This window comes from Lissotriton helveticus, chromosome 12 (genome assembly GCF_964261635.1).
Source record: "Lissotriton helveticus chromosome 12, aLisHel1.1, whole genome shotgun sequence".
NCBI lineage: Eukaryota > Metazoa > Chordata > Amphibia > Caudata > Salamandridae > Lissotriton > Lissotriton helveticus.
This window is the reverse complement of record NC_136073.1, coordinates 190,083,121-190,155,209: the sequence shown is the minus strand read 5'-3', so window position 1 is coordinate 190,155,209 and position 72,089 is coordinate 190,083,121.

The following is a 72,089-nucleotide window of genomic DNA, read 5'->3' as shown; positions in this document are numbered from 1 at the left end:
TAAATTGTCATTCCCATTTTGCCTTCAAGCACCACAGCATACAGCAGAATGGGGCAACTGCTCGGACCATGTCACCAATTCGCTCCCTTCACTTTGAGTGACTGACAATGCCTGTGCATTGTCCACATCCACCCCAAAACAGCCTCTTTGACTTCAGAATGCAGTGAGTTTCGGGACCAACTGGGGGCTGCAATTAAAATGGATATGGAGGACGGCGGACAAGCTTTGATTGTTATCTTGATCTGTGAGATTTTTGATTCAAAACTACTTGCGAGTCACCAAGGGTTCATTTTTGTCAGTGTAAGAACGGATGAGTTCTGTCAAGATTTTGAAGGTGTCCTTGGTTTGAGTGAGAGCCTGCATGATTCTTTATGCAAGAATTATTTTTTAGCTCTCCTAATGACCCAGTGATAGCATCCTCTGAGAATTTCACACTGAACTTTGTCTCTTCAGAAATACGTTCTGAACCATGGTTATTCAAGTTTTTAACAATGATTTTTCCGCTCGAATCGATCATTATTGTATCATTTGTTGCTGGACTAAGTACCAGATTTAGATGTTTTCAGTAACATATAGGGCCTCCGGCAAGTCCTTTAGATATCTAAGAGTATAAAGGCTTTTGTTACAATTGCTTTGTCTGTTTTATTTAAAACTTTCAGATTTTTGTATTGCATACACACTTGCAATAGCGTTTATGTGTTGAAGAGGCAAGGGATGAAGGTGATATTTCAGATTGAGTAGATAGATCGAAGAGGATTAATGGATTATCTAACCATAATTGTGCTTTTGAAAGGAAACTTATAGGTTCTAAGTCATGATAGAACTCCAGGGTGAATATTTGTCTATGTTTATAAATTGGGCATTGATCTAGTTGCACGAACCCCAGAGTTCTTTAGTAGTTTACTGTAAGAAATTGAGTTACTGGTTGGGGGTGGTGAAACTCTACTCAGGCAGAAACCGCTATCCTTGTCAGGGTGAAATCACAAGCAAACAATGTATTAATCTGTACTCAACCCTCTGGTACCATTACACAGAGTAGTCAGGATTATCTTGGCAGCAATGTGTAATTCAAACAACAATCCAGTGAAAATATAACACAAGAAAAAACCCACACTAAATCAAACAATAGAGTAGATTCTAATAAATAAATCAGAACCAGAACAACAAAAATCCAATCAGTGGCAGCAGAAAGTATGCAATTTTAAAGATTTCAGTGAACATGGTGCCAAAAAGCACAAAGTGCCAACTGTGGTTATCTGGTTGAACCAAGTTACAAGATCAGGCTGTCCACATTGCAGTGCAGGCTGGATATAGGGACCAAGTTAGGCCTGCTGAACAAGAGTAAGTTAAATCCTGGTTGTGAAGCATTCAGGATGCAGCGCACAGCTGAGGCAATGTGTGGGCCAGGGGTGCACCGCACAACATAGGTTTGGAGGAGCTGTGATGCAAAGTCCTTGCGCTGGGCAAGTCCAAGAAGCATAGGCGATGCGTTGGTTCTCCTCAGGGTTGCACCACACAGTAGAGGAGATGAGTCAGTTCTATTGGATCTACAGATGTGCTGGCAGAGCACCTTCAGGCCCACTTCCAAGGGTCCAGTACTGGGGTGGCAATACTTGGCAAGGTATAACTCACAGTTCAAAAGTCCAGGTGCTGGCTACAAGAAACTTACCTTTGGATTCACTCTGGTGGCTCTGGGATCAGGTTGCATGTTCCAGTCCTTCTCATGCAGGCAAGAGGGCAGCAGGGCAGCAGGTTAGCACCACAGGTAGCATTCCAGCAGAGTGGCAGCCCTTTAAGCAGCACAGCCATCCTTCTTCCTAGTAGAATCTTCCATATGTTCAGAAGTGTACTGACGAGTTGGGGTCTGAGGTCCAATATTTATACCTGCTGCCCACTGGAAGTGGGGGAAGCCTTTAGAGATGTCCACTCCCCTGAGGAGTCCGGCATCCCCTTGCTCCCTATCCTGGCCCTGGCTTGTCTCGGGTCATAAAAGAACACTCTAAAATCATTTTAGAGGTACTCTGTCATGTGAAAGTGTGGTAGGTGACAGCTCCTCCCCCTAGTTAATTCAGAGTGGCCCATCTTCCAAACTCCTGTCTTCCCTTTGTCTCACTGTCCAGGAGCAATGTACTAATACCAGCTACATTTAGCCATGTGGCTCAGGAAGAGGCTGCAGGCACAAAATGGTTAGGACAAGAACATTCCAACTTTCTAAAAGTGCAATTTTCAGGATTGTGACTAAACATCTGAATTCATCATTAAAGGGAGTTTTTAATTACAATTCTTTAAACACCAGCTCAATCTGTCAACCTTTTCCCAACTGGAAATTGAAATTACAGCTTATTAAAAGTAATAAGATAACTCCAATGTTGCACATAGGTAGGCTGTGCAGTAGTGAAAAACAAATTTAAGAGTTTTTCAGTACAAGGATATGTAAAACTTAAAACTACATGTCCAACTTTTTAATCACACTGCAACCTACCCTCTGGGCTGTTCAGGGCTTACCTCAGGGGTGATATATTTATTAAAAAGAAGGAAGGTTTGGGCCTAGCAAAAGGTGTATTTTGTCAGGTTAAAATGGCATTTAAGATCTGCACATGCAGGCTGCCATGGCAGGTCTGAGACATGTTTAAAGGGCTACTTAAGTGGTTGGAACAATCAGTGCTGCAGGCCCACTGGCGGTACAAAAGGGGGGTGGTGATGGACGGAGCATCTGAATCAATCAAACACTCACACCCAGTCAAAAGATCTGGGTTTAATCCATCACCGTTCTTTAGCCCACTCTGCCACCCCAGTTCAGACATGGCTATATGCAAATCAGTCTGACCCTGTGCCTCATGGGAACAGTCCAGCCCGAACTGCCAAGCCATGCCTTCCCTGGACCGGAAACAGGCTTCCGAGGACCGGTTTCTGGCATTGCAGCCGTCTTCAGCCCGGCTTGCTTGAATCTAGTGGCAAAGTGTGCAAGGGACTCACGTCTGAGCATACCCTGCCACACTTATGGCGGCCAAAGCGGTACAAAAGGGGGGTGGTGATGGACGGAGCATCTGAATCAATCAACCACTCACACCCAGTCAAAAGATCTGGGTTTAATCCATCACCGTTCTTTAGCCCACTCTGCCACCCCAGTTCAGACATGGCTATATGCAAATCAGTCTGACCCTGTGCCTCATGGGAACAGTCCAGCCCGAACTGCCAAGCCATGCCTTCCCTGGACTGGAAACAAGCTTCCGAGGACTGGTTTCTGGCATTGCAGCCGTCTTCAGCCCGGCTTGCTTGAATCTAGTGGCAAAGTGAGCAAGGGACTCACGTCTGAGCATACCCTGCCACACTTATGGCGGCCAAAGCGGTACAAAAGGGGAGTGATGATGGACGGAGTATCTGAATCAATCAAACACTCACACCCAGTCAAAAGATCTGGGTTTAATCCATCACCGTTCTTTAGCCCACTCTGCCACCCCAGTTCAGACATGGCTATATGCAAATCAGTCTGACCCTGTGCCTCATGGGAACAGTCCAGCCCGAACTGCCAAGTCATGCCTTCCCTGGACCAGAAACAAGCTTCCGAGGACCGGGTTCTGGCATTGCAGCCGTCTTCAGCCCGGCTTGCTTGAATCTAGTGGCAAAGTGAGCAGCATTTACTGTATAGGCCCAGAGCACATCTGCCCACTTTGATTGATTGATTGGTTGATTTTAGCTTTTCTATAGCGCATGCTGTCACCCTACGAGCATCCTGGTGCTTCAGACAAAGAACCAACCGTGACCAGAGTAGAATGAGGTCATCACAGAGGAGGGAACACGGTCTAAATCATGGGATAAAGCCAAGTTTTTAAGTTCCTACGGAATTCCAACAGAGAGCTAACTAATCTGAGGTTCTGAGGGAGCTCGTTCCATAATCGAGCGCCAACCAAGGACTTAGTAAATTAAATGTGCCAATTGGCTTTAAGCTAATTCTACCATGTTTAAAGGATAGAGCATAAGCACATTAGTACAGTGGTAGAGTGAGCAGAGTCCTAAAGGACAACAAAAACGGGTTCAGAAGACAGGAGAGTGAAGGCATACAGTTGGGGATGACCCTGCAGACAGTTCCAAGTCCAACATTCACTAGCTGGTTTAGAGTTGAGTTTGTCAACCTAAAGGCTAGAATTACCTGTCAGAACAATTTGTTCATGACAAGGATTGTGAATTGAAACCCATATCTAGGATTTCATTCAGAAAAGGGGTCTTATGCCCAAGAGGTCAGTATATAAGAGCAATAAAGATGCAGCCGTTCCAGGTGACGTGACTGTGCATCTGAAGGCAATAGTTTCAAAAGAGCCATTTATTATGTCAGGAATGGTTGTTCACCACATATTTAAGTTTTAAATTAAAGCAACATCTTTCATGTTCTTAGTTCCTTTAGTTTGCTGAAAATGTTGAAGAAGGAGGGAATGAGGTCGGTAAAAGATGTGTACCTAGTATGTACAAGCTACATTTCAGTTAAGATATTGTCTAGCATTCACTTCCATGTTTCACATTTGTTGATGCAGTGCTTTTGGTCAGAGTTCATCTTGATTAGACCAACTTTAGGTTTTGGTGCAAATTCACTGAGGTACTGAGACTGACTTCTGTTTCCATGTCTCAGTCTCACCGCTCTGTGGGGTTTGTGGTCTTGGGCTTCAGGGAAGGTTTCTCAGCACTGTTGTCACTTCTTGATATGTTCAAACTCTGCGGTACTCCTTGGAGAGAACTTGGAGACATGCTTTATCCAGATGATAGTCCTCTGATCCTGCTAGGTAGAGAACAACTGAGGCTGAGTGAGAATTAAGATCAGAGGGACTTGACTGTGGTGCATTACGCTCAAGGAAGGGAAGGTGTTGCAGTTGTATTTTGCATTTTTGTAGTTACGTTTTAGTAATTATAAACTTTTTCTAGAGTTCTTGAGCCATATATTGCAAATAATGTTGATAGTCTGCATGACAAATAGCCCCTCTGCAAGATCTGCTTGAATGTATCAGAATTAATCATGTTAATGTATCCCATATGCAGATTCTATGATGGTGGTTAGGAAGAGACAAATGGGCCCTTACAACCTTGGGTGTCATCCTAGTGGATGGGAATTACTTTAGAGCGTGAACAACATTTCCATAGCAGGTTCCATTTACCCTTTCTTTATAGCATGATGCTGCTTTGAATGTAGATGCCAAGATTTGCATCGTTAATTCTAAGCAGGTGGTTTTGCTGCCAGTGCCACACCACAGGCACATTGATTGTGCCGAGCACCGATAGGAGCTAATACAAAGAGCCTGAACGGATGAAACCAACACCTGGGAACTGAAGGGACAAAACTGTGCAGGTAAGCAGTCTGGCAGGCTGTGTGTGTTTGCTGTCAGAGTAGTCCACTTCCAGATCACTTCCAATCATATCAGACTGCGAGGAAGAAGCCCCAAAAAAGTGGAACTATTTATATTGGGACCGTGAAGCAGGGGTCTTAGAAAACACGCCTCAAGGACTCATGGAGCGAGAATCCATACACAAACAATACAAATGAGCAAGGAATTCACTGTAGGGAGTTCACTGGTGAAGAGTGTGTCATAGTGAACATACATTTTTCGTTTTACCTAGAGCCTAATTGTTTCTGTCCTGAGTAAATATGAACAAAGTCTAAGGCTCCAGTTCAAACTTGATGCCCTTATTCAAAGAAGTGACGTAACCAGAAATTATGCCCCCACTGCAGAATGCGATGGGGAACCCTGGGTGTCCCTATGTCTCATAGATATTTATTGTCTTTGGGCATAAAGGGGGCCCCTGAAGGTATGAGGACGTGCTGAAGTGTTGGAGGCCCCCCTGCTCCACAAGGCACTGCGTTACGCCCCTGGGTCAAAGCTCAAAGCAGGTGAAATGTGCAGCAAGAAAATGAATGATAAACAAGAAACAGTGCAGTGGCATCGATTCCCAGTGGTATTCTCCATTTTACCGGGGCTAAAATGTGATAATAAGGCATTACCACACCCGGAAGTATGTATGCAGGGCACGGGTCTTGGGTAGACGCGGGTGACGGCTTCCACCCACTTTTTATACAGAGTGAATGCCGTCCACCCTGCCAAGAATTTGGGCCCCACTGAATATGTGCCGAACTCGTCCCAGTGTAATTTCCAAACACCAGGACACTTTCAGCAGCCCCTGCACGTTGTCTGCATTCCATCTGCAACAAGCTACAACTGCAAGGGGGACTGCGCTTTCTTATTTAAGACACCTGCTAGGCCCATAACAGAGGGGTCATCAGGCCTCTTTTTGTTCAGTCTCTTGGCTGGATGAAGTCAGAAGCCCCACATCTGATACAAATGAGGCAGAGGGGAAACTGTTAGAAAATAAGACACAAGTGGAACAATACTCCAAGGATCACAAAAAAATGGTTGCTTCTGTAGCTGTATTCATTAGCACCCATTTACAGAGTCTGTCTGGATGTCAGGTCCACAATACAATCCCCAACGACATCCCAGACCACATATATAGATATATGCACATTTGAAGGAATACTTCACGACGAGCCCAACCACCAGGTATATCCGAAGGAAAACACACAACCGCACAGGAAGGCATGCGCTTGTCTCCTCGATGTTCTGTCATTCAAAGGTTGAAAGAAAACATTGAATATACACACGCGAGTACACGAAGAAACCCAACATTGCACGCTTGCATGTATACAACACACCTTCCCCCCTAATTGTTTTCTAATTCAGAACATAGTCCACCAATTTTATTGGTAAACGTGTTGCTCTTTCATGTTTAGACCTAGTAATGTCATTAGCTTGAATATGTCCCCCACTCTCACATGGATCCAAATCCTTTACATCCAAGAATACATTGCTCTCTGAAGCGTCAGAACTTATTGTTTTGCCTTTGAACAAGGACACTCTGTTAATCTTCCATTCATTGCCTCCATCAACATGCACAGCATTTCTGAAGATTTGTATGACCCGGATGGGATTTGACCAAATGCTGCAATCCTTCACATCAGGCTTGGAGTTTTTTTACACGTACCGCATCACCAATATTTACTTTCTGCTTGCTTGAGGGACCCCTTTTGCATCTCAAATCTTGTTTCATTTTGGATTGTATTCCTCCATTTTGCATCTAATGCCTTTGAAATCCACCTCAGCGTCATCTGCCATTCTGTCATGATTATTTTTTAACCACCACAGTACTAATTTTGACCCTGGTTTGCGCCCTCTCCGAAGTTCAAAAGGACTTACTGAAGTGATAGAATTGGAGCTGTTCTATAAGCCAAAAGCATAGATTGTAATGCAATCTTCCACTTGATACCACCCTTGACACTCAAGTGAATGGCTTCTTTAACCCGTCTGTTGAAGTATTTCACCTGACCATTAGCTTTTGGGTGGAACACAGCAATTCTCCTAAGAGTGTCACACCACATTTGGTGAGCTAATCTTCCATAAATGTACTAACAAATTGGGGTCCATTGTCAGTGACCAGTTCTTGTGGGATTCCTTCTCTGAAAAATATATCATCCAAAAACTCAACTACAACCTCAGATGTTACATCTTTCACTATTTTGACCTCAGGCCATTTAGAATAATAGTCAATGAGTACCAACCCGTAAGACTCATGCTTGGGCAATATGGAAAAAGGCCCAATAAAGTCAAGACCTAACTTCCGCCAGGGACCATCAGGAAGCTCAACAGTTTGCGTATCAGGTCACAGAGCTTTTGCCAATTTATCACTTGCTGCACATTGTTGGCACATCCTTACTTGTTGCTTAACACATATATCAATCCCCAGCCCCCAAAATCCTTCCCTAACTCTTCTTCTAGTACCAGAGATCCCTAAATGTCCTTTGAGTGCTAAACCAATGATTATATTCCTTAAACTAAAAGGCTGAACAAACGTATCCCCCCTAACTACAATGCCATTTTCTACTGCCAACTCCTCACGCACAGTGAAATACCCTGACAAATTGCTTTAAATCTTTTTTTCTTCTGGCCACCCTTTTAATATGCAATCCATGACAGTCTTGAGTTTGATATATGTTCCCATCTCAACTAACCATTTGTCCTCTTGAACTACAGGACAGGAGTTGCCAATCAAATTGATATCGTTGTAAGTGAAAGCAACTTCCCAGTCTTCTTTGTCATCCCCCCAGACACCCAGAAGATGAACGCATTCTTGACATGCAATATGCATGCACATTACTCATACCATTCACATACTGCAACTGATACTGAAAATGTTGTAATCTAGAAGCCAGCCTTCCCACCCTTGCTGACATACTACGACCTCCACCTGTTGCCATCATGTACACTAAAGGTTTGTGATCTGTCTTTATGATAAAGTTTGTTCCCGTAAGCAAGTTCTGAAAAGTTCTGCACCCCAAACACAAAGCTAGAAGTTCCTTTTCAATTACGGAATACTTCTTCTCTGCATCACGCAGAGCTCTTAATGCATAAGCCCCTATCCATTCTCTGCTGTTGTCTCTCTGGATCAATATACCACCCATTCCACTGTTGGTAGCATCAACCATTACAATACTTTGTTTCTCAATCATGAACGGTTTTAAATATGGAGCATTAACTACTCTTTTAACTGCAAAAAGGCAGTACTCATCCCTTGAGTCCACTTGAAAACTGAATTTTTCTTAAGTAAGCATCTGAAAGGATCCACCTTAGATTCATAGTTTGAAATAAACTTTGCATGAAATTCTGTCAAATCAATAAATATCACTAATTGCTCTTTAGTACTAGGAGTGGGAGGATTGATAATATTGTCAATGTGGCTTTTCTTGGGTTTGATACCTTCCCCACTAATGTTGTGCACCAAATATTCCACTTCCAACCTTTTAAATCTGCATTTGTCCACACGTAAGGTGAGGCCTTTTGATGACAGTGCAGGAAGAACCTTTTTTAAATTATGATCATGCTCTTCATGATCTTTTCCAAAGACTAAAATATTGTCTTGGAATGCCACAGCCCTTGACAAATCTTCCAATGTTCCTTTCATGAGTCCTTGGAATAATTAAGCTGCGCTGGAAGACCAAATGGCATGCGACAAAATCTAAATAACCCTTCAGGAGTCATAAATGCAGTAACATTTTTAGACTCATTGTCCAACACAACTTGGTGAAAGGCACTCGCAAGGACAATACATGAAAACGCGTTTGCACCAGCCAACATAGTGACCATTTCTTACAAATTCGGAAGAGGGTGCACATGTACCGAAATGGCACTATTTAAACTGTGCAAGTCCACACACGATCTCAATTCACCGGAACGTTTGTCCGAAATTACAATTGGAGAAACCCATGGTGATGATTTAACAAGTTTAATAATGTTTTTGCTAGATAAAACTTGCAACATAATCTTAAGTTTGCTTCCAAATATAGTAGGTACATTTCTTACCCTATGACGCACAGGAATAGTCCCATCCATAATTTTAATACAGTGTTTAAAACCTTGGTAAGTCCCCAACTTATTGATAAATATTTTGGGAAATGACTCTTTTATTCTTGTGTAAATGTTGTAGTGTCATTACTGATGGTTGTTGGACATTCTATAGCAAACACAGCAGAGTTAGCATTGGGGTCTAATTTTATCCCCATCTCTTCTTGATGTGGCCAACCCAAAAGTGATTGTCTCTTCTTAGATACATGGATTTTGCCACCTGTGTGAGGACCGGAAAACTCTCAATTGGCCCAAAAGTACCCAGCTAAGTCAATGGTGTGACCAGTATATCCACCAGGGCTTATGTACGGGTTATTTAACTTGATGTTGAGCCATTGGCAATATCATAAGATAAAATAGTATACCAAGCACATGAATATGCCCACACATGTGTACTTACACCATTAATTGAAACAGAACAAGAAGGACATCTGGTATGAGTCTCACTATCATATAAATTCAAGAAAGTATTCACATCTTGTTCATCACACTCATAGGTAGTGTCACAATCATCAGAACAAAATGTATTCTCCTGGGAACTGATCTGCACACCCTACTAAAATGTCCTTTCTTGCCACATTTTAAACAGGATCTCTCAATCGCTGGACAATTCTTAGAATTCTCCAAATGCCCGCTGCTACTACATCTGTAACACATGTTGGTGACTCTCCTATTATCCTGCCTCACATCTTTGAACTTGTTATCGTTTTTCTGCATAGTACCAAATTTGGATGACACATTTTTCTTTTCTCTATCCTATTCTTTAGAAACCACTTGTATGTCACATTTCCCTGTACATCTTATTTCTTGTATTATCTTCTCAGAGTGTTCAATAGCTTGAGCAATATCAATAGCTGCACTGAGGGACATATCTGAGGTTGGCCACAACTTTCTTATTGTTTGTTCTCATTAATATTTGCTCTCTTAAAACCTGTTCATGTGAAATATGTTCAAAATCACATGTAACCACAAGAGATCTTAACAAGGAAACGTAATCATCAATAGACTCATTTGTGAGTTGCTTCCTAGAATAAAATATACATTTTTCCATAACAATGTTGGTTTTCTTACCATACCTCAGACTTAATTGTTTAGAAGCATATTGGTATGCATTAACATTCCCTTGGTTGACAAGCACTGGAAGATTTTTTAATTCTTTTAAACCATGCCACCTAATCAGGGCTTTAATAAAGCAAGTTTTCTTTCTGGTTCACACTCTTCCCCTTCAAGTACTTCAACATAGGATAAAAACACAGGTTCCCATATCTCCCAAGCCATGGGTGGTACACCAGGAACTGATAAAAAGAACAAGCAACAACGTGCAGGCGGGGACGGGGCTTTCTTACTTAAGACTCCTTCTAGGCCGATAACCGAGGCCGAATTTGAGGGTTCATCAGGCCTCCTTTTGTTCAGTCTCTTGGCTGGGAGCAGTCAGGAGCCTCACACCTGATGCAAATGAAGCGCAGGGGAAACAAAGGCTCACACCTTGTTAGCCCTTCACACATACTTAAGAGAGGCAGCTTTTCACTTTGTTCAGTCCCTGTTTAGGAGACATGCATGCACTGTAAGAATATCAGATGTGTTGGTCTTTCCCAGTATTTACACAAAGCAAATTGCATTTAAATAGAGGTTACTTCCCCTGAAGCAGCGTTGAAATAATTTAAGTACCACTATTTTTTTCTTGTGTAGCCCCAATGAAGGGTGTCAGAGCGCTTTACATAAACACACGCATTTTACATGTACAATAATGTATATACGTTTGTAAATGAATGGGGGATTGCAAGGTGTAGAAGTCCCATATCATCTTCCATAGCACACTGTGCTATTGTCCTCGTAATGCGCTCAAACGTACACATAATAGACCTGCAAAACATATATGTGAGGGCTTTAGATCTGATGTCACTTCTTGTGATGCCACTTTCTGTAAAGTCGTGGCTTGTGATGCCACTTTCTATGATGTCAATTCCTGTGATACCATGTGTGATGTCTTGCTCCGTATGTCATGCGCCATGATGTTGTGCGCTGTGATGTCGTGTGTCGTGCTGTTGTGCACTGTGATGTTGCGTGCTGTGATGTTGCGCGCTGTGATGTTGCGTGCCGTGATGTCACTTGCATACTGCCAAACTAGGTCAGTCCCCCCCCCTTCTTTTTTTAGGACTTGTGCCTTGTATATATGCCTCTTGGTGCAGAACCAGCAACATGAGAGCCCACTCCATTTGTAAACAGAGTCCACGACTGTCAGATTCTGTCACTGCACACAGATATCTCATGACAGGGCCTAACTATAGGTGAACTAAATGCCCATTCACAATGAGTATTCAATTCTCCGACTTCCTGCTTGTCCGGGTTTGTTGTTAAGTTAGACAGGACATTACGAAAAATCGCTTTCTTCAGTAACAGAGGACTTACAACAAGCCAGCAACACATTTTCTCGCCAAAGTTTGGAATATATTCAAAAACAGAGGGGCATATTACCAAGCAATAGCGATAATTATCGCTATTGCTTGGTTAGAGACAACATTTTACCGCTGAGCTGCGGCGATTTTTATCGCAAATGCGATAAAAAACGGCCGCAATGCATATATATCGCTGAAAAGTCAGCGATATTCATGCATTACCGAGCTAATGCTCTTAGCCATGTTATCCACCTCCCATTAGATAACATGGCTAAGAACTGCTCAGGGCAGGTGTTAGCTTTTGGAGATATTCGCTCTTAGCGCGAATATCTCCAAAAGTTGGTAATAGGAGATAGCGATGTTAGCGACTGTTTCCAGTCGCTAACATCTTGGCACGCCCACTTTGCATGTCATTAGTGATAAATATCACTGACATGCAAAGTGGGGCCCAAGATGGTCGCTATCTCCTACTAGCTGTCGCTAACTGGTGTTAGCGACAGCTAGGTAATAGGGAGATAATTTTATCTCCGCTTTCTTGGCTTTTGAAGCCAAAAAAGCGGAGATAAACCCCCTTGATAATATGCCCCAATATGTTTTCCGAGTCCTTCCTCTCTAGAATATACCATCTGCAGGACTGTAAATAAACGTCATCGCTCAGTTATTTATACACATCAGCAACCTGAATAAGGCAGCCAGTGCTTACAGAGCCACGTTTGCTGCACTTTTAATTGTAAAATTCGTGATCCTCCCAACAAGGACGATTTGTGTTACTGAAAAAAAGTTTATTGATTCTGTTTCGAGCATTGATCCAATTCAGGAATCAAAAGCAGAGAGCACTTCTTAAAATATATATTTATAAACCCTGAAAAGGGATAATGGTTGCAGTGTCATTGCTTAAATCCAATTCTCCCGCGCAAACTCAAACTGGAGGTGATCTGGTGACAACTGATGTGCTTTAAATCAAGTACAAATCCCGAACTCTGTAATTTACATCCGGATTCCCTTGTGCCCTTCTTGCTGACTGATTTACAGCTCTTCTTTGTCTTCATTTGAGATGCAATGTAGTAAACAAAGGCAGCTCCCCAGTAAAATCATGAGTGATGGACACTCCATTACCATATGCTGGGCTGCGTCCATTAGAGGCAACCTGACAACATTTATTGTGCATGTTCTAAAAGGGTGATAACTCTCTCGTCAGCATAGGCATTGAAGAATGAAGGAACATATTTTTAAATAATAACTATGACCACCTCCAAGGCTGTATGTATGAAGGTTAAATCTGACATATTGCATACCTTGTTCCAATTCTGCTGATGAATATAAGCAAGGAAACAATAGTGAGTATTTGAGAGACCTGTAGCACACCACCACAATCGAGATTCCATTGGGAGATTGCCAAGCCAAGTCCTTATCTTATAAAAAAAAGAAAGTATTTTATACATGGTAAAACTCAATACTGGGACTACGGATGGGAGGCTAATTCTTCCAGGTAAAGCACTGGTCGTGGTTGAGCCAGGTTACAGCTGCACTGCTAGTGAGCAGGTGTTGGCCACATTTCGGTGTCATGGAGGCAGCGGTGGTGGTTAGCTGTATTCCAATGGCAGGCTTCTTATGGGCAGCCTGTGTATGCAGCAGGTGGACCCTACAGTTACACTTTATAGGCCTCGACATTCTGGATGGATGAGTCTTTGTGTCAGTTGCTAGGGCCTCCCGGGATCGAGGCATCAACATAGTTCTCTAGAATGCACATGATCGCTGCAACTAAGCCTGTTCATCTCATTTGCAATGCATGAAAGTAGCAGCTTCCACTTTCTGCACAGAGGCTGCACTGGCACTCAGTTGATATTCCCTTGATTCTCAGTCTGGCCCTGCACACACAGGCAAGTGCCACGAATCCTTTACTTTGGTATCAGTGACTGTATGTGAGTCCGGAGCACACCAAATACTTTCTTCAAGAGTCTCTGGTGGTCATACCCATAGCACCAAGGTCAACTGCTCTTCTCCACAGCAATAGCCAACTCTTCCTTCAGAGATTGCTTGCTCCTTCCCCCTCCTACAGACAGGACTTTCCAGGTGTTCCAAGACAGGGAAAACAGATATTCCTCCAGATCACACTAGAGGTGATGTGCCCTCGCCTCTTGGAAGCTGGCTATCAGGCAGGCACCAGCTGGCTGCACAGAAGCCCTCTGGACACTGAAAAGAAGCCTCTGCTAAGTCAAAGAGAACTTGGCAATAGAGCAACACGTGGGTTATCAGCTCATACTTTTATGCAGGGAAGGCAGAGAAGTGCTGTGTATTCTCTGTCTGCCTTATTAGAACCGATTTGAGTCAGTTCTCCTTTCATATGTCCATCTTATGCTACTTCCAGACTCCGCCTTTCTCAAGAGTGATGCTCTTCACCACTGGGTCGTCCCCAGGCTGCAGCAATCACAAAAGAGGCACAAAGAGGTGTGAGCAGTGTGCACCAGACAATCTACCAACAACACCTGACAGTGACCAGGAAGAGAGACAACATTTTGACTCCCTTGTGAAGGATCCTTTACACTTTGAGAAGAGGAACTGCATCAAATGTCATTCTTCAGGAAGACTAGTCATAAGCGAGGTGTGTCAAAAGTACCTCATCAAATCTCTAAGGAACGGCTGTCTCCTCTTTCATCACTTCTGTATCTAGGTCCCTCCCCCCACCCCCCCTTCAGACTCCGAGGACACGTTTCTCGAGTGGGGGCCCCTTGCTGCTCGCAGAGCAGACATCATGCTAAGTTAATGGTTTAGTAATTCTTGCATGCACTTCTTGGGATTTTTTTTTCAAACTGAGCCTTAGCATGATTAACCTGCGAGTATAATGTGAATTAAATATGATTTATTCATATCACATCTTGCTAGAGATCGGAAAAATATTGTCAACTTCCAATCAATTTTGCATGAATTTGAAGTAGAAAATTAGAAAACTTATGTGATTACTTTAGATACGAAATATAAAGTAGATGCGACATAAAATCTTGCTTTCATTTATTGTACTTTGTTATTTCTGATGCTGCACAAGCTAAAGTGGAATTGTTTTGATACTACTACATCTTCATGAATACATTAAACTTTTCCAACATTGTGAGACATCCTCAGTGGAAGCTGGTAGAGCCGGAGCTGCCCGAAGCTGGGCTTAGGACAGTAGGGTTTACAGGGCATGCACTCTCGACGCCTAGATGTCCTACTGTGAAAGTATTATGGCTTTGTTATAATATATTTTTACTCGGTCGCCTGCTCCTCCAGACATGCACTGGTCGAGCTTGCGCAGGGAATTACAAAGACGTCTAGTGAACATGCGTGCAAGCCCAGAGGAACAATAGATCACCTGAAATTGTCATTATCCTCGGGAAATGAGGAAAGGGCTTTCTACATGCCGTAGTTCAACAGGTGACAGGACACGGAAGGCGAAAGCATATAGAAGCGAAGTTTCAAATAATAATACATTGAAAGCTTTTACCAAACTGAGAAAAGGCACCCGCCAAAAGTTGTGATCTGGATAGAAAACACACACTCACACATACACACACACACACACACACACACACACATACATACACACACACACATACACACAAACACACACATACGCACGCACACACACACACACACACACACACACTCTCTCTCTCTCTCTCTCGCGCTCTCTCTCTCATTCTCTACTTTCTCTCCCCAGCTCACTCTGAGGCAACACTAACTGCTATGGCTAAATCGAAATACAGGAGCTGCATTCATGCAAAACAGAAAGTTAGATCTCTTCTGAAATGAATTACAGAATCTCAAACTATTCGAGAAGGTACCTACTACCTGATAATAAGCGGTCAAATGTGTACTGAAAATTAGCTGTGATAGGAACGCTTTGCACAAGAAGAAAGTCAGATTTATGCAGCTTTCAGTGGCAACTAAAATACTTGACTCAACTGGACTGGCTTTTATCCCCTTATTATCGGGTTTGATCCATAGTAGGATTGCTGGCCTTTGCGTCCTGTTGTATTTAGATCTCTCTGCAAGAGATTCTCAACAAAGAGGTGCCAAATGAATAAAGGCTTAGGGCCGGATGTAGGAAGCCATTTACCGACCGGTAACGGCCGATTTCGGCCGTTACCGACCGGTAAATGGGTATTTGTGATGTAGGGGGCCAATTTTACCGATTCGGTAAATTTACCGAATCAGTAAATTTACCGAATCGGTAAAATATAGAATCGGTATTTTTACCGATTCTGTAACTGCCAGATGTAGGTGGGACTCTTCTGCGTCCCAAAGGCCTTACAGATTCGGTATTTTACCACCCAATCCAATTGGGTGGTAAAATACCGAATCCAGGTGTGCATGCACATGTGTGCATGCACACCTATGCCATGTGACAGACAGATGTGCCCTTAGGGCATGTCTGTGTGCCACATGGCACACATGCCTGTATTTGGGGTGCTAGAGGGTGTCAAAGTGACACCCCCTGCACCCTTGCAGGATTCGATATTTACCGATTCTGTAATTACAGAATCGGTATTTCCCATTGATTCCTATATAGGAATCAATGGGAAATACCGATTCTGTAATTACAGAATCGGTATTTCCCATTGATTCCTATATAGGAATCAATGGGAAATACCGATTCTGTAATTACAGAATCGGTAAATACCGATTTTTACAGAATCGGTATTTCAAATACCGATTTTACCTACATCTCCCACCTTCTGTTTTACCGATTCATAAATAGCGAATCGGTAAAATTCGGTATTTATGAGTCGGTAAAATAGAATTACCTACATCTGGCCCTAAAATCCCTCACTCCCCCGCAGTCACAAATGTAGATGTACTAAGACTTGGGGCCAGATGAAGGAGCCCTAATACCGGTCGGTAACGGCCGAATTCGGCCGTTACAGACCAGTATTTGGGTTTTGCAATGTAGGGGGCTTAAAATTACAGAATCGGTATATTTACCGATTCTGTAATTCTAGATGTAGCTAGCACTTCAAAGAGTGCCACAGGCCCTTAAGAGTCGGTATTTTACCACACAATCCTATTGTGTGGTAAAATACAGAATTCAGGTGTGCATGCACATCTGTGCATGCACACCTGTGCCATGTGACACACAGACATGCCCTTAGGGCATGCATGTGTGCCACATGTCACACAAACCTGTACTTGGGGTGCTAGAGGGTGTCAAAGTGACACCCCCTGCACCCTTGCAGGATTCGGTATTTACCGATTCGGTAAATACCAAATCGGTATTGCCCATTGATTCCTATGGGCTTCAAGGCCCATAGGAATCAATGGGCAATACCGATTCGGTATTTACAGAATCGGTAAATACCGAATCTTACAGATTCGGTAAATGTAAAATGATATTTACCTACATCTGCCTACTTCTAATTTACCGATTCATAAATACCGAATCGGTAAAATTCGGTATTTATGAATCGGTAAATTAGAATTACCTACATCTACCCCTAAATGATTCAAGGCCAGTAGACATCCGATGGGAAGGCTGATGGAAGGAGGAAGACGACCTTTGTCTTAGATTCTTAGGGAGGTTACAGTGATAAGGAGCAGACCGGGAGCAGATTAGGCCAGACCAGAACAACAGTGGTAAAGGATGTGGCCTAACAGCTAGAGCTGCCGACTTTGGAGCTGGGGAACCAGGTTCAGGTCTTGGCGTCGGCTTAACAACTTGTGATTCTGGGCAAAGCACTCAATCGCTCCATGCCTACTGAAAATTAATGTGTTCTTGTGTAACGTAATTGGTGCTCTTCTAAAGTGATTCAGTACCTTCAAGTAGAGTTTGTGCTATATAACACTGCACAAAAAAAACAAAGAAAAAAGAGCAATAGATTCTCTTCCTGCGCAGGTTCCGACAGCATGAACCAGAATCAGCAGGTCAGGAGCCCCTCTGAAGAATAAAGTGACTTTCTAAAGCAAATCAAAGATTGTTAAGATGACACTAGGGATCGCTCACCCAGGCTCCCAAAGATGTTTCTATATCTACTTGACAAACGGATCCAGTAACTGTAATGTCCCGTGCTATATTAACCTTAATCTACATGTAATAATGGCCTATGTGGATTTATTCTAATGCCCTGTAAGAAAATAAATCTATTAATGTTAATAAAATTTGTTCAGCGCACGAATATCCTCAGTCGTCTTGGCGATAATGTGCGATAATCCAACCAAGAGTCCGCCATACTGTAAATTGATACTTGTTAATGTAAATTGATACTTGTATAGCACACTACTCACCCGCAAGGGTCTCAAGGCGCTTGTACGAATACCGCTGTGGAACCCATCCTGGCTTTCCCTGTGAGGTGTCCACTCTTGGGCACCCCCAAGGTGGAGGCCAGGCATCCTTAGCGTTGTGGGGCCGTTGTGGATATTAAGCAAGCTATTGCCCAGAGTTGCAGAGTGGGACTCCATGATTGGAATAGGCACCGAGGCGAGAATTCTCAGGTCCGTGGAATTTTGAGCCCAAGACCCGCCGAGGCGGGGAATTGAACCCTGGTCCCGGGCTAGACCTCTGCATCAGGGTCTGCCGCTCTAACCATTGAGCCACACTTCTCCACTGGGTTGTCTTGTCCCTTAAGAATTTTCCAGAGGCCACCCTGTATGTCATTTTCTGGACAACTTTATGGCACTCATATATTGCCTTCGTGGGGCTTTTGACCAGAGTTGAGTCAAAAGGATAATGAGGTCCACCTCCAAAACCATGGGTCTATCATAATGAACGTTTGTGTCACAGAGCAGCGCCAAGCATCTGTTTTATGGGTCGGCAGGGCCTAAGCTCAACCCATTTAACCCATATTTCTCTGAGTTGGTCCTTAATTTTCAGACAGTGCATGCCATAAATAGAGAGACAATCTTTCCTACTGGTTCCATGCAGAAATATCTGAAATTAAAGCACTAACTCAAAGAAATATTGTGTTAAACAAATTCCCTTTATAGACAGCAGGTGCATATAATAGGTTTTTGGCTCAGCGCTGCGCCCACTGTACCCATCATGACATAGGACCTTGTGTGGTGGCCAGGAGAGGTTTGCATAATGGTGGAATGAGGCTGTGTATGTTATGTTATGTTGTCTTGTAAAGCGCATGGCTACCCCAGCAATGGGGCATCCCAGCGCTGTAGACCACTGGGGAACCCGTCCTGGCTTTCCCTGTGAGATGATCCCTGCTGGGTATCTCCAAGGTGAAACCAGGCATCCCCGGTGTATGTGGGTGGCCGTTGTGGAGATGAGGCAAGCTAATGCCCAGAGTTGCCGAGTGTGATCCCTGGTTAGAGTAGGCACCGAAGCGAGAATTATCGAGTCCGCTGACCCTGGTCCACGACCCTGCCGCGTCGGGAATTGAACCCTGGTCCCGGGCCGTCCTCTGCTTCTGGGTCTGCCGCCTCTAACCAGTGAGCCACACCACTCCACTTCACCTCTGACCTGCCTAGGAAAAGAGGTGTCAATAATACAATGATCCATCATCTGGCTTAGGTAGCTGGAGAGTAGCAAAGTACATGCTGGCCAATGCTACTCTTTGATCAATAGTTGGATGGCCATGTGGGATTCAGGGCAAGCCTGCAAGCTCTCTAGGATCATTGTAGGTTCTCATTGAAACTGAGGTATACTATACTATTACTCATGCCAGGCAAGATCTGGACCTGCCCCTGCCAGGTGACTGGGATTTGGCTCAACCTGGCCATTATCTGCACTAGCCCCACAGGAGGACAGCCCAGGCTTTGCCAACCCATGGAGGGAATTAGCAAGCAGGATGGCAGGCTTGGTCACATATGCACAACCCTCTCAGTCCCATCACGTATAAGGGACATTAGAATGAAACACAGAGCTTGCGATCCCTCACTCACTTACTCACTGACCCAAAGTATTAACAAATCACGGATGCTCATGGATCCCTTTCTGTAGAAACTAACAATGCAAGCTCTTTTACCACCACAGTCTAAAAATATCAATAAGTCCTGTTAAAACTGTTATCCTTAGGGTGGTCTTCCCCCAAACTTTGTGCCTGCTTACCTCCTCTTTTCGATGATTCTTTTTGTTGGCCTTACGACCCTGAGCACTGCTGACCAGTGCTAAAGTGAACGTGCTTCTTTCCTAAACATGATGACATTGGTGTATAAACAATTGGCATATTTAGTTCTCTTGTACATCCCTTGTAAAGTGGTATACCAAATACGCAGGGCCGTTAATCTACTTCTACTAGTGGGCATGCACCACTGATTGACCCACACACAAGTGTCATTTCGAACCTATCATAGGCCTGTCACTGCAGGGCCTGTGTGTGCAGTTTACTGCCACTTCGAGTTGGCATTTAAAATCATTTGCCAAGCCTTGAACTCCCCTTTTATTTCACACAAGTAATCCCTTAGGTAGTCTCATTGCCTAATTTGTGCCTGTGGTGTCCGGTGCTCAACACCGGCACTTATTTCACAGGGCCAGTGCTATGGAATTTTTCTCCAGTCGGAAATCGAACAGACAATTATTAAATGTACATGCTGTTATGACCCTATATGTTCAGCGCTATACTGAAATGGCACAGACCCCATGTTCAAAAGCGTTAAGTACATGCCCTCACCAAGTCCCGGTATGATTGAGGGTCACTTACCACTGCCAAGGCTTGTTCATGGTTTAACTACACGCACCAAAAGGCTTTCCATGTTATGGTGGCCGTCATGGAAATCTGGCTTTATAAAGGCTTGAATAGCAAGCATCTGTGCTTGCTATTCTGTTTCTATGTTGATGAGAAGGTGTTCCCTTCCTGTAAGGAGCGTGATACCCTGCTCGCCCTTTGCCCTGGATCATTTTCGCTACATGTGAAACATGTTTGAATCAAGCTGCTGCACGTTCATCGGGAGCTGTGCCAGCAGAGCTGTTACGGCTTTAGTAGTGCTGGCGTCTCGGACCTGCATCATTTGCGACACTCAAAGCCTCTTTTGAGTGCAGTCGGCACTCCTTGACAGAGCGGAAATAGAGTCAAGTCAGCTAAGTGTACTGGCAGAGTGCCTGGCATGTACAAGGTGCCTTTGAGATTTATAACTGTTCTTGCTACAACGCTTTCCAGAAACTCGTGGTCATTGTTCACAATGTGGATTCTTCCTGTCACTCCTGCACTATATGGTCTGGTACTCCCTGAGTCCCCTATTTACCTTTTGTACCGGCAGCCCTTGTACGGATGGGGTCACCCTCCCTCCTTCAAGGCAATTAATAAGACTACACCAAATTTACTTTTTGGATTAGGGGGTGTAACCCCCCGCCGTATTTATTACAAGATTAAAAAACATCATTTATTCACATTATGTACAATTACGCAGAAAGTCCGGATACATTGTTAGACAGATGATGTAATATTGCTAACCTTAAACTCTAATACACACAACACTCCTACCGTAAATCTAACAATGCATATATTCTCTTTCTGCGTGTCCCCTCTAGAGCCTACGGCAAGGTCAATGACTAGCAGCCTCTAGATCCCAGTAGACTACCAATTACACCGCTGGAGTAGGCTTGTGCAGGGGGTACAGCTTATCGGACAGATATTCTCCCCCGGGCCCCCCTACACCCTGTGCCTTAAGCTCCATAAACGGGGCTGCAAAGTTCTGCATACTTGCCCCCTGATGCGCATGCACCTGTGAGGGTGGCCACAGGCCCACTGGGAAAAGTGTCTCTTCCAGCCCCTGCACCCCGACAGCCTACCTACCGGCTGTCACTGCCCCTGGAGTTACAAGGTACTGACCGCTAAGGACCGAAGACTATGCTTACCAATCATGACCTTACCGCCTGACTGGAGACACACACAACTAAATACGACATTATTGCCTGAAACCAAGTTTCATGTACTGAGATTTCAATAAATGTTACACATTTTAACTACCTAACTCTGCATTAAAATAATGTACTGACACAATTACAAATATCAACACTTTTATTACAAATTCACCAAATCAACATATTTACATTCAATCTTCTTTCTTGAGATACTTGCAATGAAAGTTAAAAGAACAAGGCAAATACATTACCGAGAAACATATTTAAAATGCCTGCCTGTAGGGGATGGTGGGTGGGAAAAACAAATTACGGGCCACTGGTGGCCCGGGTGCTGTGCCTGCGGGGAGCATAGGAACAAGAGACTGTTCTGCTCCCCGCACCCCCTTATAAGGGGAGGCACAGGCCAGGCCGGTCTAAACTGGTCATACCCCCAAAAATTGGTCGCCCTCGTAAACCGGAAGCACTAAAGTGCTTCTGGTTCATGCCCTCCCCCTGTACACTGCCTATGGCTACCCTCACGGGAGGTGGGAGTGCTCGCACCTCCTCGTTGCCCCCGGGGACCGGTGCAACCGCTATAGTGGCAGCGCACGTTATTTTAGCGCTCGGCCTTGCCCAATCTCATGCTCCATGAATTAAGGTCAAAGTGTTAACCTTTCATGTCATAAAGAAATGCACATCTATTCATAATGGGTTAACTGCACAGTTTGAAATTGGAGAAAATGGTGTCAGTCCCGGCTTCCCTGCTTGAGCAAGTCGTGTCATCATAGGCAAATACTTTATTTCACCAAGCGAGCCACCTTTTTGTTTATTATCACAAGTGGGAGCACCTTAAAATACACAAGTTCGGGATGTGCGCTTTACAAAAACCTCTCTTGTCTTTGATTTATTAGCCTATAAAGTTGCTCCATAATAATTATTTAGGTCACAGAACATAGCACTGGAGCCAATGGTGACTGTGAGTGGAGCCAGCAGCAGTGGATGGCACATTTATTTCCAAACTTATAAAATAAATAACTCAATATTCCTAAAGAAGGAATGAATAAAGGCATTATTCATGTCTTGCTTTGAGATTTTATGAGCTATTGTTCACTAGAAGAGCCCCACCTGTTTAACATGATACATGGGATGTACACATTTGGTTACTCTGTAAAATACAGCAGATCTAATCCAAGCTGTCCCCCTTATGTTCATGTTCTCTTTCACTTTCCTTCCTACACACATCTGCCCCTGACTTCATCCTCTTCACAATGTAGGCTGCCTGCTCTTCCCATTCCTCAGTTCTCCTTGCTGGCCACAGTTGGTTCTTCCACGTTGCTTCCTATTTCTCGAGCTCCTCTTTCTTTCACTCACGCTCCAGTGCCAACTGCACACACCATAATTTCTTATTTGTCGGTCACCTTTCCACAACTTCTCTGACATGCCATGGTCCACATAAATAATGCAGCACATCACCTCACATTGTATTTGCCCTGACTCTATTCTCACGCAGCCCCAGCATTTAGCCCTTACACCCTGCCAGGGCATGAAGCAAGTGGAGCTGCTGTATCAGCCACGCAGATCTACTCGGCCATCACCTCTGACTCCTGCGCTATCTCAAGCACATGTTTAATGGCATGCAGCATCCATCTGCCCTTGCCCCCCTTGACTACACTTAATCAGCCTCTTTGTGTTTCCTTTGCCATATAATCACCTCTGTTGCTGCTCTTGATTCTTTCTGCACTCTTAGGAACGTGCCATATTCTCATTAACTGGTGATGGCTTTATTTATCCCCTTTTCCCAGAAGAGCTAGTTATATTTGTAGTTCTTATAACAACTGATTAATTTGTGCAAACAAAAATATAATAAAAAGTGCCCCAAATCTTTCTCGTGCATCTGGCATGCTACAGGGGTTCAAACTTCCAGTAGGGACAGACCACTATTGTTCGAGTGGGGACGTAGGCCAGGGAGGCAGGCCCTTCCTTCCTCCTTTTTGGGACATGTCTTGTTACATCAGGAGCTGCAATGCCAATCGACTGTCCAACAGTCTCTCACTTGATGTCCACTCTTCAGCTGTACTGTCCGCTGTTGCCGTGTATCATGCAGACCATCAAGGAGCAATAGCAACAGACCTCCTTTTGTTTTCTGTATTCTTTGTGGAAATAGAAGAAGGACTGCCAATAAAGGGAATGGCGAAGAATCACACAGAAGGGTTATCCTGCTTCTATTTCTAAGATCCATGTGGAAATACCAGAATGATGAAATCTGCTGTCTGCTTCCCTGTCAAAGAAGGCCTCTAAATGTTGGTCTGGGAGAGAGAGCGAAGGGATTAAGAGTACAGGATCTATTAAATATGTTTTGGTGGTACCCACTGGCAACCACTGGCACAGATTAAGCACTGCAATTCCCTGTAACATATTTATATCTATGTAGTAGAGAATAGCTCGCTGCCACATACCTAATATCTCCACCATCCATTTGCTTCTTGATTTACATTTACCATGAGCCTTACACTGGCTTTCATCCAATTTGTATTGCCCCATATTCGAAAGCAATTGGTACAAAATTAGATTTAGAGGCAAGTATAATTGCTTTGTTTTGGGATACCTAAACTGTATCTCACGTTTCATTGTGAGTACAGCAAATCAATGCTTGTTACCCTCTACGTCCTTGGGTTCCTCAATCATGTTGTATTACTTATCCTTATTCTGTCTCCATGCTTGAAGCACCTTGTTCCCCAGCCAGAGTGTCTCTCACACACACCTTCAGGCATCTGCAGTAGTTGCTTGATGGTTGCTTGCATGCTCTGCTGAGTGCCCCCTCCATTGCTAACCTCCCTCTCCCTTCTGTACCCACATTCCCTGGTCTAAGTATTTGCCGGCACTGGCTGTCCTGTAATATGCCCCCTTTAGCATCACACTGCTCACTGCTCGTTCTGCCACACAATCAGTCCTCTCCTCAAAAAAGCCAGTGGTCGGGGGCAATTTAATAATTTAATAATTACAGTACCAAATCATCGTAATCTGAAAGAATTATTCTAGTTTCTAGTTGTACAACCTTTATTCTATTTCAAGCCGACATCGGCCTCAGTAGAACTGAACAGAAATTACAGATACACCCTCTTCATGTTACTTTTTATGGAAGCCACAGCTATCTCAAAATTTAGGGGCATATTTTTTATATACTCTTTTCTATAGCCCACATGGCACTTCTGCTTTTCAGGCCTTTATAATGTGCTGTGACACAAGATTAAAAAAGCACTGGAAAGCCAATAGGTTTCACCTGTGCAAGACCTATTGGCTTCGGCAATGTGTTTTAGCCATGTTGTACAACACTATGGCTCTGTTCTGCATGACTAAAAGTTGGTGGTGTTGAGTGTCCTGGAGTGGAGTGTCGGAGAGTTGGGTATAGTGCTGTAGAGTGGATCAGAGTGTCCTAGACTGGAGTAGGAAATAGTGGAGTGGCGTAAAGTATCGTACAGTGGAGTGGCATAGAATGACAGAGTGGCGTAGAGTGGAGTTGAATGTCATAGAGTGGAGTGCCATATAGTGGAGAGTTGAATAGTGGAGTATCATAGAGTGGGATGGAGTGTAGTGGCATAGAGTAGGGTGGAGTGGCATAGAGGAAAGTGGAATAGAGTGGAGTGGCATAGAGTGCCGAAAAGTAGAGTGGAGTGAAGTGGATTAGGGTGGAGTGGATTAGATTACAGTAGAGTAGTGGAGTGGATTAGAGTGAAGTGGATTGAAGTGGATTGGAATGGAGTAGATTAGTGGAGAGGATTAGAGTGGATTGGATTGGAGTGAATTGAAGTGGATTAGAGTTGCTTAGAGTGGATAAGAGTGGAGTGGATGAAAGGGTATTAGAGTAGAGTAGAGTGAAGTGGAGAGGAGTGGATTAGAGTCCACAAGTACTGTGCCAACCAGCTGCGATGAGGCATTGCCATTGTACAAAAAAAAAACACCCCCCGACATGGAACACCTCTACTTTCAGATCCAGACCAACCTGAACACCACCCTCCACAACACTATTTTCTACAGACCCCGCTGGACCCTAACCCCCCTTCCGCCAACCATAGCCAACTTCATCGCTCACCAGGCTCTCGACTCAATGAACTACATCCTCCTCAGCAACCACAATTTCCACTTGGACAACCTACTTGACCACAGCACCTCATCCCTACTGGAGAACCTTGCCACCATTAGTCTCAAGCAACTGGCACCTTTCCAACCCACTCAGCAGGACACACACTTGACCTCATCTTCGCCACAAGCAACAACATCCCCATCAGCCACACCTCCAAGCTACATTGGACCGACCACCACTGCATCCATTAATCCTTCACCAAACCATCGTACGCCACCACACTCACTGCCATCCTCACAGAAGCTGAAACAAAATCACTGAAGACCAGCTCACCACCTCCTTCAGCAAAACCCCACCACTGACATCCACAAACGCCAACACCTCAGAACTCAACCTCCACCGTTGGATCTCCAACTGCACTGACACTCTGGCCCCACCTCAGGAAACCTTCAGGCAAGCAGCCCTCCAAGAAAGCCAGCTGGTTCTCTCCTTCCCTCCAAGAATACAGGCGTACCCGCTGACAGCGCAAGAAAAAATGGAGGAGCAGCAAGATCTTCACTGACCAAGCAGCCATCAAAACCATCATCACCACACACCACCACCTCATCAGACCAACACAGAAAATAGCCATACAGGAACGAATCAACACCAACATACACAACAGCAAAGAACTCTTCACTGTGGTCAAAGAATTCACCAAACCCTTCATGGAGACAGCAGACATTCCCCCCTCTCAAGTCCTCTGTGACACCCTCACTACCTTCTTTCTACCAAAAGATCAAGGAGATCTACGACAGCTTCGCAACACAAGACCCACCCACCCCACTTTCAAACTCTGCACTAAAGGTCTCCAGACCCAGCAGACCCTTCCCAACTGGACCACCCTAACCTCTGATGACACCCACAGGACCATGAAGAGCATCCATTCCCGAGCCCTCTTGGATCCTTACCCTCACCACATCTCCCACAGAGCTAGCACCTCCATAAATCCCGAACTCTGCCACAGCATCAACTGTCCATAGAACCACCTTCACTGAAGACTGGAAACACGCATTGATAAACCCCCTGCTGAAGAAACCTCTGCCGAACTGACAGACCTCAAAAACTACAGACCCATTTCTCTGCTCCCCTTCTCAGCCAAAGTAATTGAGAAGGTCAGCAACACCCAACTCTCTGAGTTCATCAAAGCAGACCACATCCTGGACCTCCTCCAGTCTTACAGACGACAACTGCACCCTCCTCAACCAAGGTGAAACTGCAGCCCTCCTTATCCTGGACCTCTTGGCTGCCTTCAACACTGTCTCCCATCACACCCTCTGCGCAAGACTCCACGACGCCCCATCTGTGACAAAGCCCTAGATTGGATCCACTCCTTCCTTACCGGCCGAACGCAGAGAGTCAAACTTCCACCAACCCACAGAGAACAGCCGCAGAGTGCCCCAGGGATCCTCCCTGATCCCCTCCCTCTTCAACATCTACGAGGCCTGCTTGCAGCCATCGCCAGAAGCCACAAACCGAACATAGTCCCCTTCGCTGGTGACACCCAGCTGAATCTCTCCCTCACAGACAAACCCATGGTGCCAAGAGAAACTTCAACGATTAAGGCACCTGCCACCTGGATGAAGGAAAGCTGCTTCAAGGTCAACTTAGACAAGATCAAAGTGCTCATCCTCAGCGCCACCTTCTCCGAATGAAATGACTCCTGGTGGCCTGTAGCACTCGAAACCTCACCACACCCATGGACCTCGCTCATTACCTCAGCTTCATCCTGGACTGATTTACTGCCAAATCAACTCCGTCTCGTCCTCCTGCTTCAACACACTCCACCTGCTGCATAAGATCTACAAATGGATCCACACAAAGGCCAGGAAAACGGTTACCCATGTGCTTGTCAGCAACAGACTTGACTACGGTAATGCACTCTATGCTGGCACAACCCAAAAAATTCTTAAAGAAACTACAGAACATCCAGAATTCCTCTGCCAGACTCATCCTTAACATCCCCCACAGCAGCCACATCACTGGTAACCTGAGAGATATCCACTGGGTCCCGATCAACAAAAGAATTACCTTCAAGTTCCTCATGCATGCCTGCAAAGGCCTCCACAACGCCATACCAACTTACCTCAACCACCGCCTACTCTTCTACACTCCCACTAGATTTCTCCACTCCACCCAACTGGCCTTGACCACCATCCAATGGATCCGCAAGAGCACGCTGGAGGAAGATACTTCTCATACCTCTCTGAGAAGACCTGGAACTCTCTGCCTCTACATCTCAGGCACTCACCATCTCTGCCTCAATTCAAGTAGGACCTCAAGACCTGGCACTTCGACTGAACCACAGATCCTTCCCCACAACCCTCAGCGCCTTAGGACCCTTACGGGTGAGTAGTCATGCTTTACAAGAATCCTGAGGGATTTGTTTGGAGTGTGGTGGAGTAGATCAGAGTGGATTGGAGTGGAGCGGATTACAGTGGAGTGGACTGGGGTGGATTAAAATGGATTGATGTGGATTAGTGTGGTGTGAATTAGAGTGGAGGGGATTGGATTGATTAAGAGTGGAGATGTCTGGAGAGGAGGACAAAACAAATGCACACACAAGGAGTCATCCTTGCACAATTGCTGTCAAGTACATAGTTCCCAGAACTCTGCCTCCAACAGCATATGCAAAAAAACTAAGTATAACCCTGTGTAATGTAACTTGTGCGTGTGTAGAGCATTCCAATACCTTTTAGTCAGGGAGACCTAGCGCTATCAAACAATTGGAGAAACAAAGAAGAAAGTGTACCTTGTTCACAGCGCAAGCAGCAGACAGACACTAATTAAGAGAAATCAATGTGTACTTTATTCATGCAGCGCATAAAGAACAGAAGTGACACAGGACCTGATGCATGGGACGTGCTGCCGGATAAGACGGCAGTTAAGAGTAATAATGATGCCGACAAATGGTAAGTAATGGGTGTGCCCCAGGCCCAAGTTCGTAACAATAGTTTCGCACAAGCTCGATCCTAAAAATGCACTGCTTGAAAAGGTAACATTAATGGGTAACATTTACATACAGAGTAGTCACTGTTTGAAGAAGGCACAGAAGTCTAAAAATGTATAAAAACATCAGGAAAATGGCAGCATGTTAAAGCAGTTGTATAATAATAGCTAGATAATTAAATATTACCACATAGGTATTTTCCGCATGCGATACTTTTTAAAGGTTTCCCCTCACATATTTCACTTGTAATCACGCCCCAAAATGGTTAGAAAAATCAGACATATATCACTGGAGTAAATCGTTAATATAGGAAAGACTTTCTGTTGCATTTGAGCAAAGGCTTGTCAGTGTTCATGTAATGGAGAACACAAGGGACTTAATACGATGTCGATCGGAAAGACAGTCCGACCAACGCAGCCGCGGATACATTCCGCCTGACTATTCTACGATGTCTCTGACCACCATGTTATGATGTATACCAGGCAAATCTCCAACCGCGACAGTCAGAGATGATTCCGATCCGACTGCGTCAGTCAAAAAGGCAGTCCAATAGGGATCCAGGGTACAAAAATGCATCAGTTATCTCGCCGAGCAGATTATGTTTCATCCGACACGGTTGCGGACACCTGGCGGTTTGTGTGCCACATGGCAAGTGCAAATTAGAAAAACACAGGCTATAAACATACAACAACAAGCATAGTCAGCGCCAAAATAAAACACAGCACATGTCAATTTAAAAAGTAGACACAGCTACTAATCAACCTATAAAAATAAATCCCAGACCATGAACCTTTGCCAACACAATACTGCTGAGAGAAGTAGGCAGCTCTTTCCTCAGATATTGCTGTCAGTCATGCACACTCACGCATTGCATTCACATCACTACCTGCACATATCACTTTTTTGGTTTAGATTCCTTTCTTAGACACCCCTTCTAATTCATATTTACCTTCACACTCACCATGTCAAAGAAGAAGCAGCCATGTTTTACTGATGAGGAGTTGTTAGTGCTTGTTGATGGAATCCTCAGAGTAGAGGCTCATGGAAGTCCAACAGACTTCCATGTGCCAGAAAACAAAGATGTGGGACAGGATGGGCAGAAAGGTGAATGCAGTAGCCCCCATCCTGCGCACAATTGAGGATATCAAACAGAGGTGGTACGACGTCAGTAGGAGGGCCAAACGTTTGGCCAGCAAAATCCACCTGGCCACACAACAGACTGCTGGTGGCCCTCCCGTACCACCTGTGCACTTTACTTCGTGGGAGGAGAAGGTGCATATCATCATTCCACCAGAGAGCTTATTTAGAATACCTGATGGAATGAAGTCTGGTAAGTATGATAAGTATGATCACTACATTTCACACAGGTTAACAATGACACTTCTGCAGACATCTCTGTAGCTACGTGAAGTTTTTTTTAATTCAAACAAATTAATAGTCAAAGATCATGTGACGTGCATGTAATACAGATAACCTGCATACCTGCAATGAAGATTAAAAGGCACAAAAGTATTGCCATGTACACACACTTGTCCCAAACTCCCATCAAGTTTCTGTGCTCCAAACACCATGTGCCAGTGTCAGCTATCTTGCCGGGAAATTTCCACTTAGTGTCAAGAAACCGTTCTGTCTGGTGGGCTCGTTGGGGTGGGTGGGAAGAGTCTATGTAGGACAGAGCCTGATGAGAGTTGTAGTGATAGCAAACACTGCTTCTGCCACTCATCCCAACCAGCTCATTTGGGCCTATGGGTACCTGACAGTGAATGGGAGTGTTCTTGCAAGATGACTGGCACAGGTGCATGGTGTTTGACTTGACCCCAACATCCATCAAGGAATGTGCTCCAAACACCATGCACCAGTGTCAGCATCTTGCTAGTACACTTCCCCTCTCTGCCAGGTACCCATAGGCCCAGATGAGTTGGTTTGGCTGGGTGGCAGGAGGAGTGCTTGCTATCACTACAACTCCCATCAGTCTCTGTACTACACACACACTCTTCCCACATGGACCAACCAGGAAGAATGGTTTCCTGACAGTGGGGGAAAGTGTACTAGCAATTTGTCTGACATGGGTGCATGGTATTTGACTTGACCACAACTACCACCAAAGCATGAGCAAAAAATACCATGCCCCGGTGTCAGCCATCTTGCTAGTACACTTCCCCTCAATGTCAGGAAACCATTCTTCATGGTGGCCTGGTTGAGCATGGTGGGAGAAGGAGTCTTTTAAGCTTTCGAAAAATCCCAGCAGCCATTCTAAGTCCAGCTCACAAAATAAGTTATCTATAAATTAGTAACAAAACCATTGATATCACATCTCTTATGGAGTTAAAATAGAAAATCCATTAGATGTGTATGCACAAAGCTAACCAATTACATGTTTGCCTCCTTAGGAGTATTCAATCTAGGTTCACAACTTGAAAACAATACACACATCACATGCACCATGAGTATAACATTTCTGTGAAATAAATAGAATGTGAGTGTGTGGGCAGCCACACCTATGTGACTGCTGATACATAAACTATGCACAGTCCATAGGCCAGACAAACTCAAACATTTGGATTCTAAGATGACGTATGTCAATGACATTCTACAGATGTGGCTCACACTAATCCACCAGTGTCATCTACAGAGTTTCACATATAAGTCAATGTCAGTGGACATGTTATAAGAGTAAAACAGAACATGGCCATTTCTAGTAATAGGTGGAGCTGATCACCAATACACATCTTGTAAAAGTTGCATTGTTCATGCCAAAAATAGGCTACCATCATGGATAAAGGAGGCAAATTGTTCCTCTTAAACTGTTTTTGGTCCAGTCATTTACGTAATGGTTACTATTTGAGGTGCAGTGGACATTCATATAATTGACTGTGTTATTTCTGTACCCACAGGGCAAGCTGGGAACACCTCCATGGCCAATGAAGAAGACAGCCAGGCTCAGACTCTAAGCCATAATGAGCTCATTGGTGGTGAGTACTCTCCTGTACCCTTGGACGAGGAGGAACAACCAGGCCCATCAGATTTGGGTCGGCAGAGCACCAGAAAGCAGCAGCATGTTCATCAGGGTCCACAGGGACAACTCCCACCTCAGCTAGCAACACTAAGCTGACCTCTACCCTGACAGACACAACTGCCATGGGCACCAACACCAGCACTGCAACACTGAACACTATGGAGTTGACAGACAACAACACAGTCAATGAGGAAGGAGGTTCACGTTTGGCTGTGCCACTGCAAACCATGCATGCCCGTGGGGGTAGGGATGGTGGGAGGCGTTGTGTGGATCCATATACTACAGATGCCCACCCAAACCTCTCTCTGGTACTCAATGTCTATGAGGGGTACCAGGGAGCAATGGACCAAAGACTAGAATGGTTTAACCAACAAATGGACAAGGTCAGAGGGCTGCTGAGGGATATCAGTACCAGCCTCCGCCAGTTAGCTTGTCATCCATGTACCCCTTCCTGTGTGCCTACTCCATCTGTGCCAATAACATCTGCATAAGCTACAGGGAGGAACGATGAGCCAGGTGGAGATTTCCCAGTACCCCAGGAGGCTGCAGTTGTGCTTCTTCCGCCCAAACATGGGAAGAGTCATCTGCTGAAAGATAAGGGAGAGTCAGATGGCAATGCACCACCCCAAGCCAGTAAAAAAAGGTGCACATAATATCATCCGTTGTGTGCTGAGAATACACTTTGTTGTCTGTACATACAAACTGTTCCACATCTGATGGAGGTACAAAGTTGGAAGGATGTGCACCGCACCCTGACCCCCTAATGCTAGCCCTCCTGGCGGTGGCTTTACCTGACCTAGATGGGCAGTTGAGAGCCATACAGGAGGAAGGAGGGGGTGATTATGTGCCTTGTTGCACAATATATTAACCAATGCATGTGCAAGTATTTGAGCCTGGTTATCGGTTTTTAGGTTCAGAGATGCAGAAAACCCTTGCTTAGTGTTAAAGGATGCATATGCAACAAAACTAGAAGATATATGGTTATGTCTCTTTCATGTGGGACATGCAAGGATAAAATAGTCAAGGTATTGCCAGTAGTGCCATTCTATTGTAATATGAACGCGCGAGAACATCATGTGTAGGGAGGTAACCTTCAGTTCTTTTGTTATTTCTCAAAATGGGTCAACACATCAACAATTGTTTGGCCTGTTCTCTGTGTGTGGTACACAAGGGGGTGGTGATGGACGGAGTATCTGAACCAATCAAACACTCACACCCAGTCAACAGATCTGGGTTTAATCCATCACTGTTCTTTAGCCCACACTGCTACCCCAGTTCAGACATGGCCATAGGAAAATCAGTCTGACCCTGTGCCTCATGGGAACAGTCCAGCCGGAACTGCCAAGCCATGCCTTCCCTGGACCGGAATCAAGCTTCCTAGGACCGGTTTCTGGCATTCCAGCCATCTTCAGCCAGGCTTGCTTGAATCCAGTGGCAAAGTGAGCAAGGGACTCAACGTCTGAGCATACCCTGCAAATTTATGGCAAACAAAGCGGTACAAAAGGGGGTGGTGATGGACGGAGTATCTGAACCAATCAAACAGTCACACCCAATCAACAGATCTGGGTTTAATCCATCACCATTCTTTAGCCCACTCTGCCACCCCAGTTCAGACATGGCCATATTCAAATCAGTCTGACCCTGTGCCTCATGGGAACAGTCCAGCCCGAACTGCCAAGCCATACCTTCCCTGGACCGGAAACAAGCTTCCTAGGACCGGTTTCTGGCATTCCAGCCATCGTCAGCCAGGCTTGCTTGAATCCAGTGGCAAAGTGAGCAAGGGACTCAACATCTGAGCATACCCTGCCAATTTATGGCAAAAAAAGCGGTACAAAAGGAGGTGGTGATGGAGGGAGTATCTGAACCAATCAAACACTCACACCCATTCAACAGATCTGGGTTTAATCCATCACCGTTCTTTAGCCAACTCTGCCACCCCAGTTCAGACATGGCCATATGCAAATCAGTCTGACCCTGTGCCTCATGGGAACAGTCCAGCCTGAACTGCCACGCCATGCCTTCTCTGGACCAGAATCAAGCTTCCTAGGACCGGTTTCTGGTATTCCAGCCGTCTTCAGCCAGGCTTGATTGAAGCCAGTGGCAAAGTGAGCAAAGAACTCAATGTCTGAGCATACCCTGTCAATTTATGGCAAACAAATCGGTATAAAAGGGGGTGGTGATGGACTCACTTTGTCACTGGATTCAAGGAAGGCTGGCTGATGACAGCTGAAATGCCAGAAACCGGTCCTAGGAAGCTTGTTTCCGGTCCAGGGAAGACATGGCTTGGCAGTTCGGGCTGGACTGTTCCCATGAGGCACAGGGTCTGACTGATTTGCATAATGCCATGTCTAAACTGGGGTGGCAGAGTGGACTAAAGAACGGTGATGGATCAAACCCTGATCTGTTGACTGGGTGTGTGTTTGTTTGGTTCAGATGCTCCGTCCATCACCACCCCCTTTTGTACCGCTTTGTTCGCCATAAGTTTGGCAGGGTATGCTCAGACGTGAGTCCCTTGCTCACTTTGCCACTGGATTCAAGCAAGCCTGGCTAATGACGGCTGAAATGCCAGAAACCGGTCCTAGGAAGCTTGTTTACTGTCCAGGGAAGACATGGCTTAGCAGTTCGGGCTGGACTGTTCCCATGAGGCACAGGGTCAGACTGATTTGCATATTGCCATGTCTGAACTGGGGTGGCAGAGTGGGCTAAAGAACGGTGATGGATCAAACCCTGATCTGTTGACAGGGTGTGAGTGTTTGATTGGTTCAGATGCTTCGTCCATCACCACCTCCTTTTGTACCGCTTTGCTCGCCATAAGTTTGGCAGGGTATGCTCAGACGTGAGTCCCTTTCTCACTTTGCCACTGGATTCAAGCAAGCCTGGCTGATGACGGCTGAAATGCCAGAAACAGGTCTTAGGAAGCTTGTTTCCGGTCCAGGGAAGACATGGCTTGGTAGTTCGGGCTGGACTGTTCCCATGAGGCACAGGGTCAGACTGATTTGCATATGGCAATGTCTGAACTGGGGTGGCAGAGTGGGCTAAAGAACGGTGATGGATCAAACCCTGATCTGTTAACAGGATTGGGCGCACTCTACTCCACCTCTCAGCTGGATTGCCTCTGTGCATACTGGGTCATGCAGTTCATTTGTCTTCGCACATGGAAAAGAAAGGGTTTGTAAGTATTTCACCAGGTTTGGTGTAAGTAGGGACTTGTTATCTCCAGGCATCTCTAGACACGAGCATCGACTCGTGTTTCTGGATCAAAGTAGAGATAGGTAATGAGGCCGCTGAATAGGCTGCCCAACGAACAGTCACAGGCATAGATGCCTAACCGGGCGCGCAGGTGCAGCACCACTAGCTCGTCACCTAGGGAGGCACACGGAAGCCCTTAAACAGTAAACAGGATTGGGCGCACTCTACTCCACCTCTCAGCTGGATTGCCTCTGTGCATACTGGGTCATGCAGTTCATTTGTCTTCGCACATGGAAAAGAAAGGGTTTGTAAGTATTTCACCAGGTTTGGTGTAAGTAGGGACTTGTTATCTCCAGGCATCTCTAGACACGAGCATCGACTCGTGTTTCTGGATCAAAGTAGAGATAGGTAATGAGGCCGCTGAATAGGCTGCCCAACGAACAGTCACAGGCTTGGATGCCTAACCGGGTGCACAGGTTCAGCACCACTAGCTCGTCAGCTAGTGTTTCTGGATCAAAGTAGAGATAGGTAATGAGGCCGCTGAATAGGCTGCCCAACGAACAGTCACAGGCTTAGATGCCTAACCGGGCGCGCAGGTGCAGCACCACTAGCTCGTCAGATAGGGAGGCTCACGGGAGCCCTTAAACAGTAAACAGGTTTGGGCGCACTCTACTCCACCTCTCAGCTGGATTGCCTCTGTGCATACTGGGTCATGCAGTTCATTTGTCTTCGCACATGGAAAAGAAAGGGTTTGTAAGTATTTCACCAGGTTTGGTGTAAGTAGGGACTTGTTATCTCCAGGCATCTCTAGACACGAGCATCGACTCGTGTTTCTGGATCAAAGTAGAGATAGGTAATGAGGCCGCTGAATAGGCTGCCCAACGAACAGTCACAGGCTTAGATGCCTAACCGGGCGCGCAGGTGCAGCACCACTAGCTCGTCAGCTAGGGAGGCTCACGGGAGCCCTTAAACAGTAAACAGGATTGGGCGCACTCTACTCCACCTCTCAGCTGGATTGCCTCTGTGCATACTGGGGCATGCAGTTCATATGTCTTCGCACATGGAAAAGAAAGGGTTTGTAAGTATTTCACCAGGTTTGGTGTAAGTAGGTACTTGTTATCTCCAGGCATCTCTAGACACGAGCATCGACTCGTGTTTCTGGATCAAAGTAGAGATAGGTAATGAGGCCGCTGAATAGGCTGCCCAACGAACAGTCACAGGCTTAGATGCCTAACCGGGCGCGCAGGTGAAGCACCACTAGCTCGTCAGCTAGGGAGGCTCACGGGAGCCCTTAAACAGTAAACAGGATTGGGCGCACTCTACTCCACCTCTCAGCTGGATTGCCTCTGTGCATACTGGGTCATGCAGTTCATTTTGTCTTCGCACATGGAAAAGAAAGGGTTTGTAAGTATTTCACCAGGTTTGGTGTAAGTAGGGACTTGTTATCTCCAGGCATCTCTAGACACGAGCATCGATTCGTGTTTCTGGATCAAAGTAGAGATAGGTAATGAGGCCGCTGAATAGGCTGCCCAACGAACAGTCACAGGCATAGATGCCTAATCGGGCGCGCAGGTGCAGCACCACTAGCTCGTCAGCTAGGGAGGCTCACGGGAGCCCTTAAACAGTAAACAGGATTGGGCGCACTCTAGTCCACCTCTCAGCTGGATTGCCACTGTGCATACTGGGTCATGCAGTTCATTTGTTTTCGCACATGGAAAAGAAAGGGTTGTAAGTATTTCACCAGGTTTGGTGTAAGTAGGGACTTGTTATCTCCAGGCATCTCTAGACACGAGCATCGACTCGTGTTTCTGGATCAAAGTAGAGACAGGTAATGAGGCCGCTGAATAGGCTGCCCAACGAACAGCCACAGGCTTAGATTCCTAACCGGGCGCGCAGGTGCAGCACCACTAGCTCGTCAGCTAGGGAGGCTCACGGTTGTTGATCTGTTGACTGGGTGTGAGTGTTTGATTGGTTCAGATGCTCTGTCCATCACCACCCCCTTTTGTACCGCTTTGTTCGCCATAAGTTTGGAAGGGTATGCTCAGACGTGAGTCCCTTCATCACTTTGCCACTGGATTCAAGCTTGCCTGGCTGATGATGGCTGAAATGCCAGAACCCGGTCCTAGGAAGCTTGTTTACGTTCCAGGGAAGACATGGCTTGGCAGTTCAGGCTGGACAGTTCCCATGAGGCACAGGGTCAGACTGATGTGCATATGGCCATGTCTGAACTGGGGTGGCAGAGTGAGCTAAAGAACGGTGATGGATCAAACCCTTATCTGTTAACTGGGTGTGAGTGTTTGATTGGTGTAGATGCTCCGTCCATCACCACCCCCTTTTGTACCGCTCTGTTCTCTGTGTGGCCACAAAAACGATATAAAGCATATTGATGTTGGATCACTTAACTGTGAAATGCCATGCTATACATCCAAGTAGCAGGTTATGTTTATGTTTAGGGCTTGGTGAGTAGTGATTGTTCAGTATGCCAATGTTAGATAAGTATACTTCAATGTATCCGATGACCAAATGATAATTTTGCTTACTCATGTCACATTTCACACTAGCCATTCTATGATTGAGTGTCAGATATCATCATATCTATTCCAAAGCTAAGTCCATGTTTCTGACTCTGTAAAAGTGACAGCACATCACTGAGTGTCTAACAAAGTGGGTATTTAGTGGAAACAGGGTTTTAAGTAAAGGGATGATGAAAAACACATTCCCAAAGGTTAGTATGTGTGTAAATGCTCTTTATTGGTCATAGTGTATGCTTAGAAAACCATGGTTTAGCTGCCCTATGGGTAGATTTAGAAAAGTCACATGACCATCTTTTTGAGGTACCTGATATTTTGAGAAGAAAGGCAATAGCATATCTGTGCATGATGCAAGAAATAAGGGAGGGATATGCTGACTTGGCCTTTTAAAATGTGGCATCTGCAGTGTTGACACAATAGTGAGAAGTGTTGAGTACACACTTTCAAGTAAGATGTTCAGGAATACTATTTTGTACAAGCAATGAATCAAGCTGGCCTGGTGGTATAGTGATGCACATGAAGCATAAGTAAGATGGAGTCATTGGAATTGGCATTGTTCTAAGCTGTGTTGACAACTTGACATGTCAAACTGGTATAATGTTTCTAATCTGGAAAACAGCCTGATTAATCTTTGTAACATTCTGCATAAATTACACAAAACTTGGGGTCATATTCCTTTCACCCTAGCTATGCCTATTTCCTATGTCTGTCCACTATAAGTGAAAGCCATGTGACACTGCAAGGAACTACATCTGCTACTGGACATATGAGCAACTTCAATGTGATCTGTGTGATATGGCTCACTCAATGATTACACCAGCTTGATTTATAATAATCAAGATATGTACCCTTTAACACTAGACCTGCTGTTCCCCAAGTTGATGAATAGGGTAGCAAATAGGATATCATATCTAAAATCTAGTGTGTGACTCCTGTTCTAAGTATGAGGTCAAAACTCTCTTGGATTAGATGAGACAAACCTGTTATGACACAAGGTCATCAGCTGGTACATAGTTATGCTGCAGACCCAGAATGAGGAAGTCGAAGTTGCAGCATACAATGTTGCTGACATTATCATGTGTGAGGGCACACAGGTTTCTTGCTTTCAAACTTGAGGAATTTACCGAACAGTATCAAGTATATTACCTAATAGTCCCAATAATGTTGTTGTGTAATCTTGGAAGAGTTGTGATATAACCTATGTGGCAAGTCCATATGGAAAACTTATGTCATTTATTTTACCTCTTGTTTACAGCATCAGACAAGGGTGGGGAAGGAGACAGCACCACAGATGTAGGGGAAGCAGCTAGCCAGAGTGGTTCCTGCCAGTGAGCAAGAGGGAACCAAGGGAATGGAGGGTGATGGTAGCATCACTGAGGGCATGAGCGACCTAACATCTGTGACATCGGCATCAAGCTCCAGCCCCAGTGATGACTCCCAAGTGGTGGTGGATGCCCCTGGACCTGTGTCCACTCCAGCTGAGTCCACCACCACCCTTACTATCTCTACTCTCCTAGCTACTCCCCAGGCACATGTCGGTGGCCGCACCTCAATAAGGGGAGGCGTCTCCTTTGTGCCAGGCACCTCACGTTCCTGCCTCTGTCTCCTTTGCTGCCTTGAGTGTAGAGGCCATTGACCTCCTGAGGCAGATCTCTGTGGGGCAGACAGCAGTGCTGAATGTCCTCCAGGTGCATACCGATCACGTTACCAAGATGGCATCTTTCCTGGAGGGCATTCTCTCTAACATGTTTTCTCTATAAAGATCTAATCATGCTCTAGCCTCCACACTGACAGCAGCATTAGCCAAAATGCAGCTTTCCCACCACTCTCTGCCTGTTCCCCATCCACAGTCTCAATTTCCCTCCCTGACCAAAGCACACACAAACATAAACATGCATCCACATCAACATCCAATGAAGCACACAAACACATAGATAGAAGGGCACACACACACTCACAAGACAGACGTCACACTCACTCCAACAGACGGATCACTGACATAATAACGACTAGCAAAAATATCGGCGAAAAAATATCGACAGACAGAATATCGACTTTGTATCTACAAACAGGTAAGTACAAAAATATCGAGTAAAAAATATCGTTTACAAAAATATAGTTGATAAAATATCGACTTTATTAAAAACAATGTTAAATTAAATTAATATTAAAAATTAATTTCTAAAATATACTTAAAAATACTTAAATTACCTTATAATAATTAAATAATTAATTAAAGTTATAAAAAAATTTACAATCATATTTGTTAAAACATATATATATAGTAACATAATATAATTTAAAAATAAGCAAAATTATTACCGTAGGATAGCGGAAGTGTAAAAATTACTATTCCCACTCCAGAGAGTGCAACAGTAGGGAAAGCGTTGGATAGCGTAGGGGTAAAAATGACTATTCCCACTCCATAAAGTGCAACAGTAGGTAAGGTGTTGGATAGCGTAGAGGTAAAAATTACTATTCCCACTCCAGAGAGTGCAACAGTAGGGAAAGGGTTGGATAGCGTAGGGGTAAAAATTACTATTCCCACTCCAGAGAGTGCAACAGTAGGGAAAGCGTTGGATAGCGTAGGGGTATAAATTACTATTCCCACTCCAGAGAGTGCAACAGTAGAGAAAGGGTTGGATAGCATAGGGGTAAAAATTACTATTCCCATTCCAAAGAGTGCAACAGTAGGGAAAGCGTTGGATAGTGTAGGGGTAAAAATTACTATTACCACTCCAGAAAGTGCAAGAGTAGGTAAGGCGTTGGATAGCGTAGAGTAAAAATTACTATTCCCACTCCAGAGAGTGCAACAGTAGGGAAAGGGTTGGATAGCGTAGGGGTAAAAATTATTATTCCCACTCCAGAGAGTGCAACAGTAGGGAAAGCGTTGGATAGCGTAGGGGTAAACATTACTATTCCCACTCCAAAGAGTGCAACAGTAGGGAAAGCGTTGGATAGCGTAGGAGTAAAAATTACTATTACCACTCCAAGAAAGTGCAAGAGTAGGTAAGGCGTTGGATAGCGTAGAGTAAAAATTACTATTCCCACTCCAGAGAGTGCAACAGTAGGGAACGGGTTGGATAGCGTAGGGGTAAAAATTACTATTCCCACTCCAGAGAGTGCAACAGTAGGGAAAGGGTTGGATAGCGTAGGGGTAAAAATTACTATTCCCACTCCAGTGAGTGCAACAGTAGGGGAAGTAGATACTTCATATATTATTTACAAAAATATATATATTAATATCTATAAAAAAAATATTTAAAAGTAATTACCGATTTAATATAATATAATAATTAATTAATTAATAATACTAATTTGAATTTATCATTACAATTAGTTATCTATTAATACCAATTAATTACAAATTAACAATTAATTAATTAGTAATTAAAAAGTTACTTAACAATTAAAATCTAATAAATAACAAAAAAATAAACATATGTAATTAGTTATAATTGAATTACTTCCCACCCTATTCCTCTATAAACCCACAACCCACTACATAAAATAAATTAGTAAAATTAACTTAATTATCAATTAATCATTTAAATAAAATTACTTGTCAATTAAAATTTCATTAATTACCAAATAACAATTATTTAACAATTAATTATAAATAAATAACAATATATAAATTAACATATTTAATTAATTATAATTACATTACTTCCCACCCTATTCCCCTATAAACCCACAACACACTACAGAAATTAAATTAGTTAAATTAACATAATTATCAATTAATCAATTAAATAAAATTAATTGGCAATTATAATTTAATTAATTACAAAATAAAAATGAATTAACAATTAATTATAAACAAATACCAATAAATAAATTTACATATTTAATTAATTATAATTAAATTACTTCCCACCCTATTCCCCTATAATCCCACAACCAGCTACAAAAATAATTACGCAATATTTATATAACATTAAATTCATTGATTAAATTACATTATAACATAAATAAACACTTTTAACACATAAAATACACTATAAAAAATGTTATATTATTAAAAGTTCGATATTTTTATTAATCTATATTATGTACTTCGATATTTTGACTATCTATATTTTAAAATTCGATATTACATTACTTACCTTCAAAACGATATTTTTGATGTCTATATTCTGTCCATTCGATATTTTGTCCAGCCTATATTTTGTACCAAATATTAAGTCCATTCGATATTTTGTAGTCGATATTTTGTCTGTTTACCCCCACAGACATGCCAACAGACACAACAACCACTGCACCAAATGTCTGACATACAGGAAAACAGACAGACAGCACACCATTACATACAGACACAATAGACACCACACCAGAATCCACGGATATGCTGCATACCTCACAACGCTCTGCCTCCACAGTCCCTGCCCTTTCCTCTCCTCGTACCCACTCTGCCCAAAAACTAAATCTCATTGCCCTTGACCCCTTCCCTATTCAAACAGACCAACCCCCTCCAAATCTAAGAAGAATACCCTGACACCCCTGCCATACCCTTCTACATCCCCCAAACCCCAACCCAGCACCCTACAAATAGGAAGAGTAAGCTCCCGGAAGAGAAAAGCTCCCCGTTCAAAAAAGTTCCCACCCCATCTTTAAACCCAAAGTTCCCCTTTTGCATCCCACATCAGTACCTCGAACCCAAAACATTCAACTCCCAAAAAACAACACCCTTCCCTATTCCCTTCCAAATGCTTCAGCATTACACAATACCCAACATCCTGAAGCCCAGCCTACCAACCCCTCCATCTAGCTCTCCCACTTACATTCCCCCTTACATCTAGGCTTCCCACTGACCTTGTCCCATCACCCTTCATCTGGGCCTCCCACCCCACTTATACCCCCCTCCTGATTCCAGCCCTCCCAAAGACCAACCCAATTCTCCCTAGCCTTGCCTTTTTGGTGCCTGATTTTCCCCTTAGATTCCCCTCCTGAGTGGAGGTATCCCTTTGCTGGACAATGGTAGGCAATTGTTGATGTGCAAAAGATTGAATGCCCACAAGTCAAAGACATTTGGACCTGCCATTGGCCTTTTTCTTCATTGAGAGCATCATGTATGCTGAATAAAGCCTGTTTTCAATTTTCTTTTGCTATTCCCTTGTCCCAAAAATGGAATTGTTCTTAACTGTAATTCATGTGTCATTTGTGATGTAAGTATACAATGATATTAGTATGACATGAATTGCATATGGTCCATGGAGTATGAGCACTCTGTTATGATGTAGTAACAATGTTTGTGCCTACATTGGCTGGGGTCAATGTCAGCATTAGGTTTGTCTAGAATTGTGGTATGAAGTCACAAACCTTTGCATTTGAAATTAGATTTCATCATAGTTTATGCTTACAGATGTCATCTTTAGGGCAGGTGTTGCAAAGTGCAGCAGTGTTGGAGAAGCATGCTGCATATGTATGTAATGGGTTGAAATACAACTGTCTTATCAATATATCTGGATGAGTATGGTATATGCCTACATGGTAGTGACTTTAGCCACATATATGTACACAGCATAATGGGACAATTGATGTATGTGACTTGATAGTGGTGGACCAATGGCTGTGCCTTCAATAGATCTGGTTAACTAGCTGCAATGACAACATTGCTACTGGTGGCTGACACGTTATGCCAATACACTTTCAAGGCAGTTGACCCAAATTATACATGTCCTGTGCCTATGGTGAGTCTGAGGTAGGTATGCTTCTGACAGTGTCCTGACCCTGTTGCCTTCCAGGGCACCCCTTTTTTCACATATTCCTGTTACGCAAGGTGTCTACGGTCTGTTTCCTCCAGTGCATCCAAATGTTGACACTGACACTTAGTTGCATGTGGAACCAGCATATGTTACATGAATGGTTGGTACACAGTTTAAATGCTAGTTATAACATGGTGTAATTGTAGAGTTGAACAGTATATAGCTTTCTAATGTACCTGTCAATATGGGCTTATGTCACATTTAGGGTATGGGAGTCTGGGCATTTTCCTAATCTGTGAAGTAGATATAGACTACATCATGCTTATGTGATATTCCTTTAGAATCTGTGTTGGTGCACACATGGCCCTGCGTTTGGTCATGCACCCTGAAATATGATACACTATACTAGAGAACGGAAAGCAGCAGGAAAGGGAATGCATGGCCTATCCAATGATAATGTTGGTTGTAATGTGTTGTTCAAGATTTTCAATGAGTGTAAAATGCGTGAAGTTGAGTGTGTTTATATGCAGAGAAAGGATGTGTGACATGCAAACTGTGACCAAGATTCAAGGTTTAGGACTTCTGTATTGTGGTTTTGTGGATTAGTCGAGTTTTTTCCATTTTGACATGGTTTACGTTGTTTCTCACAATATCATATTGGGTATTTTAGTTTGACAAGAGTCTTGTTGTGGAGAGCCTTAGGGATGTGTATTATGAGTATGTGGCTACCTTTTTCAACCAACTGAGCTACTTCATAGTGCATTTCACACATAGGCACAGGTTCTAAATGTTGTACTTTCAGGCATATGATGATTCGGGGATTGTATATTACACACCAAACACTGTACCTAAGATGCCTGACAGTTTGTGTTTTGCAAAGGCTGTGATAGTCATATCAGTTATGTGACACACATGTGACTTTGCTCCATAGGGGTTTGGAGTTGTCACAATACTGACAGGAGTGGATTGTGCTTGTTGTGTCTAAGATATTTCATCTCAACTTGTTCTGAGCCACTGGTGTGTTCAGCATGGGCTAAGTGTGTTTATTTTGTTTCAAACATATAGCTGAACTCTATTTCAAAGGGTAGTTTTTATGAACATTAAATTGACATGTGGGTAATGCTAGGGTATGTCAAGTCCTATTAGTATTTTAGGAGTGATCTACATTTGTCTGTGCTTGGTTATTCAATGCCCCTTCTAGTACTCTCATGTGATACAGCTGAAGGTGTACCGTTTCCATGTGACACGGAACAGCAACACCCTTCTTCTTGGCTCAGTTTAGGTGAGCAGATAGAATCTCAGTTTTTGGTAACAGCAGTGATGTAGAGGATATTGAGTTCAGGGTGGATGTTGTGTGCCAGTTGAAGTTGGCCTGTCCATTGACAGATGCAGAGGGCCTCACAAATGCTAATCAATACAGGGCCCGGCAACAGAGCACAGCCTTTAGGAGGCGGTCAGTGTTACAAGCTACAAGTGGTCAGCCCCCTCCCTTGGGTTTTGCATCCATAGTCCAGCAATGTGATGCACGATTAATGCACAACACCCCTCACCTAGGCCCATTGCGAATGGGCTGAAATGGCAAAATGTTTGGCACAAGCAGTCTTTCAGATACAACCTTTAAAGAGTTTGTTTAACTTAAGTTTCTTTTTCTGACAGCATAATGAAAGCGAATAGCATCAGCACTTGAGGGTGTTGTGGATGATGCATGCGCCTGCCCCTGATTGGATGTAAAGCAGGGCATCCTATGGGATGCCAAAAAAACTAAAGTCTAACATCCATTATGCCATCATATCACAATGGGCACTGCTCGCCAGGTATGACGGCAATGGGAGAAGAGTAGAGAATGGATGAGAGTGGCGTTTTGTGTACACTTTTCTAATAACAACTATTTTGTTTGTACAAGCTATAAATATACTAACTATACGCACATAATTTGGAGCTGAGCATATGATAGTTGTCTATTTTGTAATTTGTGTATTGAAAATAAAAAGGAGGGTTTAGAAATGCTTAATGCTGGCCCTGATCAAACAGAGATAGACTTGAAGGGATACTAAGGCTAGTGGAATGCCCTGTGCTACATGTGGTCAGTCTAGTACACTGTGAGTCCACAGAAGGGTTGGGTGCCCATCTGCTGTGCAGGGGCTACAGGGGCCTGTGTTACACCCATGCACTAAATTGACAGACAAGGGAAGAGGAGGGGTGGAACTGTGATGCATAGCTGCACATGTTGGGGGAGAGGTAAATGTTTAAGGGGCTGAGTTGGCTAACCGAGGGTAGAGGTGAAGAAGAGTTGTGATAACATTTTGGGCATGGAGGGGAGACACAGATGTAAAAGAGGAAGAACCAGTAAAAATTAGATGAGACTGAAAGTAAAGATCAAAGGCAGTACTCGGATATGATACGTAAAGTATGGGTATTATTAAAAAGGGGGATTGGAGCAAATGCAGGACTGTGGATATCAGAGTGTAGGACCTTGAAAAACTAGTTAAAGCCTAAGCAAGGTTTCCTAGGAAGAGGTAGATGTGAAAAAGATACAACAAGCTAGACAAGGTTAGAGACTAGCAAGAGATGACAGGTGAAGTATGTAGCACTATGGTTAAAGATGGCTGTGATGGAGACAGATTCAGTGAGAAAGGTAGTTGTTAATATTCAGAATTATTAGAGGTATGGAGCATGGGACTGAGATGGGGATGTAAGAGAGCCACAGTGAGACAAGGTAACAGGTTGTTAGAGAATAGGTGGATGTCAAGGGGATATACCAGCTATGAAAGTTAGGATGCTGGACAAAGAGATGGGAGGTGTTGGCCAGTAGGTGGATGGTGTGTTTAAATATATGGATGCTCTAGTTTGTCAAATGACTATTAGTAGGTCTTAAGCAGAATTGAGTGAGTGAATGGTGAGAGACTAATGAATAAGGCTAGATTTTGTGAGGAATGTAAGGTCAGGATGAGAGATGTGGCGAGGTGTTAAGATTGAATGTAAGAGGTGGTTATAATGGTGCACCTTGGCAGAAATGAGTGCAACAAAGCCAGTGGAAAGGGGAGGGATGGGGATCAGAGGGGCACATTACACATGATATGGTTAGTGGCTGCTGAGGAGGTGATAAGTATAGTACATTGAGAGTACAGCATGAAGGGAAGAGGTGTTGTGTACATAGAGGTGAAGAGTAGGGCAGGGAGTGTAGGTGTGGATGTCAGAGGGGCAGCACCAGAATGAGAAGGTGAGAGTCTGGGTGGAATGGTAAGAGTTCAATGGGGGGTTAGAGGAAAGAGATGGATTTAAGAGTGGCAGTACCAGATGGTGGTTGTAAGGAACTTGTGGATGAAGGAGAGGTTGAGAGATGAGCATGCCATTTGAGGCGAATTTGAGAAGGGTCAAACCAGCAAAAGTAGGGAATAGACAGGCCAAGACGTAATGTGGAAAGGTACTCATAGAGAGGATAGGGAGATATAAGTATGCAAAATCTGTTGCCAGATGAAAGTAAGCAATGTAGTTAGGGGTTGCTGCTGCTTTCTTTTTTTTTTTTTTTTAGTTCAGAAAGATTTTATTAAGTTTTAAGAAAAAGAATAAATACAATACAAAAAAGAGGAAGGAAATTACAAGCAGAAGCAATCCATTAATCAATATGAAATGCATTAAGCCAAAATACGCAATATTAACATATAATAATAAAATAGAATCGCAATTAAAGAGGAAGGGAAAGGAGGAAAGGGAGGAAGAGGGGAAGGAAAGAACATGTCATAGGGTCATAAATTCATAAACTACAGAGTTACTTTTATATTGTAATGTAAAAATAGAACATAAGAAAATGCATAATAATTTCATTGTAAAACATATGAATCAATAGAAGACCAAAACGACTGAAATGATTGTGAATTATGAGTAATGCCATTAAGAGATAGCTGCGCACCTCTTCTCGTAAAGGTAATCCATGACCACCATGCATGGACCGAAAGAGAAGAAGCATCTTTCCAACAGAAAGTAATGGATTTTAAAGCAGCTGTGACTAGAAAATTAAATAATTTTGCCTCTGATTCAGAAAGGGGAGAAGTCAAGGCAATCGATTTGCAAATTAATAAATTAAAGGAAATATCATCTTGTAAAGGTAAAATTTTCAAAATTACACTCCATACTGCTAACCAAAATTTCATAATAACTGGACATTCAAACAACATATGGCGAAGTGAACCAGAGCTAGCATTGCAGTGCCAACAAACATCAGAAAGCAACAGTTTTGCACGAAATAGACGTAATGGAGTCCACAAAGCATTAAATAAAATATAGGCATTAGTTTGATAAAGGGACACTGGGAGCCAGCCTGAGATACTGGCAAGCCATATAGAGGACCATGAGTCATCTGACAGGGATATGGAAAGTTCAGTATTCCAGAACGACGAAATAATCTGAACATTGGAACCCATTGAGGAGGAAAACTGTTTATAAAAAACAGATACAGCTTTAGGGGACGATGTTGCAGCTGTGATGTAGATTAATAGGTCATTTGTGGTGGAAGAGGGAATACCATTGGGAAAGGAATCTAAAATAGAGTCACATAAGCATTGATATTTTAAAAGGTCAATAGCAGGGAGACCAAACTTTAACTGTAGCTGGTCAAAAGGAATAAAAGCATTACCAGTAAAGACATCTTTAAGATATAAAATTCCTTTTGAAATCCAGGAGGACCAGAAAGTAATGTTTCTGTTCAATTTAAGGAGTGCACTGTGCCACAAAGACAAGTGGATTGTGGAAAGTAGGGGCAATTCAAAATTAGAATCTAAATCATTAATTATCAATCTGGAGGACTTAATGATGGAGGAGAGATGAACAATCTTCGCTGTGGATGACATTGACAGCAATGAAGGTAAAGAAAAGGGTCGAACAATGGATGCTTCAATGTCCAACCAAATTGGAGGTTTTACCATATGTGATGTATTAAACCAAAGGGCACTCTGTTTCAAGATAAAAGCTTTATGGTAAAGGCGAAAATCTGGAAGGGAAAAACCAGCCTGAGCCTTGGGAATTTTTAACTTTTTATAAGCAATACGAGGGGCTTTGTTAGACCAAAGGAATTTAGATAAGAGTATGTCAATAGGTTTATAAAAACTGAGAGGGAATTGGGTGGGGATCATGGCTAAAGAGTAAAAAACTTTAGGCGCTATAGTCATTTTTATAGATTCCATTCTTCCCCACCAAGTGAGATGAAGGGCGGACCACTTAGACGTTTTGTTTTTAATGTAGTCAAGTATAAAATCAGAGTTAAGTTTCAATGTAGCTGGTAGCGATGAAGCAAATAGGATACCTAAATACTTGAGTTTGGTTGTTTGCCAAAGAATATCTTTGTTTGGGAGCATCTCTGAGGTACAAAACACATTCAAAGGAAAAAATTCAGTTTTGTTTACATTCAATTCGTAACCTGAAACCATAGAGTATTGAGCAATAATGTCTAATAGGGAAGGAACAGAAGAAAGAGGGTTATTAATAAATAATAAAACATCATCTGCATAAGCTAAAGTTTTAACAGTGACATCATTGATCATAATACCTTGAATGTCATCAGAGAGGCGAATATAATTAAGAAAAGGTTCAATACCTAAGAGAAATAACAGTGGGGAAAGGGGACAACCTTGCCTAGTTCCTCTAAAGAGCGAAAATTGACTAGAGATTTGACCATTAATGAACAAACGAGTAGTAGGGGCAAAATATATAGCAGAAATCATACGAATAAAAGGGGTACCAAAATCAAAAGACAGTAAAGTTTTAAATAAAAATTGCCAGTGAATCTTATCAAACGCTTTTTCAGCATCTAATGCCATCACTCCCGCAGGAGAAGTAAGTTGAGAACTTTGTTCAATAATATGTAATAGAGTTCTAGTATTATTAGCAGAATATCTATTTTTCATGAAACCAGATTGATCTGGATGAATAATGGAATGGAGTACAGGAGCTAATCTAGTAGCCAGGATTTTCGCAGAGAGCTTACAATCCTGGTTTATTAGGGAAAAGGGGCGATAATTAGAGACCAAGGTAGGATCTTTATCAGGCTTGGGTAAAACAATAATGAAGGCATCCGTAAACGAGCCCGAGATAGTACCAGAGGAGCCAAAATGAGAGAAAAGGGCATGCAAATAAGGGAGGAGATGGGAGTGAAATTCTTTGTAAAATTCTGCTGGAACACCATCAGGACCTGGGGATTTATTTTTGGGAAGTGACTTAATGGCAAGCAAAATTTCTTCAGAAGTAATTGGCGAATCTAGACCTGCTCTATCTGATAAGGAAATATGGGGTAAATTGCACTTATTTAAAAAGGAATCGATTAAAGAGTCAGGGCAGGTGTCAGGTTTACTATAAAGGGTAGAATAAAAACGTAAAAATTCTTGCACAATATCTTTATGAGAAATAGCTATTGTGCCTTGAGATCCTCGTATAGAGGTAATCTGAGTCTTATCTCTTTTAATTCGTAAGTAATTAGCAAGGAGTTTACCTGATCTGTTGTAATTAAAACGAAATTTAGCATTGGACTTTGAAAGTTGGACTCCTGCTCTGCGACTGAGAATGGTATTAAATTCATAGCGGAGTTTTTGAAGCGTTAGTTTGTACTGGGGTCATTGGAAGAGATATACAAACGCTCAAATTTAGCAATTTGCTTTTCCAAATGTTTAATGGTAGCGCTAAATTGTTTGTTCTCATGAGCCATAATTGAAATAGTGGTACCTCTAATGTAGGCCTTAAATGCATCCCATCTGGTGACAAGTGATGTGGAGTCTTCGGGGTTGAATAGGAAATAATCCTTTATAGCCTGCAATAGTTTAGGTTTATGCTTATCAGTAAGGACAATGTCGGAGTTCATACGCCACCTAGTTTGTTTAGTAAAATTAGAAGAAATATTTAAGACAAATGAAATTAAAGCATGGTCTGAAATATCTATAATACCTATAACAGAATTGGTAGCAGACGGAAGTAGGGAAGGGGAAATCAAAAAATAACCAATCCTTGAATGAGAATTATGGGGATTAGAGAAAAAAGAAAACCATTTTTCAGTGGGGAAGTGTATTCTCCATACATCAACCAGTTTAGTAGTATTAATGAAAGCTTTAAAAGCATGAAAAACTTTAGGGGGCCTATACTTGGTAGTAGAAAGTCTATCAAGTAACGGATCAATGATCACATTAAAATCCCCTCCAACAATCAAAGGAACGTTTCCCAACTTTAGAACTTCTGTAGATAAGTTAGACCAAAATGAAGGATCATCGGCTGTGGGGCCATAAACATTGAGCAGAAACAAGGTGGAGTCATGAATTTTAACTTTAACAACAATAAATCTACCTTCAGTATCTGTGAATTATTAATAACCTGACAATGTACCCTCTTTGCAAAGAAAATCGCAACCCCATTTTTTTTACCAAGGGCAGGCGAGGAAACAATAGTGTCTACCCACTTTTTGTTCATATATTGCAAAATGGTGTCATCAACATGTGTTTCTTGAAGAAAACATATATCAGCTTTAGAAGCCCCCAAATAGTCTAGAATCTTCGTTCGTTTAACTGGATGTCGTAAACCTTTAACATTAAGAGAAACAATTTTAATATCATGTGTAGTAGCCATGAAGAAGTAAAAAGAGAATGAAGAGAGGAGTTAGAGAAAGAGAAGAGGGAAAACAGCCATGGAAGAAAAGTAACTCTACGTAGGAAGCTAGAAAAGGCAGGGAAAGACACAAAAGGAAGAAACAGAAAAGGAAGAAAAAAGTACAAACAAGGCACATAAATAAGGACACAGAGTCGCACACCCGTTGCACAAGCATGGCCAGAAACCGTTGGAGCCCATGAAGAAAAAAGAATCGCCAGGAATGCTCAAAGTAAATGCAATCAAGTAATAGAAGCTTGAGTCTCCATTGATGACAAAGCTTGTTGGTCCAAAAAGAGTCTTAAGTCTGCAGGACGATGAAAAGATTTTGAGAAGGTGTCTTTCCAAACTCTCATTGTCGACGGATCAAATAGACCATACTTAAAACCAAGGCTTTTCAGATGTGGACGCATAGAAGAAAATTACTTGCGAATAGCAACCGTTTCTTTAGCAAAGTCTTGATGGATAAATATTTTGGAGCCATTTACCAGAAGTGAAGGAATGTCTCTGGCAGCTTTCCTGATGAGAACCAAGTGATGGTGACGCAAGACCTTAAAAATCCTCTGCCTGGGTTTTGTATGGCATGGATTCCTGTGTGAGGGAATTCTATGCGCTTTGTCCACCTCAAATTTTTCTGGAAATTTGATATTTAGAAGACCAGGCAGCAGGGATTCCAGGTACAAGCGACAGTCGGAGCCCTCAACTTCTTCAGGCAAATTGAAAATACGGAGATTATATTGTCTATTACGGTCCTCCAATTCCAATAATTGGTTATGCATTGGTACTATCTGAGCCATCAAAGGTGTAAATGCGTCGAGCTTGGTTTTATTGTCCTGAATTTTAATAGAATTGTCGGAAACTTTCATGGAGATTGACGCCATATCTTTGCAAACATTTTTTACTTCATTTGCAATAGCATCAGTATTCATGCGCAGCGCTTTTATTTCTTCCAGTATCAGGGTAAGTGAAGGTTCAGAAGTTTCAACAACTTTCGATTTATTTGGGGGTGGAGACACCTGCTGCTTCCTTTTGTTGGTAGCAAGATTTTTGTTATCCATGTTGAGGAGAAAAAACAACTTTTTGCGTCAGGAAAATGCAGAAATACCAATCCCACCTCAAAAATGTAATAAATGTGAGGGAAAAGAGTATTAAAAGCTTCCAAAGTGCATGAGAAAAAGGCAGTGCAAGAGTTAATGAGAGCCGTGGGAGTGGCTAGGCCCAAGCCAGGCCCTTTCTTTAGAAATGCACCGCCCCCTGAGCTGAGACAGTCGGCAGAATCAGGGCAGAGGCTGGGGAGAGGAGCCAGGAAGCAGGCAGAGGAAACTCCACACGATGAAAATGCCCAAAAAACACATCAAAAGGTAAGGGGCCGGCAGAAGAGGCAAGCGCTATTAAAAACGAGCAAACCTTGAGGTGAAAATCGTCGTAAATCAGCTCATTAGGCTGATGAAATTACGGAGCTCCGGTGGCGGCGGCCATCTTGTCTACGCGCTCGCGCGACTCCGTTGCTGCTGCTTTCTGCCCACCACTGATTGTTCAGTTCATATTGTAGAAATGACCGCTAGGAGACCACAAGTGTAGGCAATACCTATTAGCGTCACAGGGCATGCCCCTCCACTGCATGCCTTCGCAGAGTTGTGTGTGGGCATAACTGCTAGGTTTCCCTTTGTAGGTGTCCCTGTTTGGGCAGTCTTCCCCTTGCATACTGCCCTGGGATGTAGGTATTGAGGGTTCATGTTTTATTGCCTGATGCAGATCCATTTAGTAGCGGGTCATTGCTTATGGCACATAGCCCCCCCCCCATGGAAATACTCCAGGATGTGTGTCGCTGTCCCACCTTTGGGCAGACTACACCTGAAACCCCTCCCCACACTTCCCAGTACACTACACAGTACACTACACACACAGGTACTATTGGTATTATGAATTTGAATGTCAGAGGTATGGGGAAGACATGGAAGGGACACAAATTTTGGCAATATATTAGGAAGCGCAGGGCACAAATATCACTGTTAGAAGAGACCCCCCTGGCACTGGGGCAGAAGACCCAATTCCAGAAGTGCTTTCAGAGTCATTCTTTTCACTCTGTCTACTCTGGTTTTGCAAGGTGAGCCCGTGTGTGGCTCCATCCAGGGGTCCCATTTAGGCCATTAGATACTGCCATAGACCATGAAGGGCAATATATCTTTGTAGAGGGTCTTCCTGATGGTAGCCAATATTATTGAGCAGTGTTTATGTACCGAATGTGGCCCAGCTGGCCTTCCTTCTGCACCTATCCCTTGTCCTCACTAGGTGGGCTCATATCCCCTGGATTGTGGATGGCAATTTCAATTGTGTCCAAGAGCCGCAGCTTGACCGTTCCCACCCCACGGCCATTCTCTCCAGTGTTCACAGCGTGCCTTACACAATGGGCTGAGCACTGGTCCCTCCGGCACTGTTGGTAGATTCTACTTACAGAGATCCAGGAGACTTCTATTACTCTGTAGTACACAGTCTACACATTAGGATTGATACCATTTGTTATTACCACACACTACAGCTGAAGTGCTAGATCCTGAATACCTGAGGAGAACATTCTCAGACCATAACTTTAAGCATATATACATTGGGTGTGGGGCGCCACGACCCCCTGTCCACACATGGTAACTGCACCCTACGTTGTTTTTGCCCTCATGCATTTTGAGAATTACTAAGGGAGTCAATCTCCAATTATTTCACTGACAACTGGGACACAGCCACTACTAGGTTGGTGGAGTGGGAAGCACTGAAACAGCTCAGTGGCAGGTGAATAGGGGCTTTAGTGAGATTTGGTGAAATTTCGCCCAGCGGTTCGGGATGTAGTCATGACTAAAATCTCTATGGGAATTACCATGAGAAACACACATTTTTGACTCCTCTTTTCTCCACTCTGTCTGACATAGACTGCCACTCAAATCCACAAAAGACTTGTCATTCCAACTTTAATGATAATATTTAAGAGATATGTCCCTCTCCCTGCTGAAGTTTTGACAGCCAGTATGCACACTTCCACATGCATCAGTTCAATAAATGAATCATCCTTGAATTAAATAGTTCACAACCAATGTCGAATAGAAAAGTACCTCATTCGTTGTCTAAGCTGCAGTTCTGGCACATTGCAATTCAGGAATTTCAAGGACTCCACAAAGCTGTGCCAAACTCACGGATGGGCAGTAGTGACTGCTACCAGATATAGGTGGTGGGGGGATAGAGTAATGTATGAACTTACCTGGAACACCGCCTCTCCTCCGTCCTCTTCCATCTTCCTTGTTCCTACATCGGCCAGCAGCAGGAAGCACCCGAGCACACAGGATCCCCTCAGCCAATCACAGCGCTGCAATGCAGCATTGTGATTGGTCTGAGCTTCGTGGTTCAGCGCTCAGACGTCGACAGGAAGCCTGTGCATGTTCCTCACCAGGTTGTGTAATACAGCCTGGTGGGGAACATGCAAAGTGCACATGACTGTTTGCCAAACAGTCATGCACACTTAGGGAGTGCAAACCACTCCTCCCCCTGCTCTGGCCAGTCCTGCATCACCACTGACTGCAATAGAAAAAATAAAATCATAATAACTATACCTTAATATCATTTTATTTTTCCTTTTAAGCAGTGAGGCGACACTCCTCTGCCTTAGAAGAGGAGTCACCACTGTGGGCTGGTGCTTAATAATTAATAATTTCTGAATAACATTATGAGTATGGAGAGTACAGAGAGTATGGAGGGCCAGAAGGGGAGCAGTGATAGAAAGATGAATCTGAGAGGAAATTAGGGCTGTTGGAGACAGAGGTGGATGTGGAAAAGTGGATGAGTACAAATTTATGAACAGTGGGTTCTTAAAAATATTGTCTTGCTTGTTGTGAATATAATCTAGGGTGACATGGTGCTTAGAAGTCCGGAGGAAAGGGGAAAGAACATATAACGTAGGAAGTATACTGCTGTACAAAATTCGCCCTCAAAGTCTTTCATGAAGATGACTAGAGGAGGTAGGTTTGGATAATGAACTAGGATAAGACTATGATCTCTCTTTTGAAAACTGTAGGGTCTCTAAACCCTGGTAGTATCTGGACATTTTCATCTAAAATTTAACTCAAACTATTGATACGACATCAGTTTTAGTAATTTGAATGTTTCAATCATTGATTTCATCCCACTCCTAAAAAAGAGAGAATCATCTATATCTCGTTTATTTTATTTCTCGTTAAATATCATAACAAATCATCAAACTATGTTTAATGATTAAACAATCAAATTATGAATTCTACTAATATTGGTATCACTAATTTACAATTATTTTCACCCTCAATTCTTGGCTTGTAACGCTTGATATTTGCCCATTCTAGTTCAAGTCATGCGAAACTGAGGCCTTGGTAGTTCCTATTGATGGTCCCAAATGGACATGGACCTGATGCAACAATACCAAGTGCATATGTGAAATAATTTCATCAGTCTAGATGGGGCACCATTCCAGTAAGCCAAAGGCATTGAGTTTATTAATTATCTCTACTTTGCTATTTTTTTCACCAATACCTTGTTTTGGAACCAGGAGTATTTCTGGAATATTTCCGTTAATTCATCATAGCAGTTACCCACATCTAAATGATTACTCACAGCAACATTTTTAGGTTACATCAAAGCCTTAGTCAAAAGTGGTCACCTATAACTCCAGGCATTCACATATTTACTGCTGGTACTGCCTCTGAACCTATTGGTTTATCTCCCTATCAGACCTTGACACCTGGTAAGCCCAAATTCCTTCCTGTGGTCAAATGTGGCAGCTCGTTGTGCATGGGCGCAAAACTCTACTCACTCAATTGGATGGCAGAAATTAATAAAAGTTGACACCTATAAAGTGCAAAGGCGATACAAGTCCTGGAGAAAGAGAGAACAAGCATCCTTCAAGGAGACGTTTAAACCATTATCTCTATGATGAAACCATCACACAGTATATGTACCACAAAACGACCAATTCATCCACGGTCCATTGCCAATAAAGACTAGTTTCTCACCCCAGTCAAGGTGGTGATGGAGGAAGGTTGAGAAGTATACGGAACAGAATCAGATGGACTGTTCTGAGTTTTCGTACACTTGTTACGTCATTTTCCACAGTTCCCCCCACCACTGCTGACCATCTGGTAAAGAACGTGAATGATGATGTGTTCTCAACTCTCAGAATATGGGGTCCATCTCTCTCCTTACAAGGAATGTGAGATTAGCATGCGCACTCCAAAGGGCTGGAGGGAGCCCTCTATAAAGCAGAACATCTTCAAAATATTTTTTTCGGGGGGAAAAAATGACTCAAGATTGAGATTGCAAGGCCATATAATTTTGAATTAGTCTAGTTTGTGTTGCCAAGACAGTAGGCCACCATAGCAACAATGTTCTGCTTGGGATTCTTAAGGCCTTATTAAAGTTCAGATCTTTTCACGGTGCTGTTCCCAAAACAAGTAGTCCTAATGTAGACCATTTCTTCCTTATAATCTGCCCACCATCCTCAAGAAGACCTTGCCTTTGTGCGAATCATTTCAACCATTCCTTTACCGTTAATGATTGCAAGTGGAAGAGGTAATAAGACACCAGTTAGTATTTCACTTTTATACACTTTTATTCATATTTTACACGTACAATCAGGGTTACTTTGCATTGCATGTACTCCAAATACACAACTGGAGCGTTTCAGAAAAATGCTAATATTCTGAAAAAATTTAAATCCAAATCATACATTTCTGTTGCTAGAACGCCTCTTGGAAAGCAACCACCAAGGCCAGGCAGAGTCACATGGCCAACATTCATACTAAAGTAACCTTTCTCGAAAGCTATAGAAATAACTTTGCACTTTTTACTTAGAAGCACCAACTTAGCTCTTCAGCTGGAACTGCATTAACTTTTTCTCAATCAATCAATCAATCAGTGACACTTGTAAAGCGCGCTACATACCCGTAGGGTCTCAAGGCGCTTGGGGGGGGGGGGGGTGCCGCTACTGCTCGAACAGCCAGGTCTTCAGCTTCTTCCTGAAGGAGAGGTGATCTTGGGTCAGGCGCAGGTCGGACGGGAGGGAGTTCCAGGTCTTGGCGGCCAGGTAGGAGAAGGACCTTCCTCCTGTAGTCGCTCTTCGGATGCGGGGGACGGCGGCGAGGGCGTGGTTGGCTGATCGGAGGTGGCGTTTGGGAGCGTAGAAGTTGACTCGGCTGTTGAGGTAGCTCGGGCCTTGGTCGTGTAGGGCTTTGTGTGCGTGGGTGAGGAGGCGGAAGGTGATTCTCTTGTTGATGGGGAGCCAGTGAAGGTCTCTCAGATGTCCGGAGATGTGGCTGGATCGTGGGATGTCGAGGATGAGTCTGGCTGAGGCGTTTTGGATCCGCTGGAGTCTCTTCTGGAGCTTGGCGGTGGTCCCGGCGTAGAGGGCGTTGCCGTAGTCCAGTCGGCTGGTGACGAGGGCCTGGGTGACGGTCTTCCTGGTCTCTGTGGGGATCCACCAGAAGATCTTCCGTAGCATGCGTAGGATGTTGAAGCACGCCGAGGAGACGCTGTTGACTTGCCTGGTCATGGAGAGGGAGGAGTCCAGGATGAAGCCCAGGTTTCGTGCATGGTCTGTCGGTTTGGGTGCGGTGCCCAGGGCGGGAGGCCACCAGGAGTCGTCCCAGGCGGAGGGTGAGGAGCCCAGGATGAGGACCTCCGTCTTGTCCGAGTTCAGTTTCAGGCGGCTGGTCGTCATCCACTCGGCTACCTCTTTCATCCCTTCGTGTAGATTGGCTCTGGCGGCGGCGGGGTCGTTGGTTAGGGAGAGGATCAGCTGGGTGTCGTCGGCGTAGGAGATGATGCTGAGGTGGTGTTTGCGTACGATGGCCGCGAGGGGGCTCATGTAGACGTTGAAGAGGGTGGGGCTCAGGGATGATCCTTGGGGGACGCCGCAGATGACTTTGGAGGCCTCTGACTTGTACGGTGGTAGGCGGACTCGCTGTGTTCTTCCGTCGAGGAAGGAGATGATCCATTCCAGCGCCTTGTCCTGGATTCCGATGTTGCTGAGGCGCTGTATTAGGGTGCGGTGGCAGACCGTGTCGAATGCCGCGGAGAGGTCTAGGAGGATGAGGGCCGCTGTTTCTCCATTGTCCATCAGGGCTCGGATGTCATCGGTGGCGGCGATGAGGGCGGTCTCGGTGCTGTGTTTGGCTCGGAAGCCGGACTGTGAGGGGTCGAGGGATCCGTTCGTCTCGAGGAAGGCGGCCATCTGCTTGTTGACGGTCTTCTCGATGACTTTGGCTGGAAACGGGAGAAGCGAGATGGGGCGGTAATTCTTGAGGTCGGTGGGGTCCGCTGTTGGTTTCTTGAGTAGAGCGCTGAGTTCGGCGTGTTTCCAGCTTTCAGGGAAGATGGCGGTGTCGAAGGATGTGTTGATGATGTCTCGCAGGTGGGGTGCGATGACAGCGTCGGCCTTGTTGAAGACGTGGTGAGGGCAGGGGTCGGTTGGTGATCCGGAGTGGATGGAGTTCATCGTGCGGATGGTGTCTTCGGTGCTGATCGGGGTCCAGGCGTGGAGGGTGGTGGTGGGGGGGGGTGGCTGGTCGGTCGTGGTGTGCGTTGGTTGGTTGTTGAAACTGCTGTGTATGTCCGTGATCTTGTTGTGGAAGTATGAGGCGAGGGAGTTGCAGAGGTCTTGCGATGGGGTGATGTCGTTGTTTCCTGCGCTGGGGTTGGAGAGCTCTTTCACGATGTTGAAGAGTTCCTTGCTGTTGTGTGCGTTGTTGTCCAACCGGTCCTTGAATGCTGTTCTCTTGGCGGCGCGGATTAGCTGGTGGTGTTTCCGGGTGGCAAGTTTGTAGGAGGTCCTGTTGTCCGGTGTCGGTTCCCTTTTCCAGACTTTCTCGAGGGCTCGGCAGGTCTTCTTGGAGCTCTTGAGTTCGTCGGTGAACCATGGGGCCTTCTTGCTGCCGGGTCTGCTAGGCGGGGTCCTCAGCGGGGCGAGTTCGTCCGCGCAGTTGCTGATCCACTTCGTGATGTTATCGGCGGCCTGGCTAGGGTTCGCCGAGCTGGCAGGAGGGTGTTGGCTCAAGGAGGTGGCGAGCTGGTCTGCTGTGATCTTGTTCCAGCTTCTGCGGGCGGTGTGTTGCTGGTGTTGGTGGGTCGTCGTTCTCTTGAAGGTGAAGTGGACGCAGCTGTGGTCCGTCCATTGAAGCTCTGTGGCGTGGCTGAAGTCGATGTCTGTGCTGGATGAGAAGACGGCGTCGAGTGTGTGTCCGGCGAGGTGGGTGGGGGTGGACACCAGTTGCTTGAGTCCCAGGTTGGCGAGGTTGTCGAGCAGGGTGCTGGTGTTGCGGTCGTTGTTGTTCTCCAGATGGAAGTTGAGGTCTCCCAGGAGGATGTAGTCAGCGGAGGGGAGGGCATGCGGGCTGATGAAGTCGGCGATGTCCTCGCTGAATTGCGTGCGTGGTCCAGGGGGTCGGTAGATCAGGGTGCCTCTGAGGGTGGTGTTCGGGTTGGTGTGGATCTGGAAATGCAGGTGTTCGGCGCTGGTCAGGGTGTTGTCGGTGCTGGTCGTGAGACGGATGGTGTTCCTGTGGATGATGGCGATGCCTCCTCCCATCTGGTTGGCGTTCCGGTCCCTCCGGACGATCTTGTAGCCCTCTGGGATAGCGATGGCGATGTCGGGAGCTGAAGAGGCGTTCATCCAGGTCTCCGTGAGGAAGGCAACGTCAGGGGCTGTGGCGTCTAGGAGGTTCCAGAGTTCGATGGCGTGTCTGTGGACGGAGCGGGTGTTGAGCAGGATGCACTTGAGGTGGGTGCTGCTGGTGTTCGGCTTGGCGGGTGCTGGTGCGAGGCTGGTCCGGGTGCAGGTGAACTTGCAGGCGTGGCAGCTGAAGGGTCCGTGGGTTCGTCGTGGAGAGGCTTGATGGCAATCTGGGAGTCGGCCGGTGTTGAGTGCGGTGAGGGTGGCGGCGGAGTACGTCAGGCGGGTCGGTCGGGGTCTTTGGGGGCCAGGGGTCCTGGCGCTGGTCGCGATCCGGTCGCGGACGGGCGCAGACGGGCTTACCTTTGGCGCGCCTTCGGCGCACAATCTCATGTTCTATTCAACAGAGACCAAGGCTGTGTACTTCGGAATTCGAGATGCATTGCCTGGCATTTCCAGATTCCCGAGTTCATGTCCCCTCGCCCCGATTATTGTCGAGGGCTCTTAGTGGTATGTTAATGCTGCAGGTGCACGGCTAACTTCAGTCCTCGACCATAGCTTATAGCGGTGCCATTGTCTCGCTCTTCAGCCAAATGTTTTAGCATTCCGAGGCACTGAGGGCCGACGTCATTTTTCATCCATCAAGTTAAAAGGGCTCCTGCTAATCAATATGTAATATCAGGGACATAAATTTATAGGAATTCTTCATTTCAGTCGGAATTCATGAGCAACCTCATCTTCAGAGAGCGTCTCCTGGTCGCTTTCACTAAGGCTTTTCATGATATCATTTTTGAGAAGCGCCTCTCTCACTCCTTTTTAGTGAGCAGCTTGAATAATTCATTTTTTTCTTCTCTTCCTGTTTGCTAAGCAACTGTTGACCCTTGTCTTTGTTTTTCACATCATCATGATTCAATTTCACAGCAGCATAATGCTGCCTTTATATACATAAGTGTATCCGGTGAGTGTGTGCATGAATTCCAAAATATAGGTGTCAAATTTGGATATTTTACAAGGTAAAGAGAAGTAAATAAACAGGCATGACATTACTGTTCTGAGAACGTGCCTTTTTGCGTGGTCAGCCCCAATTTATGGACTAATGCTGCTTGTTTATTTTTTTACTCTGCACTAGGACACTGCTAACAAAGCCCTAGTGCAGGGGCTCTGACACCTAAAACACGTTGCAAAGGCTAAAACCCTATTGGCATATTTAACTTAAGCATAAGACTATAGTATATGGGGCACATTATGCATTGTGATTGTTTGAGCCCGGCACACCTTTTAAAAGGTGAGCCGGATGCAAAGAATCACAATGCACCCTATTATGATGTATGCTCTTCCCCTAGGGCAGCTGCAAACTCGTGCTGCCCCCAGGGCAGTTCATACATGTGAAAGCACAGAGCAGCTGCACGTGTTTTCTCAGTGCAGGCGGCATCCGCCTGCACTTTTACAGGGTAATAGAGATCCCCCTTGCAGGCTGGTGCAGTCACTGACTGGTTGTCTGGGGTGTCCATGGGACCCTCTTTACCCCCTGCAGAGGGTTGCTCTCAGGAGGCGCACTGATAGTGTACCACCTTTTAAATGGTGCACTGTCAATGGGCCTCCTGAGTGCTGCTTTGACTCTGCGCCCGCTTCTGTAATATGGCGCAGAGTCAAAGGAATCCCCTCATTTGCATAGGACACGCCTCTATGCAAATGAGGTAACACCCTCTGACGGTAGCGCTGGTGCTTTAAGTGCGCCAGCGCTATCATTATTATATAAGGGGACGCACAAGCGTCTGCACCTCCTTCTATAATACCAAAGGGCCCCGGGGCATGCAAAGCGGGCGCAAACGACCATCGCGCCACTGGGGCACTTATTGTAATACGGCCCATGGTGTCCAAAGTAAACCCATGGCATGTGAAGTTAAATGACACCTTTGGACTACAGCACTATTGTGTTATCAACTGGTGTGACAAGACATGCATGACTTCACTGTAGCCTGAGTGCTGCAGTTTTGTTTTTAACCGTAACCCTTCCTTTCAACATAACCCCTTTTGGCAGGTAAAAGCTTCCCTTTTAAATGTTGATAAGACACTCCCGTAGGCCTTGCAGACCACAAGGCAGTGTGCATGATATTTAAAAGCAGGAGATGAAGAAATATAAAGGTAACGTAACAGTGACTAGCGCCAAAAAACTATTTTCCATGGGTAGGCATGGCTCGAGTAATTCTTGTGTTCAAAATAGATGTAAGGATGCACTTTGCTAAGTAGCAGCGCTAAATACTGCAGAACAGCAACATGAAATGTGAGCGGCCACTCACGTTTGCTAAATGTGATTTTGGTTATTATTTTTTCTCCCAAACTACTGTTAATTATGCGAGGAGAAGTAATTATGCAATTAACGGTATTTCTGCATCAAAAAGTAACATAAAATACCAAGATTATTCTGATTACTCTGACGTAATCATACGTCTGCCCAGCCTTCTATTTTCACTCTAGGAAGGTTGACTGGCCCATAGAGAAACAATGTAATGTGATATGCTATTGACCAGAAAGGAAAAGAATTGATGGACTATTTTTAGTGTTTATTAAAAGCCGGACTCAATGGTGAAGTCGAATTTCCAATAAATATTAACAAAAAGGGACTTTAGAACATGACTTTATACCCGCCTAAAGCTCCTGGAGGCTAATATGCATTAGCATTCATTCATCACCCAAGCTGGTAAATAACCTTAATGAGCTGTGGCAACTGCTCCTAGAGCAGAGACAATAGCCCGGGTGTGGAGAGTTGATTTTGTTCCTCTACCAGGAAGACCAGTAGGGCTTTGACCAGGAAAATGTTTTATTTCATTGGGCCTCCCATGTTACACATATAGATGTAGCTGTACAACTGCGCAGCCTATCTTTTTCTCTCCCAGTCGGTCAGGAATTAAACCCAGCTGGGGAAGAGCTGCCCCCACAACTGGTTCAGAGTGACAAAAGAGGAAGGGACTGCTCATTACCATGGCCACACCTTTGGGAGGGAACACAGGCTCTGCACAAGGGAAGAAAGATTTCTCCATCTTGGATTTAGTAAGTGTGGGATACTGTGGCAAGGCCCGACTGGTTGTACCGGGCATCGGGTGTTTCCTTGGAAGGCTGTAAGAGTGGGGGGCTTCTTTTGTTCTTGGGGGGTCTGTTTTGGAGCAGTGCAGCAGTTTTAAAATCATTGTAAAGTTCCTTGCATTTTCAGCAGTTTTCTGGTATCACTAAAGTGTCAAGTTAATGTTGGTGATTAATGTACCTGCTAGAGAGAGAAGGGAGTTTTGTCTAGGGGCAGTTTTGACTCATCAAAGGTAGCGCATGGGGTTAATATGCCTGCCACAAAGAACATGTGCCATGCATATCAAAGTACAGTATTTTATGTGCATAGCTTAGTGGCTTTCTGCTTTGTCACAGAGATACTTTGAAACTGTGCAGTACATAAATTACAATCTTTATCTAGCACAGTGAGCTATGAACTACAATCAAAGAGCTGCATGCAAACAGCATGGTAAAGGTAATATTGTTATATTTTTTCCCAGTCTTTCATTATCCTGATGTTGCTAAAAATGTTTGTTTGGGGAGAAATACATTCCTATTATTATATTATTATTTATATTAAAGTCAATGCTAACCACTGCCCTATATTCTGAATTCTGAGTTTGTGCTTCTCCAGACCAGGCACTCTTAAAAAAAGCCTACCAATATGGATGACATGTGACTCCTACACCTTGTGGGTGTGATGTGCGTGCTCTGACACCCTGCACTGGTATGCGAGGTGCTATAAAACAAATGAAATACATGTGAGAGAGGATCTATGGAGAGATGAGAGGCACTATTGGAGGGCGATAGTGAGGGAATCATTGAAGAGCCCCAGAAAAGATTGTTGTATCCTGATGCACAGTAAGGTCATCATTTAATATACTAAAGCTAATACAATTGAATATATAATGACAAATGTATTGTAGAATGCACAATTTGTTTCCAAATGTTTTTGCGGGGGACAACACCCCAAACCCCTTTGTAGTGGTCAGGCTAGATAACTACACTTGCTATGCACAGTACGAGGGCTGGTCTGACAAAATTTGCCAGGGCTACAGTGGTTCCCAGTGCGGCTCGGCACTGTTGGATTATTTGCAGTACAGCACACAGGAGCTGCTGCAAACATGGGAATGGTTACACCTGGGAATTTTTACCATATTCTTATGGATGGTCGAGGAGTCACCCCTACCCACAGGATAGTGGCAGACATAAACGTGGCACTCTTAGGCACCATCTCAGAATGCTATTGACATGTGGGAGAATTGAAAAAGGGCTGCCCCTACTGTTTGAGATTTGTGAGGAGACCTGAAGGACTGGACATGCTTCCACTGTACCCAGGACAAGGATGTAGACTATTGGCTGACCACCTGCGCAAGCTATTTGGCTACAACAACCTGAAAGAGGCTTTTCATGAAGAGCTCAGTTGACCTGTACCAAATGGAGCTGACTGGACCCCAAAGTTGGCCTTTATGGGACTGATTCTTGACCCCCTCCCCCCAAGTGCTGTTCCAGAGGTCGCAGGATTCTTAACTCTGCCTAACAGGACTCCTCCTACCAACAATGGAAAACCTAGGACTTAAAAAATGTTTGGAATTCAGACCTCCAGAGGACCGGGAGAAGCCTGTCAAACTGATACACCCAAGACGCATTGCTGATAGTCTGAACAAACAGGATTTCCTCACCTGGAGATTTTCCACATTAGCAACTCCATTTCAGCAGGACCTCACGGAGAAGGTATCCAGCCTTGTGGAGTCCTCTTTGGCCACAGCCCCAAGCTTTGTCCTACTGAAGGATTTGGAGCTCTGGAAAAGGGACCATATGTTGAAATGTTGACCAGACTTGGGAGCTAACACTATCTGGCCAGTGAAATGACTTACCTGTGCACAAAATTGAGATTTTACCGCTTTGAGCTATTCCCGCCAAAACCAATGGCTTCACCAGTGCCTCATTCAATGCCCATCCAAAGTAATGGAGCCCTCCTCAGAAACAGCCTGCTGCTTAGCCCCACTGAAGGTTTCTAACTTCCAGAAAAAAGTCAAAGTTCCTAATTAAAAACTCTGGCCACGCTCCATCGTGGTTGGCTTGAAATCACGCTTAAGTCCAAGGCTATGGTGACCACTGACTATTATTGGTGCTTTAATTATTCTCTAGTTTCATAAATTGGATTAACTTTCTCACAACTATTCATCTATAGATTTTAGCATATAGTCATTGCTACTTCTGGACTGCATGGATTACCCAATTGCAGGTGTACTTTTGCATATAACCACAATGATTGACAAGTGGAAAATATGCACCAACTGACCTTTGCAAAAATGACATTGAAGATGCCAGGGAATACTGTACCTGCACCAGTGCACTCAATGCAATATGGAAATATTGATGCAAAAGAACTAGTAACACCCAAGTCTGGCCTCCATCGCGAGTGCCCCGTTAGCTCTGTGAAGCAATGTCAGGGCAGGAATTAATTATTCCAGACAGTACTGCCCCATATGATAATGGGAATTACATGTACATGGTAAAGTCCCTAGAATGGGCAATAACATGCTGGATCTGGAATACCTAGTCCTTTAGCTCAGGTTTTTACCATTTCTGAGCAGTTTAGCGCAGACACTTACCACCTGCTTTGAGCTGGTGGTACATAAATGTGGAGGTTTGGGTGAAGGGGTCCAAGATTGATGGCTAGGATGGTGTCTTGAGTGTGTGAATTCTGCAGGGAAGCCGACCTTGGCCCAAATCGTAGTGGTTATCCTGCCGTGTAATTCCAACTAATCCATAGGACCTGCACATTTGTTGGACAACATAAAACTTGGGTGAGGCGCCTAGAATGCTTCCAGGCACCCACGCAGGATATGTTGGCCTAGAGATCAGCTAGTTTACAGTGCCACCATAAGCCTCTCTAAACTTACCAGGGAGCGAATGGCTTCTGGCAATCACCGAATATGACAACGATGACGCCTCAAGAATCGTAGAAACAGATCTGAATCTTTCACTCTGTCACTCATGCTAACATGTGCTCAGAGAGAGAAATATACAGAGAATACACAGTGGGATATTTTCAATATATTGATTGAACCAGCGTTATTATTGTATAGAATACATGTACTACGATAATCAATAGATAGAAGCAGGTGAAAGTGATTACAAGCACCAAAAGCGAGAATAGTAGATGTAAATCTACCATGGTGCCAAAACAGTGTTTATAGGCAGGCATTTAAACACGGCAGTAATTAGGCAGACTACTACTATGCAAACCATGCTCTGCATGTACCTAGAATGTGTGTAGGTGTAAAGCCAAGTATCCCCAAAGGGCTGCTCCAACCCCATCACCTATTGTAGAGAATGTAGGATCCAGTCTTAATCACAAACTGGATACCTCCTCACGAAGATGCAGACAGCTGCCCTGTGAAGTTTCAGCATGCAGGGACCCTCCGTGTTAGCTGAAGTGCCTTCTCTTCTTATCTTTTGGGATGATCATTATTTATAATAGAAAGCATTCTTGTGGTGTACATATAGATTAGCAATGTTATGGATATGTAGATAGCCCTGTTGCTGCATTGATGATATAACGATATTTGTACATTTTGCGTAAAAAGACCTTGTACATGGTGTTTGAGGCATCATTATAATGTTATGCAAAGCTAGATGTGTAAACAGAAGTAGTTTCAGAGAAACTAATCCAACATTGTTGCACATGCAAATTGTGCAAAAGGTCACAGCAGAAATGTTATTGTGCAAAATTAGGACAATGTAAGAAATTGTGCAGCTTCGTTATTAGGGCCTAACCCAGGCACATAACAGTCCCTTGGCTTACTCCATCCATGGTAATTCTCTTTTAGTGTTCTGACTACTCTAGAGAGTCCAATACCATTTTTTACACATGTCCACCTCCTGTAACACTGGGGAGTACATGGGCTGGTCCGACAAAATCCTTGTACACCATGCAGAGCAGGAAGGACTGGATTTAGACACCTGGCGGTCAAGGTGCGGCCTGCAGAGACTCAGAAACAGCAGTAGTGCTGCAGATCACAATGTCACATCACCTGACTCTGGGAGTTGACTTCTTTTTGAAACTCAAAAAATGGACGTCTTTTCGAGACTCAAAAGGGTACGCACCGAAATTGGAAACCAAGCCTGACCCAATCCTGGATAGATCTGCCTCCCCACAACAATGCTAGGGCCATGCTGAAAGAACAAACAATAGGTCACTCACTTTTATCTCTTTCCCACACAATGTTGAGACTTGTATTGTCTACTTTCCGATTAGCTCTTCTCTTTTTGCCAAAGTCACAAATTGGTTTAGGACTACAATGTGTACCTAATCATGCCCTTATTATAATAGCCATCGACTTGCATCTTCAAGTATCGAGAGATAAGTCATGTAAAATTAATGTTTTGATGACAGAGTAGAAAAAAAACCGTTTCCCTATTCTAAGCACTACCTAGAAATGAACAGGGACTCTGTGTCTTCTGCCCAGACACTATGGACTGTGGGAAAGGCGCATCTCTGGGGACTAATGCAAATGGTCTCTGAGGAGGCACACAAAAAGGCATAAGCAAACAAGCAATCTCTAGAAGTGGAGATCCAAAATCTAAGTAGATGTACTACTTAATACCCTCATCAGAGCTATACTCCTGACCTACGTACTACCAAGAAATATGAGCTAAACACACTGCTCACACAAGGTTTGCAAAGATTAACAGGACGCCACTATGAATGTGGAGAAAAGGTCAGAAGTCTCCTAGCCTTCCAAATCAAGCAAAGAGCAGCAGGGTCAATTATGCCAACCAACAACTGAAACAACGACTGAAAAAAGCGAGCAAATAATCACAATTAGTACAACTCAATCAGAGCAATGAAAGTTCAAAGTGTGCAATTGTGTCTTCCCAAAAAGTTGCATGTAACATTAATTCAATTGAAATCAATCCATCAGGAGTCGTATATTCGATGTTTTGATCTAATTGTAATAATTCCTTTATCCAGCAGTCAATTCGCCCAGTCAATGCATTTTGTCCATTAGAACTTCATCAGGGTTGGTATATGCATATGTTAATTATTTCACTGTAGTGCGAATGTTTGACCAAATCCAGAGACTTTAGGCCAATAGTGTTGATTTCAGGTGGTATAGTACCCCCAATGGAATCTTCATGGTTAGTAAAGCAGCACCAAATGCGGGAAAACAGCCATTCACTATACCAACACTCGACACAAAGAACAACATTATTATTAGCTATCCTAGAGCCATAGTGTCAGAATTGACCTTCTTCAGTGCAGCTATCTGCACCTCGGAGCAGCCTCTTGACATAATGACCAAGCAGGAATTCTTCGAGAACCTCACATTTTCACGACTTAACCCAGAGCGTAAAGCTGAACTTGGCAGTGCCATAACCAATGATGAAACAGTGACAGTGATCAAGTAGCTGTTATTGGAAAAGCCCTGGTGTGCATGGCTTCCCAAAGAATTCTATACGTTGGCCGCATCCACAACCATGCTGTTGGGAAGCATATTCCAAGACAATGTATTCCCCCATCCCTTCTTCCCCGTATGAAAGTCCTCTCCTGAAAAATGGCCATGCTGATATTTCCCTGACCACCAAACCAGGGAAAGACCACAAGAGGTGTAAAAACTATCAGCTGATCTCAATGATCAACCCAGATGTCAGAATCCTGGACAAAGTTTCTACCCAACAGACTGAAAAAGTTCCCCCCATCACTAGTCCACGGAAGCAAAGTGGGGTTCATCCCAGGTTGCTCATTTAGCAATCACCTTCACACACTTTTGCATCTGCTGTGGAATGCCTGGATGAATGCTGAGGAAAAGGTAGCCCTCTCTTAGAGGCTGGGAAGGCGTTTGACCAAGTGGAATAGGGTTACTGGGTTGGTACAGTGGAAATAATTGGATTAGGGACTAATTTCCCACAGCTGACACTGCAGTGGTCAACTGTAATTGATTCCGGTTGACCCCAATTAAAATTGGCTGGGAAATTAGGCAGGACTGCCATCTCTCCCGGCTGCTCCTCCTACTTGCTCTGGCACTCCTTCCATCCCAACACTGCTGAGAATATGAAACTCATGCATTATGCCGATGACATCCTGATGAGCTAACCTCCCCCAGCACCTCAATATTAATTTGACCAAACGTGAGGGAAAGCGCATGTCACCTGGTGCAAGAACCCGACCCCAAATGGCCTTTCTTTCCAGCAGTTACCATAAAAAAAAAATTACTTTGGAATTCTGCTCAGTAAGAACTTGCAAGTATAGTCGTCCTGAATGATAAATTGGTGAACGACTTTGAGAAATGGAAGCATTTACAGATATCACTATGGGGGAGGGTTCAGACAGTCAAAATGGTGGGGACACCATGCTTCAACTATGTCTTCTGCAAAAACAACAGTTGATGGACAGAATGCAGAACAATGTCATACATTCACCCCAGTACAGAGATCTGAGCCTAAATCCATCGTTTTTTTGCTCACCACACCACCCCAGTTCAGACATGGCCATATGCAAATCAGCCTTGACCCTGTGCCTCATGGGAACAGTCCAGCCCGAACTGCCAAGCCATGTCTTCCCTGGACTGGAATCAAGCATCCTAGGACCGGTTTCTGGCTTTCAGCCGTCTTCAGCCAGGATAGCTTGACTCCAGTGGCGTGGAGAGCACGGTACTCACGTCTGAGCATACCCGTCCCACTCGGGGTGACAAATGCAAAAAAAACAGTTGATGGACAGAATGCAGAACAATGTCATACATGCACCCCAGTACAGAGATCAGGACCTAAATCCATCGTTTTTCTGCTCACCACATCACCCCAGTTCAGACATGGCCATATGCAAATCAGCCTTAACCCTGTGCCTCATAGAAACAGTCCAGCCCGAACTGCCAAGCTATGTTTTCCCTGGACCAAAATCAAGCATCCTAGAACCGGTTTCTGGCTATCAGCCGTCTTCAGCCAGGATAGCTTGACTCCAGTGTCGTGGAGAGCACGGGACTCACGTCTGAGCATACCCGTCCCACTCGGGGTGACAAATGCAAAAACAACAGTTGATGGACAGAATGCAGAACACCAGAACATGGGCTTCTATGGGAATTCACAAGGGCATATTATCAAGCCCATTATCGCCTCTTTAGCTGCAGTTTTCTGCCGCTAAAGCGGCGATAATTTTAACGCCGTTCCTTGATAATATGGCCCTAAGTGATTTGCCCAGAATCACTGGATGTTCTGCGTCATTACTGAGACTCGAACCTGGTTCCCCAGATTCGAGGTTGACCGCCCTAGCCATTAGGCCAGCTCCTCTGCTTAACTTATGCACTCGGGCGATGATAAATTAAATACCCACTGAATGCTTACTTACTTACTAACTGATTCAATGTATATGTGTGTATATACATATATATAATGCAAGTATGGTGATGATTACATGTCTAATAAAAGAATATACAAACTTGAAGGCTGCAGGCTCTCTATGGAGAGTATTGTGTCCTTCCCTTACGATGCCTGAGGGTACAGGTGGGGCTGAGCTGTTAAGTTTTTCTCTGCACCTGGTAAAACAAGTCCCCTGATTCCAGACCCAGAAATTTCGGATCATGAATAAACAGGCCACTTGTATTTGCTCAGAGTTCTATGTCACTGTCCTCTCCAGCCCTAATATCCCCACTTCCAGGATTCTGCCGTAACTAGTAATTGAGGTCAGTCACTTTCTTAACTTTTGGTTTTAATTATGAATACAAATAATAATTTGAGCCGTAGTCCTTGAACTTGACTATTAGATTTTTTTGCTACAATCTATTTTGTTAAGTTCTGAGTACAGCAATCATTGATGCACCTTTATTTTAACCATATAGTGTGCTTAGATGTCTGAAAATTAGATCTTGTTCTTTTTGTTTCTTAGTCTTTCTGGATAAGGGGTTTTGGAATCCTTTTTCACAACTAAATTTACCTTTTGACACTCCTCATCACTCTCACCCTGGATCCTCCACACCATACAAAGCATGAAATCACTAAGTACATAAATGAGTAAATCATTAATTAAATAAATAATGCAATTATAACAAAGAAGTGTAAACCCAAAATGCAATATAAAACGTTTTTCCAAGTAAAATCTCTGCAGCAACATTTTCTACACACTTTCATGGATTAGAATGTTTCGCACAATCACAAGTCAGTCAAAGGCATTAGTCAGTGGCGAGCGAAGGGGGGTGCGGTGGGAGCAGGCCGCCCGGGTGTCATCTTTGAGGGGAGTGACAAAATGGCAGAAATATGTGTTTTAAACACATTTTTTTGCCATTTTGTCAAGCCGGGGGTGACAACAAATTTTCCGCACCAGGTGCCACCTGACCATGCTATGCCACTGGTACCTTAAAAGTGCATCATTTCATACAGACAGTACAGACGACAATAAATAAATAGGAAGGAATCACAGTTAGAATTATTGTAGACTATAAAAAATCCCAGCCTTCGTTATTATTAAATTGGGTAAAAAAAGCCAAATCCTAAATCGACCTTCATAAAAAGAAACTTTTTCCTAAAGCCATAACGTGTAGATACATAGGTATCATAACAAAGTCTAGACAAAAGGTAATTAAGCATATATTTTTTCAAGGTTTGGTGACACTCTGATAAAACTAATAACAACACATAACAGCACAGCAAACCTCTACCAAACCCAGGGCCTCATTTATGAAAACGGTTGCATCGCTGTGTGAAAACAACGATGCAACAGTTTTCATTGTACGCTCGTTGCGACACAATGGATGCGTCATGTTTACTGTATGACACATCATTTCATTAAAGACATGGACGCTATCATTGGGAAACAACCATTACTACGCAACTTTTACAACGCACTACCATTACAACGAAATTTTTACAACGCAAAAACCATTACAACGCATGTATTTACAACGCATGTTTTTACAACGCAGGTACCTTTACAACGCATACCATTACAACGTAAGTATTGGTAAGTATATAATTATATTTTAAATGTTATATGTTTGGGTTTTTTAAGGGGTATTTTTAGGGTTAAGGGTCAGTTTTCAGTTTTTGGGTAAAAGGGTATTTTTAGGGTTCAGGGTCAGTTTTCAGTTTTTGGGTAAAGGGGTATTTTTAGGGTTCAGGGTCAGTTTTCAGTTTTTGGGTAAAAGGGTATTTTTAGGGTTCAGGGTCAGTTTTCAGTTTTTGGGTAAAGGGGTATTTTTAGGGTTCAGGGTCAGTTTTCAGTTTTTGGGTAAAGGGGTATTTTTAGGGTTCAGGGTCAGTTTTCAGTTTTTGGGTAAAAGGGTATTTTTAGGGTTCAGGGTCAGTTTTGGGTTTTTGGGGTACAGGGGTATTTTTAGGGTTCAGGGTCAGTTTTGGGTTTTTGGGTAAAGGGGTATTTTTAGGGTTCAGGGTCAGTTTTGAGGTTTTTGGGTAAAAGGGTATTTTTAGGGTTCAGGGTCAGTTTTGGGTTTTTGGGTTAAGGGGTATTTTTAGGGTTCAGGGTCAGTTTTGGGTTTTTGGGTAAAGGGGTATTTTTAGGGTTCAGGGTCAGTTTTGGGTTTTTGGGGTACAGGGGTATTTTTAGGGTTCAGGGTCAGTTTTCAGTTTTTGGGTAAAGGGGTATTTTTAGGGTTCAGGGTCAGTTTTCAGTTTTTGGGTAAAA